Source organism: Somniosus microcephalus, chromosome 27 (genome assembly GCF_052327205.1).
Source record: "Somniosus microcephalus isolate GS21.2 chromosome 27, FLI_Smic_1.0, whole genome shotgun sequence".
In the NCBI taxonomy this organism is placed as follows: domain Eukaryota; kingdom Metazoa; phylum Chordata; class Chondrichthyes; order Squaliformes; family Somniosidae; genus Somniosus; species Somniosus microcephalus.
The window spans coordinates 17691580-17752233 of record NC_141013.1 but is presented as its reverse complement, the minus strand read 5'-3'; the positions used below and the strand labels follow the sequence as shown (position 1 = coordinate 17752233).

The 60654-nt window shown below is 45.0% G+C and overlaps 1 protein-coding gene across 2 annotated transcripts; it reads left to right on the top strand.

The window, feature by feature from the left end:
* Nucleotides 1-10663: 10663 nt before the first annotated feature.
* On the top strand, nucleotides 10664-60177 carry LOC147100019 (dipeptidyl peptidase 8-like). 2 transcript variants are annotated; one of them, XM_085968589.1, is made up of 20 exons: nucleotides 10665-10764; nucleotides 14004-14273; nucleotides 21143-21255; nucleotides 21339-21512; nucleotides 24261-24429; nucleotides 30813-30923; nucleotides 32796-32924; nucleotides 43386-43447; nucleotides 43532-43632; nucleotides 44389-44566; nucleotides 44745-44904; nucleotides 46512-46591; nucleotides 47673-47825; nucleotides 48099-48234; nucleotides 48837-48982; nucleotides 50985-51131; nucleotides 53461-53613; nucleotides 55875-56017; nucleotides 58001-58112; nucleotides 59163-60177. In XM_085968589.1, exons 2-20 carry the CDS (start codon nucleotides 14015-14017, stop codon nucleotides 59277-59279), a joined length of 2643 nt encoding a protein of 880 aa, XP_085824715.1. In that variant the 5' UTR covers nucleotides 10665-10764; nucleotides 14004-14014; the 3' UTR covers nucleotides 59280-60177. The 2 variants fall into 2 exon arrangements, with proteins under 2 accessions (XP_085824716.1, XP_085824715.1); XM_085968590.1 differs by lacking the exons at nucleotides 44745-44904; nucleotides 46512-46591; nucleotides 47673-47825; ... (5 more) ...; nucleotides 58001-58112; nucleotides 59163-60177 and having other exon boundaries at nucleotides 10664-10764; nucleotides 43532-43636; nucleotides 44389-44511.
* Nucleotides 60178-60654: the final 477 nt, after the last annotated feature.

Here is a 60654-nt window from a genome sequence, read left to right as displayed (position 1 = left end):
AGAAAACAAGCTGCCACGCTTGGACCTTGTTCACAACTGAGAAAACACTTCCTCGAATACTACTTCCTATGCAGACAGGAAGAAGGTCAAATAGCACACTGCTATACAATAACTACCACTAGGGGCGCTACCTACATCTAACAAGTCCAGAACAGAGAGAGTCGGTGGAGCGAATGCCCCATGTGCCGGGATCAATGGAGAGAATCGGTGGAGCGAATGCCCCATGTGCCGGGATCAATGGAGAGAATCGGTGGAGCGAATGCCCCATGTGCCGGGATCAATGGAGAGAATCGGTGGAGCGAATGCCCCATGTGCCGGGATCAATGGAGAGAATCGGTGGAGCGAATGCCCCATGTGCCGGGGTCAATGGAGAGAATCGGTGGAGCGAATGCCCCATGTGCCGGGATCAACGGAGAGAATCGGTGGAGCGAATGCCCCATGTGCCGGGATCAATGGAGAGAATCGGTGGAGCGAATGCCCCATGTGCCAGGGTCAATGGAGAGAATCGGTGGAGTGAATGCCCCATGTGCCGGGATCAATGGAGAGAATTGGTGGAGCGAATGCCCCATGTGCTGGTCTGGGTTGCCAACCCTCCAGGATTGGCCTGGAGACTCCAGGAATGAAAGGTCCATCTCCTGGGCACTGCTGTGAGCAACTCGGGAGAAAAATCATTGGGGCATTTTTAAAAAAATTGTGTGTTGCTTCATTTTCTTTAAACACTTTCATTCATTAGCTCTAAAAAATATTAGGAGATGGGGGCGAAAAAGGCTTTCTTGATTGGGCGGGGCGGTTGGAGGCGGGAGGTCATGTGAGGTGACCTCTAGGAATACGTCCCACCTGTGTTGGCAACCCAGGTCTGCGCGGCCTAGGCTCAATCCGGATTTGGCAGTGGGCTTCATTTGATTGGAAGAGGCGAGCTGTAGGCGTCCCAAACAGGCGCCCTGATGCGGCTCACCGATTGGGGTCTGATGAATTCCCGCCGGCTCCGACACTGAGCTGGCCCCCAGGTAGGTCCTGGGAGCGGGGAGGCCAAGTCAAAGAGGGTTAAATCAAGCTGCAGTGCTGTCAGGGAGCCAGCGGTGCAGTGCAACAGGGTAGCGTGTAGCCACTTTTATTCTGTACTAATACATTCCTAAGGCACATTCCTTCCATTTATTTTACACTCCTATGAAGTTGGCAGACATTCTCATTTCATTCTGTAAAGTTAGGTCGTGGTATTTGCACAGAAAGTTCTTGTTGAATGTTCTTTTATAATTTATATTCCTGCTGCTTGGTTCCAAATGGCGCCTTTCATTGTGCTTCTTCAAATGGCTGGCCGAGTGCACAGGATAATTTGAGTTATGAGAATATCCATGGTTGGTGCCAATGCTATTTTGTTATTGGCCAATAGCAGGTGCACCTCTATTGGGCTTCGTTGGCCGTACTAATGTTTCTCTGATAAGCTGCTCGCTCTGCTGATGTCCAGGACTCCATCTAGTGGATTGGGCGAACTGACAAAAGGTGGCCAACATGAACATGTGCCTTTGATCATCGGTTATAGCTGGTTAAGGACATCAACTTGCAGGCCTCCACTTCTGCAGTCACTGAACCAGAACATGGAGTCAACTGTCTACCATTTATCAGGCTATAATATCCAACAGCACTTTGCTACCAAAAGCACTAAAATATTGATACCACATAACCAAAACTCCACTGTGAAGAGCACTAAGCTATGAGAAAGCACAATCCTACTCTCTACTGCTAGAGCTAAAAGGTTGCAGTGCTATGTAGCCAACTATGAACCGCTCAAATCACCAGGGGATGATAACACATAATCAAAAATCTACTGCTACAGCCATAAGGCAATGGCAGCATACAATAAACAGTCACCACATGGACTGCAGCAGTTCAAGAAGGCAGCTCACCACCACCTTCTCAAGGGCAACTAGGGATGGGCAATAAATGCTGGTCTTGCCAGCAACGCCCACATCCCATGAACGAATGAAAAAACAATCTAATGTTAAAGCCACTGGGGCACGATAATACACAGTCAATCACTAATAGAACCATAGGCTGTGTTGATACGTGATTCACACTGTACCACCAGAGCCAGTAGGCCCACAATGAAACATAAACTTCATACAAATTTAGGCATAAGCCCTTGAAAATGCCCATTCATGAGTGATATAAGCCAGACACATCTCCCGTCACATCCTTTGCAACCATGTTTTTCTCAGTAAAAAAGTGAAGAATGTAATTCTGATTGATTGCACTTGTGTGTTGGATCTGCCAGAATGGGTCATGAATTGTTTGGTGTACAGGTTAAAGTATGTTTTGGGTGTCTGCAAAATATATGTATCCACAATTTAAGGTAGGAAATTGGTTTGCATCAGTAATTAAACATTTTTTTTAGATGAATGGATAGCCGTTGATTGTCTCTGTAATCTGTATAGCCCAGGAAGCAAAATCGCATCATAGACATTCATTACGTGGCTCTCCAAAGATAAAGATACCAAGGTAAATTATTATGGGGTAGTCGTAGCATTGTCACATATGCTCAAATAATTTGACCTTTGATTTTATATTGAATCTATAAACTTCGGAAAGTTACCTCAATTCTCAATCTTGCAACTCAGGTCTTAAATCTTTACCTCGAAGTCAAGATTTCAATATTTTGAGATGATATTTCAGGCTCGTGTGGACCGAATGGCCTCTCTCTGTGCTGTAAATTCTATGAGTGCTGAGTGCAAATGGGGATATTGAAAGGTTTACTCATATCCATCCAGACTGTTAAGGGCAGGCCTAGTTGCTCACTGGGATATTACTCAAGCACGCAGGTCAAAAGAAAAGCTGTCCAATTGGAAGCTTTTTTATACTGTATATACATAATCACTTTTAAACCAGTGCCATAGATTGTTGGGAGTGGCGTTAAGCCATTATCAATGTGTCAGCTGTGGTTCAGTGGGCAGCACTCTCGCCACTCAGTCAGAAGGTTGTGGCGTCAAGTCCCACTCCCACGGGGACTTGAGCTCAAAAATCTACTGAGGGACTGTCGCTGCACGTCGGAGGGCAACATTCCCATTTATTTGCACAGCAATCTGCAGGTCCTGCACAGCCAGCTCCATGGTGTTCTAATGTTAATTTAAATGGGCTGCCAAAAAAATTACAGGGAACATTGCTGAAGGGGCCATCTTTCGGATGAGACGTTAAACCATCTGCTCTCTCAGGTGGATGTAAAAGAGGATTTGAGTACAGGAGTAAAGAAGTCTTACTCCAATTATATAGGGCCTCGGTGAGACCACACCTGGAGTACTGTGTACAATTTTGGTCTCCTTACCTAAGGAAGGACAGACTTGCCATAGAGGGAGTGCAACGAAGGTTCACGAGATTGATTCCTGGGATGGCGGGACTGTCGTATAGAAACATAGAAACATAGAAGATAGGAGCAGGAGTAGACCATTCGGCCCCTCGAGCCTGCTCCGCCATTCAATGAGATCATGGCTGATCATCCAAATTCAGTACCCTGTCCCTGCTTTCTCCCCATATCCCTTGATCCCTTTAGCCTTAAGAAATATATCCAACTCCTTCTTGAATATATTTAATGAATTGGCCTCTACTGCCTTCTGTGGTAGAGAATTCCACAGGTTCACCACTCTCTGGGTGAAGAAATTCCTCCTCATCTCAGTCCTAAATGGCTTACCCCTTATCCTTAGATTGTGACCCCTGGTTCTGGACTCCCCGACCATCGGGAACATCCTTCCTGCATCTAGTCTGTCTAGTCCTGTTAGAATTTTATAAGTTTCAATGAGATCCCCTCTCATTCTTCTAAACTCCAGCGAGTACAAGCCCAATCGACCCAATCTCTCCTCATACGTCATTCCTGCCATCCCAGGTATCAGCCTGGTGAATCTTCGCTGCACTCCTTCCATGGCAAGAACATCCTTCCTCAGATAAGGTGACCAAAACTGCACACAATACTCAAGACGTGGTCTCACCAAGGCCCTGTACAACTGCAGCAAGACACCCTTGTTCCTGTATTCAAACCCTCTCGCTACGAAGGCCAACATACCATTTGCCTTCTTAACCGTCTGCTGCACCTGCATGCTTACCTTCAGCGACTGGTGCACAAGGACGCCCAGGTCTCGTTGCACTTCCCCTTCTCCCAATCTATTGCCATTCAGATAATAATCTGCCTTCTTGTTTTTGACACCAAAGTGGATAGCCTCGCATTTATCCACATGATATTGCATCTGCCATGCTTCAGCCCAATCACCCAACCTGTCCAAATCATACTGGAGTTTCTCAGCATCCTCCTCACAGCACACACGCCCACCCAGCTTTGTGTCATCTGCAAACTTGGAGATATTACATCTAGTTCCCTTGTCTAGATCATTAATATATATTGTGAATAGCTGGGGTCCAAGGATCGATCCTTGCGGTACCCCACTAGTCACTGTCTGCCACTCGGAAAAAGAGCCGTTTATTCCAACTCTTTGCTTTCTGTCTGCCAACCAGTTCTCTATCCAAGTCAATACCTTGCCCCCAATCCCATGTGCCTTAACTTTACATGCTAATCTCTTATGCAGGACCTTATCGAAAGCCTTTTGAAAGTCCAAATAAACCATATCCACTGGTTCTCCCTTATCTATTTTACCAGTTACATCCTCAAAAAATTCCAGTAGATTAGTCAAGCACGATTTACCTTTTGTAAATCCATGTTGACTTTGTCCAATCCGGTCACTGTTTTCCAAGTGCTCTGCTATTACATCTTTTATAATGGACTCTAGCATTTTCCCCACTACCGATGTCAGGCTTACCGGTCTGTAATTCCCCGTTTTCTCTCTACCACCTTTTTTGAACAGTGGGGTAACATTAGCTACCCGCCAATCCATGGGTACTGTTCCAGAGTCTATCGAATTTTGGAAGATGACCAGCAATGCATCTACTATTTCTAGGGCCACTTCCTTAAGTACCCTAGGATGTAGATTATCAGGCCCTGGGGATTTATCGGCCTTCAATCCCGTCAATTTCTCTAACACCATTTCCCTACAAATACTGATTTCTATCAGTTCCTCCCTTTCATTAGACCCTATGTTCCCCGACATCTCTGGGAGGTTATTTGTGTCCTCCTTTGTGAAGACAGAACCAAAGTATGTATTTAATTGTTCTGCCATTTCTTTGTTCCCCATTATAAATTCCCCTGATTCTGACTGCAAGGGACCTACGCTTGACTTCACCAATCTTTTTCTCTTCACAGATCTATAAAAGTATGAGAAGAGATTGAGTAAACTAGGCCTGTATTCTCTTGAATTCAGAAGAATGAGAGGGGATCTCATTGAAGCATACAAAATTATTACAGGGCTTGATAGGGTGGATGCTGGGAGAATGTTTCCCTTGGCTGGGGAGTCTAGAACCAGGGGCCACAGCCTCAGGATAAAGGGTAGGCCATTCAAGACTGAGATGAGAAGAAATTTCTTCACACAGAGGGTGGTGAAGGAGCAGGCTCGAAGGGCCGAATGGCCTACTCCTGCTCTTATTTCTTATGTTCTTATGTTCTTATCCCATGGCACAATTTCGAAGAAGAGCAGCAGAGTTATCCCCGGTGTCCTGGCCAATATTTGTCCCTCAATTAACATCACTAAAAACAGATGATCTGGTCATTATGTTTGTGGGAGCTTGCTGTGTGCAAATTGGCTGCCACTTTTCCTACATTATACAGCAGTGACTGCACTTCAAAAGTACTTCTTTGGCTGTAAAGTGCTTTGGGATGTCCTGAAATCGTGAAAGGCGCTATATAAATGCAAGTCTTTCTTTTTCAATGAAACAATTTAGCAGCCAGATGTATTGTTTGTGGAGTGTAACAGCAGCACAAGAGCAGGTGAGCTGTTCAAAAAGTGTAATTATCTGAATGATCTTTGAAAGTTAAAAGGCAGTGGATAAATAACTAGCCTTTTTTTTAGTTGTTTATGGGATCTGGGCAGCGCTGGCAAGGCCAGCATTTATTGCCCATCCCTAATTGCCCAAGAGAAGGTGGTGCTGAGCCGCATTCTTGAACCGCTGCAGTCCGTGTGGTGAAGGTACTCCCACAGTGCTGTTAGGGAGGGAGTTCCAGGATTTTGACCCAACGACGATGAAGGATCGGCGATATACTTCTAAGTCAGGATGGTGTGTGACTTGGAGGGGAACCTGGAGGTGGTGATGTTCCCATGCGCCTGCTGCCCTTGTCCTTCTAGGTGGAAGAGGTCGCGGGTTTGTGAGGTGCTGCCGAAGAAGCCTTGGCGAGTTGCTGCAGTGCATCTTGTAGATGGTACACACTGCAGCCACGGTATGCCGGCGGTGGAGGGAGTGAATGTTTAAGGTAGTGGATGGGGTACCAATCAAGCGGGCTGCTTTGTCCTGGATGGTGTCGAGCTTCTTGAGTGTTGTTGGAGCTGCACTCATCCAGGCAAGGGGAGAATATTCCAGCACACTCCTTACTTGTGCCTTGTAGATGGTGGAAAGGCTTTGGGGAGTCAGAAGGTGAGACACATGTCATGTAAAGACTGCCACAAATCTGATTGTCAAGCTATCATGTCTGTCACAAACTGACTTCTGCATATTAAAGCAATAAGGGAGAATAAAACAAGAGATAATACTAAAGAAGTATAGGTTGTTAGGAAATGTAATGCATTTGGATCACCTCCCTCACTTTGGTTTTATTACTAGACTCCATTTCAAAAGTATGACAGTTTTACTTTTGCAATGTAATTACAGATAGCCTTCATTGCTTCTTAGGAGCAATTGGCAATGGTACTGTACCTGCAGGAGGCACTGTTTCTGAAGTCAGTGGAAGTTTACTCTCAAATGAGGTTGTAGAGAAGAATCAATTATATTGTAAAAGATGATTGCAATGTCCAGGAGGCACAGTGCAAATGTTGAAGAAAATTGTGAAGGTTGGAGAACAAAAACAGAAGATGTGGAAAATATACAGCAGGTCTGCCAGCTTTTGAAAAAAGAACAGATACATTATTGCTTCGGGTGAAGCCCCTTCTTCAGGTCCTGACCCGAAACATTAACCAATCTTTTTTCAGATGCTTTAAAAAAAATAAAATCCATAAGGAGACATTGGGTTGTTCCAGTGTCATCAAACTAAGAAAACTATCAAAAGTACTCCATTTTTAGAGGGGCACAACTAATAGAGAACTAAATTATTTTAAAAAGGAAACTTATCAAATTAAATAATATTGTCAGAAGCTTTTTGACCTGCCGTGTATTTCCAGAATTTCGATTCTTACATAGGATATACAGCACAGAAACAGGCCATTCAACCCAACCAGTCCATGCCAGCATTTATGCTCCACTTGATCCTCCTCCCATCTTTCCTCATCTAACTCTATCAGCATAACCCTCTATTCCCTTCTCCCTCATATGCTTATCTAACCGCCCCTTAAATGCATCTAGAATATTTGCCTCAACCACTCCCTGTGGTAGTGAGTTCCACATTCTCACCACCCTCTGGGTAAAGTGTCAGCTGTGGCTCAGTTGGTAACACACTTGCTTCTAAGTCAGAAGGTTGTGAATTCAAGTCCTGACTCCAGGGACTTAAACACATAGGGCTCGATTTTCAGTGTGCTGTGGAGCCAGGATTGGAGGCGTGCGGGGGGGTAATATTCCTGAAATTGGGCGTCCTGTCCCCAACCTGCCTCCATGCCAATTTCAAAGAAGGTGGGTACCCGACCCACACTGGGACCTACCTCCCTGAGGCAGGAAGGGGATTAGTGCCTGTTAACAGGCAGTTTTTAGCCTAATCCCTATTTTCATTGGTGAAATGTGGGATTCCCGACGGCTCCAAACCATGCCAAGTTAACGAGGCGGGCCGTCAGGATGAAGGGCTTGGAGGGGTCGAGATGTCCGGTGTTGAGGTGAGTGATGGGTGCATGAGTGCAAAGGTAAGTGTGTTTGGTGTGTGTAAAGTGTTTAAAGAAGATTTACTTACCTTTACAGCCTTCCTTCCTTCAGGTCTCGGGAGTCCCTCATCTCACCGGCACAGAAAGCAGAATGGCCGCGAGCTGTCAAAAGTTCCAGCATTCAGCTTTCTGTTCCGGGGAGATCTCTAAATCATCCTGAGAGGAAGGAATTAACCTGGAGTGACCCCGAGCTTCCGGTCGCCTGTCCTGTAAGGACTCTATTCCATTCTCCCAGTTTCTCCGCCTCCGCCGTATCTGCTCCGACGATGCCACCTTCCACACCAGTGCTTCAGACATGTCTTCCTTTTTCCGCAACCGAGGATTCCCCTCTACTGTGGTTGACACGGCCCTCGACCGTGTCAGTTCTATCTCCCGCACCTCTGCCCTCACCCCTGCCCCTCCCTCCCGGAACCACGATAGGGTTCCCCTTGTCCTCACCTTTCACCCCACCAGCCTCCACATTCAACGGATCATCCTCCGGCATTTCCGCTACCTCCAAAGTGATCCCACCACCAAACGTATCTTCCCCTCCCCTCCCCTTTCAGCATTCCGCAGGGACCGCTCTCTCCGAGACACCCTAGTCCACTCCTCTATCACCCCAAACAGCCCTTCCCCTTCGCCTGGCACCTTCCCGTGCAAGCGGAGGAGATGTAACACCTGCCCCTATACCTCCCCCCTCCCCACTGTCCAGGGCCCCAAACACCCCTTCCAGGTGAAACAGCGATTTACTTGTACTTCTCGCAATTTAGTATACTGTATTCGCTGCTCACGATGCGGTCTCCTCTACATTGGGGAGACCAAACGCAGATTGGGTGACCGCTTTGCGGAACACCTCCGTTCAGTCCGTAAGGGTGACCCCGAGCTTCCGGTCGCCTGTCATTTCAATTCACCGCTCCATTCCCACTCGGACCTCACCGTCCTTGGCCTCTTGTACTGTTCCACGGAAGCTCAACGTAAACTCGAGGAACAGCACCTCATCTTCCGATTAGGCACTCTGCAGCCTTCCGGTCTCAATATCGAGTTCAACAATTTCAGATCATAACCTCGGCCCCTATTTCATTTTTACTTATATTTTTCCACTCCTTTCCCCCCCCCCCCTTTCCTTTTGTTTCTCTCTCACACCTGGCAGCTATCTTTTGCCCTGCCAGTACACTTTACACCTAATCCCAGCCTATTACCATCTCGTCTAGCTTCTAATCTCTTTTACTTCTTTTGGTTCTTTTATTCTTTTGTCCGATCGCAGCCCTGCCTTCGATCTAGTTCCTTTTCTCTCCAGTTTTGAAGAAGGGTCAAACCCGAAACGTCAACTCAAATTTCTCTCCACGGATGTTGCCTGACCTGCTGAGTTTTTCCAGCATTTTCTGTTGTTATTTCGGATTTCCAACATCTGCAGTATTTTGCTATCGTACAGATTGTCAGTGTTTGACAGCTTCAAACAGCTATCAAACGCTGATATTTCATCTGTCAAAATGTCTTGACAGATGAAATGTCTGTCTGTGACATCACCTGTTGCCGGGTGGCCCTTAATTGGCCTGCTGAGCCCGCTGGACGGGCTCAACAAGGTCAATCAAGTGAAACTCACGTGGGTTGGCCACAACTCGATGGAGGCGGGACTACAACCCCAAAAGTTGTAGTCCCGCCTCCTACCCGCCTCCTCAATGAAAATCCAGCCCATAAAGTCTAAGTTGACACTCCAGTGAAGTGTGGCATTGCTGGGACTGTCTTTCGCATGAGATGTTAAACCGAGACCCTGTCTGCTTTCTTAGGTGGATGTAAAAGATCCCACGGCCACTATTTCAAAGAAGAGCAGGAGAATTATCCAACATAACAAAATCAATTTATCTGGTCATTATCATGTTGCTGTTTGTGGGAGCTTGCTGTGTGCAAATTGGCTGCTGCATTACAACAGTGACTCCACTTTAAAAGTACTTCATTGGCTATAAAATACTTTGAGACATCTGGTGGTCATGAAAGGCGCTATATAAATGCAAGTCTTTCTTTGAAGATGTTTCTTCTGAATTCCGTATTTGATTTCTTGGTGTCTACCTTTTATTGATGGCCTCTAGTTATGCTCACAAGTGGAACACTCTCTCTCTCTCTCTCTCATGTATTCTTGTCCGCCATTGACAATAGGTGGCGCTGGTCAGAGCAGCAACCGTTGGGGCGTTGTCCGGAGGTCTGCTGGCGTTCGCCTGCAGGTGGCGGTAATCGCCGGAGGTCAATCGGCGCTTGCTGCTGGTGCCCGGGGCACTGTCCGGAGGTGGCGCTGTGCAGGGAGGTCTGGTGGCCGGGACACTGTCCGGAGGTGGCGCTGTGCAGGGAGGTCTGGTGGCCGGACCACTGTCCGGAGGTGGCGCTGTGCAGGGAGGTCTGGCGACCGGACCACTGTCCGGAGGTGGCGCTGTGCAGGGAGGTCTGGCGGCCGGGACACTGTCCGGAGGTGACGCTGTGCAGGGAGGTCTGGCGGCCGGGACACTGTCCGGAGGTGGCGCTGTGCAGGGAGGTCTGGCGGCCGGGACACTGTCCGGAGGTGGCGCTGTGCAGGGAGGTCTGGTGGCCGGGACTCTGTCCGGAGGTGGCACTATGCAGGGAGGTCTGGCGGCCGGGACCACCGTCCGGAGGTGGCGCTGTGCAGGGAGGTCTGGCGGCCGGGACACTGTCCGAAGGTGGCGCTGTGCAGGGAGGTCTGGCGGCCGGCACCGCAACTGCAGGCGGCGCTGCGGCAGGAGGTGCAACAGCGAAAGGCTTCCCTCCTGCCTGAATATCATTGGTGCGGAGACTGGGGAAAACGGAAGTGCTTAAAGAGCCCGGAAGAGTGTGTGGAAGTTGCAGTGTCTGGGTGAGAATTAAAACATTATCATGTTACAATTGTGCTTTTGCTTTTGGGGGGGGGGAAAGAAGGGTTTAATAACATGTTACATTTATTGTAATTTATAAAATAAAATCAATGCGTTCCTCAGCCCCTTCCCATTGTACTACAGTCCCTGCAGGTGTTGCAATGATTTCTTCACAAAGCAACTGTTCAGAAATGCTCTAAAACTGGATTGTTCCAAATGAATTCACTTTAGCAAAACCAGTGCGAAATGTAGCTTGTTCCACTCCTGAGATGAGCTCATGGACTGAGACCTCAGCGCATTGTGTTGATGGTACATTCCACGTTCTACCCTAGGTAAACTTGAGGTCATCCAAAACTCACCTGCCCCATGTCCTAACTCGCACCAAGTCCCGTTCACCCATCTCCCCTGTGCTCGCTGACCTACATTGGCTTCCTAGTTAAGCAGCGCCTTGATTTCAAAATTCTCATCCTTGTTTTCAAATCCCACCATGGCCTCGCCCCTCCGTATCTCTGTAATCTCCTCCAGCCCCACAACCCCCCGAGATATCTGCACTTCTCTAATTCTGCCCTTTTGAGCATCCCTGATTATAATCGCTCAACCTTTGGTGGCCGTGCCTTCTGTTTCCTGGGCTCTAAGCTCTGGAATTCCCTGCCTAAACCTCCGCCTCTCTACCTCTCTTTCCTCCTTTAAGACGCTCCTTAAGACCTACCTCTTTGACCAAGCTTTTGGTCACCTGCCCTAATTTATCGTTATGTGGCTCAGTGTCAAATTTTTTGTCTTATAATACACCTGTGAAGCGCCATGGGACGTTTTACTGCATTAAAACGCTATATAAATACAAGTTGTTGTTGTAACAGGGTCACTTATTTAAAATTTGGATTTTCAATTTTTTTTTGCATTGTAATTCTTTTGAATACCTTCCAATCCCTAGCCCCTGTTGTTTTTTTTTAAATTAGCATTTAAACTGAAAATGTCATTATATAGTTCAATATAGGTTTTCCTCCTGCTTTGACTTGGCTGTCTGGAAATTTCTGAATTGTAAACCAGGAGCCAAAGCTCTTTCCTTTAAAATTGAAGTTTATTTTTCTTCGCTTAGATCTGTGTCTTATTATGTGGAGTTTTCAATAAATAATCAAATAAAATGTCAGAATTCAATCCATGATCCTACTGTCTGGCTTTTAACTTAGCAGGAGATGACGATCCTTGTTTTATGTACGCAGAGTTGTTTCCGGGCAGTAGATTGTGCCGGTTTATCTCTTAGCACATTTGATTATTAGACTTCTATATGTGAAAGAAGGAACTTGCATTTATATAGCGTCTTGCACAACCTTGGGATGTCCCAAAGCTCTTTACAACCAATGAAGTACTTTTGAAGTAACAACAGAAAATGCTGGAAAAACTCAGCAGGCCAGGCAACATCCGTGGAGAGAAATTAGAGTTGACGTTTCGGGTTGAAACCCTTTTTCAAAACTAAAGTACTTTTGAAGTGTTGCCTCTGTTGTAATGGAGGGAATGCATATGTATGAGCATCCATCTATTTGTCTAATGAAAAGGTTTATGCCCGTATGAATGTATTTGCTTTCTGATTGATCATTGCTGGAATAATTAGATTGCGTAATCAAAAACAGAAAGTGACCTTGACAGTTCTCATTTTGTGCAACTCTGGGGACTTATCTCTGAAATTTAGACTGAGAGTGACACCTGACCTGAAGCAGGAAGGTATGAATGTATGAAGGTATACAGGGCCTTGGTGAGACCACGCCTGGAGTACTGTGTGCAGTTTTGGTCTCCTTACCTAAGAAAGGATATATTTGCCATAGAGGGAGTGCAGCGAAGGTTCACCAGACTGATTCCTGGGATGGCAGGACTGTCGTATGAGGAGAGATTGGGTCGACTGGGCCTGTATTCACTAGAGTTTAGAAGAATGAGAGGGGATCTCATTGAAATGTATAAAATTCTGACAGGGCTAGACAGACTGGATGCAGGGAGGATGTTTCCCCTGGCTGGGGGGGGGGGGGGGTGTGTCGGTGTCGGGGGTGTCAAGAACGAGGGGTCACAGTCTCAGGATACGTGTAGGACATTTAGGACTGAGATGAGGAGAAATTTCTTCACTCAGAGGGTGGTGAACCTGTGGAATTCTCTATCACAGACGGCTGTGGAGGCCAAGCCACTGAACATATTCAAGAAGGAGATACTGTAGATAGATTTCTAGACAAAAAAGGCATTAAGGGGTTTGGGGAGAGAGCGGGAATATGGTATTAAGATAGAGGATCTGCCATGATCTCATTGAATGGCAGAGCAGGCTCGAAGGGCCGAATGGCCTACTCCTGCTCCTGTTTTTCTATGTTTCTAATGTTGAGCTCCTAGCAGCACCACGAGAAAAATGCAAAATCACCAATTCCTCCTTTTCCTTTTCTTGAGTGACCTGCAGTTGCGTCGCTGTTCTCAAATCCATCAGGCACTGAGCCTTCGTACTGCAAGCCCCAAACGACCCATGAGCATTTTGACACGAGATCAGCTAGTATTACAGGGCATGTGCCTGCCACTTTCCCATCTGCAAACGAAAGAGCTTCTTGCAGGAGATCAGATGTGTGGCACTGCACTCTGTGGGCCAGATTGCTTCAAGTTTTGGGCATTACGTGTGGAATGAAGAGTAATATACTCAGAGGGTAGGGGGGTGTACTTCAAACACAGCGCATTGTGCTACCGTGTCAGGCGTGGCTCAGTGGGCAGCACTCTCTCGCCTCTGAGTCAGAAGGTTGTGGGTTCCAGTCCCACTCCAGAGACTTGAGCACAAAAACCTGAGCTGACACTCCAGGGGAGTGCTGCACTGTCAGAGGTGCCGTCTTTCGGATGAGATGTTAAACAGAGGCGTGTCTGCTCTCTCAGGTGGACGTAAAAGATCCCATGGCACTATTTCGAAGAAGAGCAGGGGAGTTATCCCCGGTGTCCTGGCCAATATTTATCCCTCAATCAACATCACTAAAAAAACATTATCTGGTCATTATCACATTGCAGTTAGTGGGAGCTTGCTGTGTGCAAATTGGCTGCTGCTTTTCCCACATTGCAACAGTGACTGCACTTAGAAAAGTACTTCATTGGCTGTAAAGCGTTTTGGGACATCCGGTGGTTGTGAAAGGCGCTATATAAATGCAAGTCTTTTTTTACAGTTGCTGAGGTAACGTTATCTGATTGTTTCACCTCTGCAGTTTGTATTTAATTCTCTGTCCTCATCTTTTAGGAGGGGAGGTGATGGCTGCAGCGATGGAAACTGAGCAACCAAACATCGAGGTCTTTGAAACAGCCTCTGCAAGTGCCGCTGTGGAAATTGAAGAGTCAGAGCAAGTTGAGCCTTACTATGTGGAGAGGTACTCCTGGAGTCGCTTACGGAAGTTAATCACTGACAGCAGGAAGCTACATGGGCACATGATGGCAAAAGCTCCTCATGATTTTTATTTTGTAACGAAAAACGATCCTGAAGGGCCTCATTCAGATAGAGTCTATTATCTAGGTGAGCAGCCTCCGTCTCATAGCTATACCAGGCCTGTAGTTTTCTATGACATATTTGCACCTTTTTCTGCAGGACACATTAGTATCATTTTGTCCACATCTGGTTCTCCCTGTTTTTTGTTTGAATGTGCCTGCCTCTGTTTGCTTGTGGTTCCAGTGTTACGAATGGTGTGTGCAACAATCGTAGCTTTTTTAAGGACTAACAGCTCATCCCTATTTCTTTAATTGGCGCGATGTGACTAACAGGAAATTCCTGTGACAAGCACATCATCCACTGTTTTGTATAGTTTGTAGCAGTTAATTCCTATCCACAGTTACAGCACTAAATTTTATACAGACGATGCACGTTCTTTATGAACGCATGGGCTGGTATTATTTATTTACTTTCCTATTCACTTTGTAGTAATAATTTCTCTCCCTCCCCACCACCTGTTTTGACCCTCGATAGCAGGCTTTCTGACTATGAAGTGTATCACAGTGAGCCGATCCAGCCTCCACCTGAAATGCATACAACAGCACCTCCCAAACCCGTGACCTCTTCCACCTAGAAGGACAAGGGCAGCAGGCGCATGGGAACACCACCACCTCCTGGTTCCCCTCCAAGTCACACACCATCCTGACTTGGAAATATATCATTGTGGGTCAAAATCCTGGTACTCCCTCCCTAACAGCACTGTGGGAGCACCTTCACCACACGGACTGCAGCGGTTCAAGAAGGTGGCTCACCACCACCTTCTCGAGGGCAATTAGGGATGGGCAATAAATGCTGGCCTTGCCAGCGTCGCCCACATTCTGTGAACAAATTTAAAAAAAAGCGTATCTCCAGTAGGGGAGTCAAGAGACAGCCATCAGCAGTGGGGTGCTCGCTCTCCCTAGCCCAGGATCGCTAAGGTTTAATTGTAACCTCTCTACCCTGACTCAGATCAGCTGACTCAGACCAAGCAATCAACTATTATTTCTCTTTCCTGCTAGCCCATCACTGCCATGCTACCCCAAACTGGCACCTTTAGTATCTGGCCATGCCGCTCTGTAAGTGGTCACTGCATGCGAGCGGATTTGTGACACATGTCCCAGACCCTGTCCTCTCCCTTGCCTTGCTTTCATGTGGTCAGAACTTTCTTTCTCCCAGTGGAGGAGATTGGAAGAGGAGACTAATGTGTGAAATAAAGATGGATCTGTTGCATACAGCTAAGTAAAAGAAAGACTTGCATTTATGTAGCGCCTTTCACGATCACCGGATGTCCCAAAGCGTTTTACAGCCAATGAAGTACTTTTTGAAGTGTAGTCACTTGTACAGGAAACTTTGCGCTATCCGGCACCGACGGGACCGAGCTGTTGTCGTCCCATCAAAACTGCCGGACAAACCAGCGCTAATATTGAAACATACGGAGATTTTGAGCTCCGTATCTGGCAACAAACCCTGTTGCTTAGCAACAGCTTCTACACAGTCGGCCGTACCTTGCAAGCATCTTTGTAGCTTAGCAACAGCTTCAGCGAGACCTTGCAGAGCCTGACTGGTGGAAAAAAAAGCAGCGAAAAGAAAAAAAACCTAACGAAACGGCTCCTGATTTTTGCCGATGGCTCGAGCATTCCGGACAGTTAACCTCCGGAGAAATCAAAGTTCCCTGTAATGTAGGAAATGCCGCAGCCAATTTGCGCACAGCAAGCTCCCACAAACTGCAATGTGATAATGATCAGCTAATCTATTTTAGTGGCCAGGACACCGGGGAGAACTCCCCTGCTCTTCTTTGAAATAGTGCCATGGGATCTTTTATGTCCACCTGAGGGGGCAGACGGGACCTCGGTTTAACGTCTCATCTGACAGTGCAGCACTCCCTCAGTACTGCACTGGGAGTGTCAGCCTAGCTTTATGTGCTCAAGTCCCTGGAGTAGGACTTGAACCCACAACCTTCTGACTCAGAGGCGAGTGTGCTACCCACTGAGACACGGCTGACACACCTTCCTCTGTAAAACACTTGTGATAACGGACGCGGGGTTACTAGCTTCAGTTTGCAGCAAAAACAGTGAGCATGTTATTGTAACTGTTGCAAATGTCTGAATTCTGCGAAATTCTACCTATTTGGGATGGATCGAATACGGCAGCGAATTTCATCCATGTGCAGGCAGCTGTTAGCAGTATCTGTCTCAGTGTGGCGTGCACACAGGTATTGCATACAGAAGTAGTTATGTACACAGTCACACAGGTGTATATTGCACAAACATGGATATCGTACCTGTACAGATTCTGTCACATATTCACCCAAGTAGTCTACACAAACACTCACTGTTAAAAGTACCCAGACTGTACACTCTCAAAGAAATAATAGCCATGGTGTGGAGATGCCGGTGTTGGACTGGAGTGGACAAATGTAAGAAATCACACAACACCAGGTTATAGTCCAACAGCTTTATTTGAAATCACAAGCTTTCGGAGCGCTGCTCCTTCGTCAGCAGCGCTCCGAAAGCTTGTGATTTCAAATAAAGCTGTTGGACTATAACCTGGTGTTGTGTGATTTCTTAAAGAAATAATATACTCATGATAAATGCTGCACTCACACAGGTACGAGATACACAGATGTAATATGCATGTATGAAATCGCTGTACCTCCATAGAGAGACAATGCTATATCTAGGCTTGCACCTCACACACTACAGGGAATCATGTGCTACTGTTTGATAACCATCACAGCACGGGGGACATTGATCCCATATGGAAACAGGCTGAAGCATCAGATCCTGTGTCTGTCTCACTCCTTTACTGCCTCAAGTGTTTTTTTTCTCTCCTTTCTCTTACTGGGGCATTCAATACATTTAAGGTGGAGATAGACAGATTTTTGCAAGATAAGGGAGTGAAGGGTTATGGGGAGCGGGCAGGGAAGTGGCTTTGAGCCCAAGATCAGCCATGATGTTCTTGAATGGCGGAGCAGGCTCGAGGGGCCAAGTGGCCTATTCCTGCTCCTGTTCTTACCTTTGTTTAAGTTCTCTCTCGCGTGCCTCGCCATTACACTGTGCCCACCATCTTTCCAGCATGGGACTATTTTCTCAGCCAGATTGTATACCCTTTAATAACTGCTGCTGTGGGACCCGCTTTCACCTCTGAACCCACCCCACCACCCGAAAACAAAAAGGCACCAGTGGCAGTGAAATATGTCAAACTAATGCGAGCGAGCAACCCACGCAGGTCTTGGAAACTTAAACTGAGGTTGTAACAGAGGAAACCGATGCAATATTGGATGGAAAAGATAGTAAGAGCTGAGTTGAGGAATGTGCTGAAGCTTTCCTCTGTAGAATGTGTAACAAAATTATAAACCCATTTAGAAAGAACAGATAAATTAACTAGCTTGCAAATTTGCTTGTGTGATACTGTAAAGTTCTTTAAAAAATAAAATGACATGTTTCTGTGGAACAAGCAAGATAACAATCAAAAGAAAGTGATGAAATAAGAAAAAGGATGGTGCATTATTATAAAATAGAATAATTATCCAAGAGCTGATTAAAAAGGACATTAATAGACATATTTATTCACTTCTATTACCATATAAATATACAGTTAGTGCCTTATACTTACAGACAAACAGTACTTATTGGTGCACAGGGCTTTTGCTTTTCTATATTTGTGGTTATGATACAGGACTAGTAATCCAGAGATTGGAATAATCCAGAGAACGTGGGTGCAAATCCCACCACGTCAGGGTGAGAATTAGAATTCCGTTCAAAAACAAAATCTGGAACTAAAAAGCTGGGATCGGTACAAAAGTGACCATAAAGCGACAGGATTGTCATCAAAAGCCAACTGCTTCACCAATGTGAGGGAAGGAAAGCTGCTGTCCTTACCCGGTCTGGCCTACATGTGACTCCAGTCCCACACCAATGGGGTTGACCCTTAACTGCTCTCCGAAATGGCCTGGCATCCACTCGGTTCTATCAAACTGAGGGCAACTAGGGGCAGGCAATAAAATGCCCACATGAATTAAAAGAAAGGGAGAATATAGTTTGTATATGAATTAATGTAGGGAGTATGTAATTTGTATATTGATGGGAGTGTATTGTGTTAATGTAGGGAGTATGTAATTTGTATATTGATGGGGGGAGTGTGTAGTTTGTAGATTTATTAATGTATGGAGTGGGTAATTAGTATATCAATGTGTATATTTACTGATGATATATAAACATAGACATTTCTGCACAGAAGGATGCGATTTGATCCACTGTGCTTATGCTAGCGCTGGCTCCACATTGAAGCTATCCATTCACCCCACTGTCCTGCTCTTTCCCTATATCTTTTAATATTTTTCTTCAATTATTTATCTAATTCCCTCTTAAATCCCATGATTGACTCAGCTTCGATAGTCACCTATGGTGATGCATTCCCTATCCTAATAAACCTTTGCATGCACATACATTCTTCTCACCTCTTTTATGCTTCTAGTACTAATATAAGAACATAAGAAGTAGGAGCAGGAGTAGGCCATACGGCCCCTCGGGCCTGCTCCGCCATTCAATAGGATCATGGCTGATCCCAACCTAGACTCACGTCCACTTCCCTGCCCTCTCCCCGTAACCCCTAATTCCCTTATCAGCTAGGAAACTGTCTATTTCCTTTTTTAATTTATTTAATATCGCAGCTTCCACAGCCCTCTGAAGTAGCAAATTCCATAGATTTACTACCCTCTGAGTGAAGAAGTTTCTCCTCATCTCAGTTTTGAAACGGCAGCCCCTTATTCTAAGATTATGCCCCCTAGTTCTAGTCTCACCCATCAGTGGAAACATCCTCCCCGCATCCACCCAATCAAGCCCCCTCACAATCTTATATGTTTCGATAAGATCGCCTCTCATTCTTCTGAATTCCAATGAGTAGAGGCCCAACCTACTCAACCTTTCCTCATAAGTCAACCCCCTCATCTCCGGAATCAACCGAGTGAACCTTCTCTGAACCACCTCGAGAGCAAGTATATCTTTTCTTAAATATGGAAACCAAAACTGTACGCAGTATTCCAGGTGTGGCCTCACCAGTACCCTGTATAACTGAAGCAAGACTTCCCTGCTTTTATACTCTATTCCCCTTGCAATAAAAGCCAAGATTCCATTGGCCTTCCTGATCACCTGCTGTACCTGCATACTAACCTTCTGTGTTTCATGCACCAGGACCCCCAGATCCCTTTGTACTGTAGCACTTTGCAGTTTCTTTCCATTTAGATAATAACTTGCTCTTTGATTTTTTCTGCCAAAGTGCATAACCTCACACTTTCCAACATTATATTGCATCTGCCAAATTTCTGCCCACTCACTTAGCCTGTTTATGTCCTTTTGCAGGTTTTTTATGTCCTCCTCACTCACTGCTTTCCCTCCCATCCTAAATTTATGCCCCCTTGGTACCAATGAGAGTATTCTTTCACTATTTACCCTCGGGAAACTCTTTTAAAATTTGAATCCTTCCTGTCGAGTCCACCTCCTGTGCCCCAGTGAATACGGCCCTAGTTTTTCCAATTCCCTGATCTACATCCTTTCATCCCTGGTATCGCCCTAGTCAGTCTGCATTGCACCTGTTCCATAACTCCACTATTTTTTCTATAATATGGTTTGCAAAGCTGCATGCAGTAATGCATCTGTAGCATAACCAATGAGTTGCTGTGCGTGCTAATACATAATTGTATGTATGCCAGTGTAGGGTGTGTTAAAAGTTTTGTATATTTACTGATAGAAGGAGCATGTAGCATGTGATTGCACTAGAGAGGGTTCAGAGGAGATTTACGAGGATGTTGCCAGGACTGGGGAATTTTAGCTACGAGGAAAGATTGGATAGGCTGGGGTTGTTTTCTTTGGAACAGAGGAGGCTGAGGGGAGATTTATTTGAGGCGTATAAAATTATGAGGGGCCTAGAGAGAGTGGACAGGAAGGACCTATTTCCCTGAGCAGAGAAGTCAAAAATCTGGGGGCATAGATTTAAAGTAATTGGTAGAAGGATTAGAGGGGAGTTGAGGAGAACTTTTTTCACCCAGAGGGTGGTGGGGGTCTGGAACTCGCTGCCTGAAAGGGTGGTAGAGGCAGAAACCCTCATCGCATTTAAAAAGTACTTGGATATGCACTTGAAGTGCCGTAACCTGCAGGGCTACGGACCAAGAGCTGGATTAGGGTGGTATTCTCTTTTGCGGCTGGCACAGGCATGATGGGCCAAATGGCCTCATTCTGTGCCGTAAATTTCTATGATTCTAGCTCTGTACGTTTACTACTGTAGAGAATATGTACTATATCTAAATCCATGAAGCAAACTGAAAAGGTTGATAATCTCCAATTTATTGTCCATTAAATTGTTGATTACAAGAGGTCAATCAATTCAATTAAATAGGTCAGGGAGGACCAGGGGTCACAATTTTAATTTGTATAAGGCCAGATCTAGGAGGTGGTTCTTTTCCCAGAGAACAGCCGACCTCTGGAACAGGCCGCCAGCTCGTGCGGTGGATGCTGATTCGCTGAATTCCTTCAAGCGAGAGCTGGATTTGTTTCTGGCTGGGGCGGCGATCACCTCTTACAGAAGGTAGGTACTGCAGGCAATTCCGGGCCAGAGTGGTGATCTGGACTAGTTTCAATCGCCTAAATGGGTTGGAGATGAATTTCCCAGATTTTTTCCCCCAAATTGGCCTGGGTTTATTAAATCTGTTTTTTATGCCTCTCCCAGGTGATCACATGGTTTTGGGTGGGGTGGAGTGTGTCTATTGTGATGCACAAGGTATCGCAATTGAGTGGGACAGGCTCGATGGACCAGAGGGTCTTTGCCTGTCTGTTATTTTCGTATGTTCGTAGGTCCCCTTGGTAATATTACTGTGAGCTGATCTGGTGTGTAACTGACTTTAATATGTGATTCCCTTCCAGCGATGTCAAATGAAAACCGGGAAAATACTTTGTTCTACTCAGAAATTCCCCGAAAGATAAACGAGGATGCCCTCCTGCTGCTCTCATGGAAACCTCTGCTGGACTATTTTCAGGTATGGGGAACTGTGCTAACGACTGTTGTTTTACTTATCGCTAAATACGGAGCGCCAAATGACGTTTAATGTTTATGCCCCAGTCCATTCCTGACTATGGAATTTACTGTCGCGAAGAAGAGCTGTTGAGAGAAAGAAAAAGAATCGGGACGATTGGCATTGCATCGTATGATTTCCACAAAGAAAGCGGAATGTTTCTGTTCCAGGCAAGCAACAACATCTATTTCACGGTGGATGGCGGTAGCGCAGGCTTCACTGTGAGTCCTATCGTTTATTTCAAACTCTACAATTTTCTCCTCTTTTAGATCCCGTGCCAGCGCAACTCTTTGGATAAGAGGGCAGGTACCTTGTTTGCCAAGCTTTTTAGTGCCACCCTGAAGCCAGTAAGATTGCTGAAAGTTGGTTTAATCTCTGGCATTTTCTTCCCACGGGAAAGCACGTGCTGTTGTTAGCCCAGCTCCGTGGCTCAGTGCATTGCTGTGTTGCATCTCAGCCTAGCTTTAAAAAACTTCCAAATCCCATAGTCTGATAATCATGTGAGTTGTATGTCTAATGCTTAACCTATGATCTGTTTTAAAGTTAAACTTTAATATGTCTTCTTGTCAGTGTCACGTGGATCCATTCTGATGGGCATCTATCCACAGGGTCACATACAAACCAGCCTCTGCCCACACAGGTTCACATGGGATCTATTCTCCTTGGACTCTACCCATAGAGTCATATTGCATCTAATCTGATAACCTTCTACCCACATATAAGTCACCATGTGTAGGTACGCTCTATAACTTTTGATTGTATAGCTGGACAGACAGACAAACTCTTTTATTTATATATATACTAGCTGAAGTGCCCGGCGGTGCCGAGGCTTTTTCGAGGGCATGTTGTTGTTGGAAGAGAGAGAGCGACTGGGGGGAAGAGAGAGAGCGAGGGGGGAGGGCGGGGAAGGGAGGGCGGGGGGAGGGGAGGGGGGAAGGAAGGGAGGGAGGGGGGGAAGGGAGGGCAGGGGAGGGGAAGGGAGGGAGGGGGGGAAGGGAGGGCAGGGGAGGGGAAGGGAGGGCGGGGGGGAGGGGAGGGAGGGGAAGGGCGGGGGGGAGGAAGGGGGAAGGGAGGAAGGGGGGAAGGGAGGGCAGGGGGGAAGGGAGGGGGGGATGGAGGGCGGGGGGGAGGGAGGGCGGCGGGCGCCCCCCCCCCCCCCCGAGGGTCGCGCCCCGCCCCCCGAGGTGAAGACCGCCGATTGTGCGCGCAGCAGGAGCTGAGACGCGGCGTCTCTCTCAGCCGGCGGGCCCGGTTGCCAGGGCAACCGTGACGCTGACCAAGCCAGAGAGAGAGACGCCGCGTCTCAGCTGCTCCTGCTGCGCGCGCGGCCCCCCCCCCCCCCCCGAGGGTCGCGGCCCCCCCCCCCCCCCCCCCCCCCGAGGTGAAGACCGCCGATTGCAGCTGTGCGAGACGTCCGGCGGGCCCGGTTGCCAGGGTAACGCTGGACGCTCAGCAAGCCCCGGCAGAGAGAGACGTCTCAGCTCCTGCTGCGCGCGCACCCTAGCGGCGCTGGGCTGAGGCTCGGCCCTCCAGCCTTCGAGTGGGGCCGGGAGGTGCCTAGCTCGGGCGTGGGTGCGGAGGAGACGCCGAGGCTTCTAGGCCTACCTGGAAAAACGGGGAAAGGTAGGAAAATTAATGAGATTAGATAAGTTAATTACTTTCTAAATCATTTTTTTTAAAAACAATATGTGTTTTAAAAGCAACGTTTTTTTTTAAGACGCAGAAAGCGGGAAAAAGAAAGGAAAAGTTTGGAATCAAGATGGCGGCGACTCACCTCGGTTCAGAACGATAAAGCCCGGCCACACGCGCACCGATTGGCCCGGCGGCACACGCCAGCAACCCGGCGTACGATTGGTCGAGCTCGAGGTCACTCTGTCGCTAATGAGCGGATAATGAGATGCTAATGAGCGGAATGTTGAAGGTTTTTGGGATACCGCGGGCGCAATTTTAGCCCGGCCGAAACGTAAATACGCTTAAAACCGTCTCGGAAGCGTAAGCTTTCTTTGGAGGTAACGCGCGTGTAGGTACGCCCTGTAACTTTCGAGTGCATACCCGCAACGCACACGCGATGACAGACAGACAGATAGACAGATAGATAGATAGATAGATAGACAGAATGACAGAAGTACCGATTTATATATATAGATATAGTCTGATGGGACTGTTCACTTTTGATGGATCGAATTAAAGCTTTCATGTTGTAAATGAGTAAAGATTGTGTTAACAAAGTGAGGTTCAGGATTAGTTGAAGACCAGTAGCTCGGTGCATTTATATTGTGTGTTAAAGTGACACAGACAATCACACGTGATGCTCAAGGCCGTGGAGTGGGAGGAGGAAGCTTCAAAACACTCAGTTCTTGATCTGACCTGCATTAAGTAGAAGGGAAGATCAGACCAGGGTTGTTGGGGCAGTGCCTCCTCGCATCAGGTCAAAGAGGACACTTGTGAGCAAGCCACCCACCCTCATTGGCAGAGCTATGAGTCCATCTAACTTAAAGGCTCGGGCATAATAAATTAGATTTTTCTTTTAAGTGAACTTTGCTGCTGAAATTGGGATTTATTTTAAGGGCTTCTTTGGGTTGGGATCAACAGAAGAACAGACCAAGTGAAATTTGTTACTGTTTAAAGTTATGGTTGTATTGAGGTTAGTTGAAAGTTAAATCAGGTACCACTTGGTGCTGTGTCGAAGAAGAAGGTTTTCCATCAGGGCAGAAAACTATCGAGTGCAGTAGGAAGGTTTCTGTGTTCCACGAAGTGAACAGCTTATCTTGCAATAAACAAAATCATTTAAGTGGTTTATATTCTATATAATAAAATAACAGAAAATGCTGGAAATACTCAGCAGGTCAGTCAGCATCTGTGGAGAGAGAAACAGAGTTAACGTTTCGGGGCGATGACCTTTTGACTGGTTTGAGGTGGCGCAACAGTAACTAGGAATCAGTAAATGTCTTGGCTGTTTTATTTTACAGAACGAGCCAATAAATCCTTCACCAGTGAAGACCAACTGTCCCAACATCAGGATGGATCCCAAAATCTGCCCTGCTGATTCATCTTGGATTTCATTCATCCACAGCAATGATTTGTGGATTTCTAATACTGAAACAGGGGAGGAAAAGCGACTAACTTTTGCACATAAAGGTATTGATGAGAGCCTCACAAAAATGCTGCATTCACCTAAACCTGTGATATGGGATCTGTTCCGATAGCCCTCTCTCCCCAGTGACATCAGATCTGTTCCGATAGCCCTCTCTCCCCAGTGACATCAGATCTGTTCCGATAGCCCTCTCTCCCCAGTGACATCAGATCTGTTCCGATAGCCCCCTCTCCCCAGTGACATCAGATCTGTTCCGATAGCCCTCTCTCCCCAGTGACATCAGATCTGTTCCGATAGCCCTCTATCCCCAGTGACATCAGATCTGTTCCGATAGCCCCCTCTCCCCAGTGACATCAGATCTGTTCCGATAGCCCCCTCTCCCCAGTGACATCAGATCTGTTCCGATAGCCCTCTCTCCCCAGTGACATCAGATCTGTTCCGATAGCCCTCTCTCCCCAGTGACATCAGATCTGTTCCGATAGCCCTCTCTCCCCAGTGACATCAGATCTGTTCCGATAGCCCTCTATCCCCAGTGACATCAGATCTGTTCCGATAGCCCTCTCTCCCCAGTGACATCAGATCTGTTGCGATAGCCCCCTCTCCACAGTGACATCAGATCTGTTGCGATAGCCCCCTCTCCCCAGTGACATCAGATCTGTTCTGATAGCCCTCTCTCCCCAGTGACATCAGATCTGTTCCGATAGCCCTCTCTCCCCAGTGACATCAGATCTGTTCCGATAGCCCCCTCTCTCCACAGTGACATCAGATCTATTGCGATAGCCCTCTCTCCCCAGTGACATCAGATCTGTTCTGATAGCCCCCTCTCCCCAGTGACATCAGATCTGTTCCGATAGCCCTCTCTCCCCAGTGACATCAGATCTGTTCCGATAGCCCTCTCTCCCCAGTGACATCAGATCTGTTCCGATAGCCCTCTCCCCACAGTGACATCAGATCTGTTCCGATAGCCCCCTCTCCCCAGTGACATCAGATCTGTTCCGATAGCCCTCTCTCCCCAGTGACATCAGATCTGTTCTGATAGCCCTCTCTCCCCAGTGACATCAGATCTGTTCTGATAGCCCTCTCTCCCCAGTGACATCAGATCTGTTCCGATAGCCCTCTCTCCCCAGTGACATCAGATCTGTTCCGATAGCCCTCTCTCCCCACAGTGACATCAGATCTGTTCCGATAGCCCTCTCTCCCCAGTGACATCAGATCTGTTCCGATAGCCCTCTCTCCCCAGTGACATCAGATCTGTTCCGATAGCCCCCTCTCCACAGTGACATCAGATCTGTTCTGATAGCCCTCTCTCCCCAGTGACATCAGATCTGTTCCGATAGCCCTCTATCCCCAGTGACATCAGATCTGTTCTGATAGCCCTCTCTCCCCAGTGACATCAGATCTGTTCCAATAGCCCTCTCTCCCCAGTGACATCAGATCTGTTCTGATAGCCCTCTCTCCCCAGTGACATCAGATCTGTTCCGATAGCCCTCTCTCCCCAGTGACATCAGATCTGTTCCGATGGCCCTCTCTCCCCAGTGACCTATGGGGTCTATTCCGATAGCCCTCTCTCCCCAGTGACATCAGATCTGTTCTGATAGCCCTCTCCCCACAGTGATATTTGGAATCTGGTCCAATAAAAGAAAGACAGACTTGTATTTATATAGCGCCTTTCACAACCTAAGGACGTCCCAAAGCACTTTACAGCCAGTGAAATCAGCCAATGATAGCCTTCTATCCACAGCGATATATGGGATGTGTGCTGATAGTATGATGTCAAAAACAATGGAAGATAAGTACTTTGCAAGGCCAAACAAGGGGATGTTTTCTATGATTTTGTCTGTATTCCTGGACGTCTACCAGCAGCAATTAAACACACCAACAACCCTCCCTCACTGTAAACGAGGTCAGCCAACAATTTAAATTTGCATCATTGGTTTTTCAGCCTGCTTTGTTTGGGGAATTCCCTGACACGCTCGCACTTCCTAACTTCCAAAAGCCCATGTCATCAAGCTGAAAATATTATAATGTTATCCCTTTTTTCTTCGTATACAGCTACAGAAATGATGTACTAAATAAGAAAAAAAATCAGGAAACTGCTGACGGACAGGCAGACAGACAAATCTGACAACCTCGGGACCTTCCCGGGTCCAGGAACCGCAGTTTGAAAACTTACATAGACAAGTGCCTCGGGGCCCTTCACAAAGGGAGAGTAGGAAGGGAAGGAATTTGAGAGGAAGTCCAAAATCATGGCAAAGTGGTTTTGATAGAGAATTCCAGAGACGAGAGTAGAGGCTGAAAGATCAGCCTCTGATGGCGGGAATGGGAAAGGAGCGGTGATCCACAGTCAAGGGGGTGAGCAGAAGGCGTGTGGTGGGAAAATAGCTTGGAGAAGATTGCCCAGATAGGGTAGAGTGAGGCCATGGTGTGGCTTGAAGGCAAGGATTAGGGTATTGAAATTGGCTCATGGGTACAGGAAGGGCAGTGGGGTTCAATGATGATGGGGTTGATAACCACAAGATAACTCATGTCATTATTGGTCCTTAATGCATAACAGAGCCAGAGCAAAATTAGAGCCAGACTTTTCAGGAGTGAAATTAGGAAACACTCTTCATAGGATTACATCGGATATACAGCACAGAAACAGGCCATTCAGCCCAACCAGTCCATGCCAGCGTTTATGTTCCATTCGAGCCTCCTCCCGTCTTTCTTCATCTAACTCTATCAGTATAACCCTCTATTCCCTTCTCCCTCATATGCTTATCTAGCCTCCCCTTAAATGCATCTATACTATTCGCTTCAACCACTCCCTGTGGTAGCGAGTTCCACATTCTCACCACTCTTTGGGTAAAGAAGTTTCTTCTGAATTCCCTATTTGATTTCTTGGTGACTATCTTATATTGATGGCCTCTAGTGGAAACACTCTGTATCCACTCTATCAAAACCTTTTATCATTTTACAGACCTCAATTAGGTCACTCCTCAGCCTTTTTTCAAGAGAAAAGAGACGCAGCCTGTTCATCCTTTCCTGATAGCTATACCCCCGCATTTCTGGTATCCTCGTAAACCTCTGCAACCTCTCCAGTCCCTCTATATACTTTTTATAATATGGTGACCAGAATTGTACGCAGTACTCCACATGTGGTCTAATCAAGATTCGATACAAGTTTAGCATAACTTCACTACTTTTCAATTCTATCCCTCTAGAAATACACCCTAGTGCTTGGTTTGCATTTTTATGGCCTTGTTAATCAGTGTCGCTACTTTGAGTGATTTGTGTATTTGTACTCCGAGATCCCTTTGTTCCTCTACCCCACCCAGACTCGCACCCTCCAAGTGATAAGTGACCTCCCTATTCTTCCTACCAAAATGTAATGCCTCACATTTATCTGTGTTGAATTTCATTTGCCAATTATATGTCCATTCTGCAAGTTTATTAATGTCTTCCTGTAATTTGTTGCAGTCCTCCTTAGTGTTAACTATCTCTCCCAATTTGGTGTCATCCGCAAGTTTAGAAATTGTGTTTTTGATTCCAAAGTCTAAATCGTTAATGTAAATTGTGAACAGCAGTGGTCCCAGCACTGATCTTTGTGGAACACCACTACCCACCTTCTGCGACTGTGAATAGCTACACTTTACCACTACTCTCTGCTTTCTGTCTTGAAGCCAGCTAGCTATCCATTCTGCTACTTGTCTCCTGACTCCGCATTCTCTGACTTTATTCATTAGTCTATTATGTGGTACCTTATCGAAGGCCTTTTGAAAATCTAGATAAATTACATGTACTGCATTATCCTTGTCTATTCTTTCTGTTACCTCTTCAAAAAATTCAATGAGGTTGGTCAAGCAAGACTTTCCCTTTTGAAATCCATGCTGACTATTCATTATTATATGTTTTGTTTCTAGATGTTCTTCTATTTTCTCCTTTAGTAGGGATTCCATTGTTTTTCCTGCCACCGATGTTAAGCTGACTGGTCTATAGTTCCCTGGACATGTTCTATCTCCCTTCTTAAATATAGGTATTATGTTAGCTATCCGCCAGTCCTCTGGCACTACCCCTTTTTCTAATGAATTATTAAATATGTGTAGTAACACCGCTGCTATCTCTTCCCTAGATTCTTTTAAAATGCGCGGATGTAATCCATCTGGACATGGGTTTTTTTTCCTCTTTGAGTTTGATTAGTTTATTTAATATATCTCTTTTTATTTTAAATGCAGTTATTTCATTACTAATCTCATGATCCAATGTCTTGTGCACCTGTTCTATCTCCCTGGTAAATACTGAAGCAAAGTAATTATTTAATATTTCTGCCATCTCTATCACTGCCTGTGGTATTATCCTGTCCACCCCTTAGTGGCCCTATTCCCATCTCAACCTTCCTTTTTTTATTGATGTGCCTGTAAAATATTTTACCATTTTGTTTTATCCATGATAATTTAATTTCATAGTTCCTCTTTGCCTTCCTAATTTTTTTTGATTTCTCCCCTAACCTCTTTGTATTTTCCCTTATCATGCTCTCCCCCTGCTGTCCATGTACTTAATGTTTGCCTCTTTCCTTACCCTCATTTTTTCCCTTATGGCTTTATTTATCTATGGTGTCTCATTAGTGTTTAGCTTGTTCTTTTTTAGCGGAATATATTTTTCTTGGACTCTGTTGAACACCGTTTTAAATGTTTCCCATTGCTGTTATATGTCATTCTTTGCCAATGTTATTGTGCATTTTATTTTCCCAAGTTCTATTCTCAGCCCCTCAAAATCAGCTTTTCTCCACTCTTAGCCTAGCCTTCGTCATACTTATGTCCTTCTCAATTATTATTTTAAAAGCGTATTATATTTATGGTCACTACTGCCTAGATGTTCCCCTACTTTTACTTCTCTTATCTGCTCTGGTTCATTCCCCATTACTGGATCTAATAGCGAATCCTCCCTTGTTGAGCTTTTTGCATATTGGGTTAGAAAGGAGTCTTGTGCACATTGTAGGAATTCCATTCCCTTATCCCCTTTACCTCCCTCTTCTCTCCAATTAATATCTGGGCAGTTGAAATCCCCCATGATGATTATTCTATGTTTTTTACTCATTTCCCTAATTTGTTTGCATATGTCTTCCTCCACCTCCCTTCCACTATTAGGTGGCCATGGTCTGTAGACTACCCCTGTTAGTGTGATTGATCCTTTATTATCTTTTATCTCTATCCACATGGATTCTATTTCTGTCTTGCTGATAGCTGCGTCACTTTTTTCTACTGCCTTATCTTACCTCTAATAGGTACAGCTACTCCACTTCCCCTTTTTCTCTCGCTATCTTTTCTAAATGTGCTGTACCCTGCAATGTTTAATTCTCAGTCCTGATTTTTCTGTAGCCATGTCTCAGTAATCCCTGCTATGTCTGGTTCCTCGCAACGCATGATTGCCTCCAGCTCCCCTGTTTTATTACGGGCACTGTGTGCATTTCTGTACAGACAGTTTAACTCACTTTTAATAGCAGTTCCTTTCACTTTATTTTTAACTATCTTTTTACACTCCTTTTCTATAACTCCATTTATTCCCTGGCCATCAATGTCCTCTCTTACTTTACTCTTTCCTATGTTCTCCTTTCCTGTTTTGTTTATACTTAGGCTGGCTTCATTTCTTGTAGATCCCTGCCCCCCCCATCTTACTAGTTTAACAAACTCCTACACACAAAGGGTGGTAGAAGTTTGGAACTCCCTTCCACAAATGCCAATTGATGCTGGATCAATTGTTAATTTAAAATCTGAGATTGATAGATTTTTGTGAACCAAAGATATTAAGGGATGTGGGTATATGTGGTTAGGTCGCAGATCAGCCATGATCTCATTGAATGGCGGAACAGGCTTGAGGGGCTAAATGGTCTACTCCTGTTCCTATATTCCAGAGATTGCAGAATAAACTCAAAAGAAGGCAACACAGCCTGCAGAGGAGAAACAATGAATGCAAAACATGGAAGAAGGTACAAAGGAAACGGCAGGAAAGAATACTGTCCAAAAACTCCCAGAGAGCAGGACAAACTGTCAGGATTTTCTACAAACTACTGCTGACTTGCCAAATGCTGCTTTGTAACCTTTATACAGTAAATCCAGTATATTTTGCATTCTGTATCCAAAGTATGTCCAAAACACAATACCCATAAGACAATTTCAGAGCAAAAAATAGAACACACATCTTTAATCAGGAATTAAAAGCCTGTATTTTTTGACTTTAATAAAAATATATTGTATATTACCACATGGAATATGGATTGATCTTACAATCGGACAGGAAATGCTATCAACAAACAGGTCACTCAGTGCCTGTGGCGAAACAGGACGATATCTGTGTGTTTCCTGTATTTTCTGTTTTTGTTTCAGATTTGCAGTTTTTTGCTTTTTTTTCTGCATCCTGATATTTGCTTTCTCCTACTTTTGTCATTAAGGTTTGCCCAACCTGGAGGATGATCCCAAATCTGCAGGCATCTCCAGCTTTGTACTCCAGGAAGAGTTTGACCGGTATACAGGGTACTGGTGGTGTCCCGTTGCCGAGGACAGTAAGTATGTCCATTAAGTGAACGCCTGGGATGATATTGAATGAAATGCTATTGAAATCAGTTACTCTCCACTAGCCAGCGTGGTATTCGGACCAGGAAGATGTCGGGTTAAATTCACAATCTGTGAGCTGATCCCAGGTTGGGGCATTATCATTGGACTCAGTCCCCCTGGACAGGGAGGGGGGAAAATGTTAGCCAGGGTTCCCACTTCTGGCTGCTATCCATTGACCCCGCTGGAACATGTGGCAATGTTCGATGAAAACAGGGTCAGGTTCACCTGTGATGCCTTACGCAAGCAATCAGCCTTCTGATGCTCACTGTACAGCAGCATACACGAAGACTAGTCACTTGAACAAGGTAATGGAGATCTGCCATCACCCATATAGCTGCCGAGGGATAGGAACAATTAGATTTGTAAATATTTTGTACAATCTTCTGAGTAAGGTGCACTCTGGACTGTTAAATAATTAGCACATAACCAGTTGCGTAAACAACCTGCATTTATATAGCGCCTTTAACGTAGTAAAATGTCCCATGGCGCTTCACAGGAGCGTTATCAAACAAAATTTAACACCGAGCCACATAAGGAGCTATCATGACAGGTGGCCAAAAGCTTGGTCGTAGAGGTAGGTTTTAAGGAGCATCTTAAAAGGAGAGAGTGGTGGAGAGGTTTAGGAAGGGAATAGAAACATAGAAGATAGGAGCAGGAGTAGGCCATTCAGCCCCTCGAGCCTGCTCCGCCATTCAGTGCAATCATGGCTGATCATCCAAATTCAGTACCCTGTCCCTGCCTTCTCTCCATATCCCTTGATCCCTTTAGCCTTGAGAAATATATCTAACTCCTTCTTGAATATATTTAATGAATTGGCCTCTACTGCCTTCTATGGTAGAGAATTCCACAGGTTCACCACTCTCTGGGTGAAAAAATTCCTCCTCATCTCTGTCCTAAATGGTTTACCCCTTATCCTTAGACTGTGACCCCTGGTTCTGGACTCCCCGGCCACCAGGAACATCCTTCCTGCATCTAGTCTGTCTAGTCCTGTTAGAATTTTATAAGCTCCAGAGCTTAGGGCCTAGGCAGCTGAAGGCACGGCCACCAATGGTGGAGCGATTTAAAATCAGGGATGCTCAAGAGTCCAGAATTGGAGGAGCGCAGAGATCTCGGAGGGTTGTAGGGCTGGAGGAGGCTACAGAGATGGGGAGGGGCGAGGCCATGGACGGATTTGGAAGCTGCACATTTCTACCTTATCTGACTGTAAGGGGCAATTTTGAGACTTGGTAACAAACTGTATCATATGATGCAAGTGTTTGACTCGGATTCGCTCAGTGGCTTAGGTTAAGACTGAACATCTGTGGGTTTGACCACATGTCACACAGCAACGACTGTGAGTTCTGTATACGTAAATCACGTCATTGGGTGAGTGATATTGACCTGACAGTTAGCTCTCTAGTTTCTCCGTGTAACAATGAGCCGATGTTCTACAATTGCCCCAATACTTGCATTGTTACTGACTGAAAATTGAACAAGTGGTGTGAATGAAGATATGTAATTAGTTATGCCTTTTCAGATGAGAGAGAGGATGGGCAGATTTGTGTAGTTTCAAAAGGAAATACAGGTTCACGTCGTCATAAGAACCTAAAGCCAGGCCCACTCTTTCCAATGGACTGTGTACAGTTGGTACTTCTGGTGCTTTCTGAACCTTATTTAATCTATTTACGGAGTTGAAAAACCACAGGATAAATACATAGAAGACATAAAGCTTTGAAGTTTTTCTCCAGACGCCCCAACAAATAAATAAGTAAAAACTCAAACTTATCACTTTAACATTAATGGCTGATTCGTTGATGTTTGAAATTGAAATTCTTTCCCAGCTTCAGACGGAGGAAGGATTTTCAGGATATTTTATGAAGAGAACGATGAGTCAAATGTCGAAATTATCCATGTGACTTCACCCATGCTCGAGACACGAAGGTGTGATTCATATAGGTACCCACGAACAGGTAAGGCATCTGTGTGGCTGCACATGGCTTGTATTTAGTATGGGCACTGTGTGATCTCTGTGATGATGTGTACAAAATCGTTGTGTAGGAGATGCAGTATTATAGTCACAATCTCTGCACAGTTAAGTAAAACAAAACAAAAAAGTTATTTAAAATTTATTTTTAAAATCTGTGTCAATTATGGAATGGCTGCAGGGATGTTACTGAATTATTTTTTTCCTCACGGTACTATCCTTTCCCAGTTTTGGCATTTTCTTTATGTAATATGAAAAAATATTGTACAATCAATATATATATATTGTAATATAAAGCAGGATATCCGCTGTCTCCAGTGTTTACCCTATCTATCCTGCAGATAGGTAAACGGGTGTTCAGTATAAAGGTATACAACTCTGATATTTTTCTTCTCTAACTGTAAATGATTCACCAAAATAAAACATCAAAAATGGGTTAGCAATTCTGTTTTAGGAAAAAAAAAGAACTTGGCATTTGTACAGCACCTTATCACATCTCTCCAGAACATCCTAAAGTGCTTTGCATACAATAAATTGCTTTGAAGTGCAGTGTCTGTTATGTTGGTGAATTTTGTTCCTGAGATATCCTAATGCAGTGACTCTCGACCTGTGAGTCAGAACCCCCTCAGGGACTCACGAGCATCTGTTTTGGGAATCACTGCAGTTCCATTCCCTGATGGCTCCTGCCTCAAGTTGTCATTTTGCTTCATTTCAGGAGCAGATTCTCTGCTGAGTACTGTGGGTGGGAATTCCTACCAGCTCTGGGGTTATTATTTTTTTTATTTGTTCATGGGATCTGGGCATCACTGGCAAGCCCAGCATTTATTGCCCATCCCTAATTGCCCTCGAGAAGGTGGTGGTGAGCCGCCAGCTTGAACCGCTGCAGTCCGTGTGATGAAGGTGCTCCCACAGTGCTGGCAAAGAGCCTCCAAAGCAGCAGCTTCAAGTAGGAGCCAGGACAAGCAGCAAGGAGCCACCAGGGAACTGGGACTGGCAGCCAAAAGCACTTCAGGTGACCAGGAAAAGCACCTACAGCAGGTTGGGAATGCACTCCTGGGAGGAAAGTGACAGCGAGGAGCGTAGGGTGATTTTTAATACTTAATTACAGGAAACTTTCGATTAACCGGCCACTAAATAACCGGAAATGTCAGTTAACCGGCAAAATTCAGGAGTCGGTTCAGATAACTTTTTTTACTTTTAGTTACTTTTTTTTACTCATTTCTGGCTGTGCAAGCGTCTAACTGAAGCTGTTGCTAAGCTACAGAGACGCTTGCAAGCTGTGCTGATTGTTTTGAAGCTGTTGCTAAGCAACAGGGTTTGTTGCTAGATACGGAGCTCAGAAGCTCCCTATGTTTTAACTATAGCGCTCGATTCTCCGGCAATGTTGATAGACCGGCACCAGCTCGGTCCCGTCCATGCCGGATACCAGAAAGTTTCCTGTAGTTGTAGAAGCATTACACTTACAAAGGAAAGGGGTTTTCCAATGTAAACGAGAGTTTTAAGGCTGGTCTTAAAGAAGGAAAGGGAAGTGGAAGGACAGGGAGGTGTAGGGAGGGAATTCTAGGTCTTAGGGCCCAGACGGCTGAAGGCACAGCCGCCAAAGGTGTGGTGAAGGGATTTTGGGATACTTGAGAAGCCAGAGTTGGAGGAATGCAGAGGTCTCGAAGGGTTGTAGCAGGTTACTAATACAAAATTGTATATTGGATAAATTGGCACTGGCATTTATCTGTCAGGTAAAACTCAGCTATGGATGGTGTAGTCTGCAGTAAAGGCCCAGGTGAGTCCACACTGGAATAGTGTGTAAGAGGGCAAAGAAACATTTTTCTTTGCCCTAAATTTTGTAAATTATATTTCTGTATGTAGTACATCAGTAGAACTTCTATTTAGATCAGTGAAATAATCTGCAACCTGCTGAGATCCTGTCTTGTTCTTCGTGAAATGTCGTAGTCCATGAATGTTGGTCAGATATGTTGGTCTCTGTATCTCCCATGCAACAACAACTTGCATTTATATAGCACCTTTAACATGGAAAAATGTCCCATGGTGCTTCACAGAGACGTAATCAGATAAAAATCAACACTGAGCCAAAGGAGGAGATATTCGGAGGGGTGACAAAAAGCTTGGTCATTGAGGTGGGTTTTAAGGAGGGTCTTAAAGAAGGAAAGGGAGGTGAAAAGACAGGTGTAGGGAGGGAATTATAGGTCTTCGGGCCTATACGGCTGAAGGCACAGCTGCTAATGGTGTGGTGAAGAGATTCCAGAACCAGGGATCACAGTCTAAGGATAAGGGGTAAGCCATTTAGGACAGAAATTAGGAATTTCTTCACCCAGAGAGTGGTGAACCTGTGGAATTCTCTACCACAGAAGGCAGTGGAGGCCAGTTCATTAAATATATTCAAGAAGGAGTTAGATATATTTCTCAAGGCTAAAGGGATCAAGGGATATGGGGAGAAGGCAGGGACAGGGTACTGAATTTGGATGATCAGCCATGATCTCATTGAATGGCGGAGCAGGCTCGAGGGGCCGAATGGCCTACTCCTGCTCCTATCTTCTATGTTTCTATTTTGAGATACTCAAGAAGCCAGAGTTGGGGGAACGCAGAGGTCTCGGAGGGTTGTAGGGCTGGAGAAGGTTACAGAAATGAGGAGGAGAAAGTCCATGAAGATGAGAATTTTTAAATTTGTGGCATTGGGGGACCAGGAGCCAATGTAGGTTAGTGAGCACAAGGCTAATGGGCGAGTGGAACTTGGTGCAGGATAAGATACAGGAAGCTGAGTTTTGGATGACCTGAAATGTATGGAGGTTGGTGGATGGGAAGACAGCAGGAGAGTGTTGGAATAGTGAAGTCTGGAGGCGACAAAGGCATGGAAGCGGGTTTCAGCAGTGGATGGACTAAGGCAGGGGCAGAGACGGGTGAATGGAGGTGGAAGTAGGTGGTCTTTATAATGGAAAAGATACGACATTGGAAACTCCACTCAGGATCAAAAAGTATGCAGAGATTGGAAACAGTCTGAACATAAGAACATAAGAAATAGGAGCAGGAGTAGGCCATTCAGCCGCTTGAGCCTGCTCCGCCATTCAATAAGATCATGGCTGATCTTCTACCTCATCTCCACTTTCCTGCACTATCCCCATATCCCTTGATTCCCTTAACATCCAAAAATCTATCGATTTCTGTCTTGAATATACTCAACGACTGAGCCGCCACAGTCCTCTGGGGCAGAGAATTCCAAAGATTCACCACCCTCTGAGTGAAGAAATATCTCCTCATCTCAGTCCTAAATGGCCGACCCCTTATTCTGCGACTGACCCCCTGGTCAGATCAGCCATGATCTTATTGAATGGCGGAGCAGGCTCGAGGGGTCAAATGACCTACTCCTGCTCCTATGTCTTATGTTCTTATGTTCTATATTCTCCAGCCAGGGGAAACATTCTCCCTGCATCTACCCTGTCAAGCCCTGTAAGAATTTTTTATGTTTCAATGAGATCGCCTCTCATTCTTCTAAACTCCAGAGAATATAGGCCTAGTCTACTCAATCTCTCCTCATAGGACAATCCCCCCATCCCAGGAATCAGTCTGGTGAACCTTCGTTGCACTCCCTCTATGGCAAGTATATCCTTCCTTAGATAAGGAGACCAAAACTGTACACAATACTCCAGGTTTGGTCTCACCAGGGACCTATATAATTGCAGTAAGACGTCTTTACTCTTATACTCAAATCCTCTTGTAATAAAAGCCAACATACCATTTGCTTTCCTAATTGCTTGCTGTACCTGCATGTTAACTTTCAGTGATTTGTGTACAAGGACACCCAGGTCCCTCTGAACACCAACATTTCCCAATCTCTCACCATTTAAAAAATACTCTGCTTTTCTATTTTTCCTGCCAAAATGGATAACTTCACATTTCAACACATTATATTCCATTTGCCATGTTGCTGCCCACTCACTTAGCCTAGTTAAATCCCCTTGAAGCCTCTTTGCATCCTCCTCATAACTTACATTCCCACCTAGCTTTGTATCATCAGCAAACTTGGATATATTACATTTGATCCCCTCATCCAAACCATTGATGTAGATTGTGAATAGCTGAGGCCCAAGCACTGATCCTTGCGGTACCTCACTAGTTACAGCCTGCCAACCCGAAAATGACCTGTTTATTCCTACTCTCTGTTTTCTGTTCGTTAACCAATCCTCAATCCATGCTAGTATATTACCCCAAATCCCATGAGCCCTAATACAATAGCAAAATATTGCGGATGCTGGAAATCTGAAATAACAACAGCCCTAATTTTGTTTAATAACCTCTTGTGTGGCACCTTATCGAATGCCTTCTGAAAATCCAAATACACCACATCCACTGGTTCCCCCTTGTCTATTCTGCTAGTTACAACCTCAAAAACTTTTAACAGATTCGTGTTGACTCTGCCCAATCCTATTATTATTTTCTAAGTGGCCTGTTACCATGTCCTTAATAATAGATTCTAGAATTTTCCCTACTACTGATGTCAGGCTAACTGGACTGTAGTTCCCCATTTTCTCTCTTCCCTCCTTTCTTAAATAGTGGGGTTACATTTGCTACCTTCCAATCTGCGGGAACCGTTCTAGAATTTTGGAAGATGACAACCAATGCATCCACCAGCTCTATTGCCGCCTCTTTCAAAACCCTAGGTTGTAGGCCATCAGGTCCAGGGGATTTATCAGCTTTCAGTCCCATTAATTTCTCCAGCACTTTTTTTTACTAATACTAATTTCTTTCCGTTCCTCAGTCACGCTGGACCCTTGGTTCTCCACTATTTACAGGAGGTTTTTTGCATCTTCTTTCATGAAGACAGGCACAAAGTATTTGTTTAATTTCGCTGCCATTTCCTTATTCCCCATTATAATTTCTCCTGTCTCAGCCTGTAAGGGACCCACATTTACTTTTGCTGATCTTTTCCTTTTTACATACCTATAGAAGCTTTTACAGTCTGTTTTTTTGTCTCTCGCTAGTTTACTCTCATATTCTATTTTCCCTTTCTTTATCATTTTCTTCGTCTTCCTGTGCTGAATTCTAAAATCCTCCCAATCTTCAGGCTTACTCTTTTTGGCAACATTATAATCCTCTTCCTTTGATCTAATACTATCTTTAACTTCTCTTGTTAGCCACGGTTGGACCACTTTTCCTGTGGGTTTTTTCTGCCTTAAAGGAATGTATATTTGTTGTAAATTATGCATTAATTCTTTAAATGCTAGCCATTGCTTGTCTACTGTCATTCCTTTTAATGTAGTTTCCCAATCTACCTTAGCCAACTCGCCCCTCATAGCTACGTAGTTTGCTTTGTTTAGATTTAAGACCCTAGTTTTGGATTTAACAAAATCACTTTCAAACTTAATATAACATTTTATCATATTTTGGTCACTCTTCCCTAAGGGCCCCTATTAATTAACCCTTTCTCATTGCACAACACTAGATCTAATATAGCCTGTTCCCTAGTTGGTTCCTCAACATACTGACCTAGAAAGCTATCTTGTATACATTCCATGAATTCGTCCTCCACACTATTACTGCAAATTTTGGTTTGCCCAGTCTAGATGTAGGTTAAAGTCCCCCATGGTTACTGTATTACCCTTTTTACATGCGCCTCTAATTTCCTGATTTATACTCTGCCCTACATTACAACTACTGTTTGGGGGCCAACAAATAACTCCCACCAATGTTTTCTGCACCTTGCTGTTTCTTAGCTCCACCCAAACTGATTCCACTTCCTGATTTTCGGAGCTAAGATCCTTTCTCTCTCCTGTCTTTATCCCATCCTTTATTATCAGGGCTACCCCTCCTCCTTTTCCATTTTGCCTCTCTCTTCTAAAATTAAGTATCCTGGAATATTTAGTTCCCAACCTTGGCCACTTTGCAACCACGTCTCCGTAATGGCTATTAGATCAAACCTATTCATTTCTATCTGCGCTATTAATTCATCTATTTTGTTGCGAATGCTTCGTGCATTCAGATAGAGTGCCTTTAGCTTTGACTTTTTTCTATTTTTCCCTGATGTCACGTTAGTCACTGATGCCCTGTTACCTTTGTTACTCTCTGTCCCTTCCTGACCCACTCTGCTCATTTTTACACAAAACTTTGCTCTGCAGCCTTGATATTTCTCTTGCTGCCTTTAAATGTACTCTTTCCTGAATCCTCCCCCCCCCCCCCCCCTTCATTAGTTTAAAGCCCTGTCTACTGCCCGAGTTATTCGGTTCGCCAGGACACTGGTCCCAGCCCGGTTTAAGCAGAGCCCATTCCAACGGAACAGCTCCCTCTTTTCCCCAGTACTGGTGCCACTGCCCCATGAAGCAAAATCCCTGCCTCCCACACCACTCTCTGAACCATGCATTTAACCTTCTAATCTGCTTATCCCTATACCAATTGGCGCGTGGCTCAGGTAACAATCTAGAGATTATTACCTTTGCGATTCTACTTTTTAATTTGGACCCCAACTCCTCAAACTCTCTCAGCAGAACTTTATTCCTAGTTCTACCTATGTCGTTGGTTCCTACGTGGACCACGACAAGCAGCACGGTGGCATAGTGGTTAGCACTGTTGCCTCACAGCGCCAGAGACCCGGGTTCGAATCCGGCCTCGGGCGACTGTCTGTGTGGAGTTTGCACATTCTCCCCGTGTTTGCGTGGGTTTTCTCCGGGTGCTCCGGTTTCCTCCCACAGTCCAAAGATGTGCGGGTTAGGTTGATTGGCTATGATAAATTGACCCTTAGTGTTAGGGGGATTAAATACGTGGGGTTACAGGGATAGGGTGGGATATGTGTTGGTGTAGGGGTTACGGGGATCGGGTGGGATATGTGTCGGTGCAGGCTCGATGGGCCGAAATGGCCTAAAAAGAGAAAAAAAAAAACTGGATCCTCCCCATCACATTCCAAGTTCTTCCCCAGCTGCGAGGAGATGTTTTTAACCCTGGCACCGGGCAGGCAACACAACCTTCGGAACTCCCGGTCGTGGCTGCAGAGAACAGTATCTATCCCCCTGACTGTACTGTCCCCTACCGCAACTGCATTCCCTTTCACTCCTCCCCACTTGAATGGCCCCTTGCACCATCCTGCAGGTTTTCCCTCATCCACACAGGCAGCAAGAACTTCATACCTGTTGGATAAGGACAAATGCTGAGGCTCCTCCAGCACTGCACCTGGGGTCTCCTTACCTGCCTGAGTCGCAGTCACACCCTCCTGTCCCTGATCACTAACCCTCCTGTCCCTGACCACTAACCCTCCTGTCCCTGACCACTAACCCTCCTGTCCCTGATCACTAACCCTCCTGTCCCTGATCACTAACCCTCCTGTCCCTGACCACTAACCCTCCTGTCCCTGATCACTAACCCTCCTGTCCCTGATCACTAACCCTCCTGTCCCTGACCACTAACCCTCCTGTCCCTGACCACTAACCAGACCTAACCTAAGACTGCCTCCTGGATCAAAGTGTCCAGGTGACTCCCCCCTCCCTGATGCCCCGCAATGTCTGCACCTCAGACTCCAGCTCAAAAACTCTGAGCTGAAGTTCCTCAAGATGCAGACGCTTACTGCAAACGTGGTTGTCCGGGATCACAATGCTCTCCACAAACTCTCACATGCTGCAGTTGAGGCACACCACCTGCACTGCCAGCCCTATATGACCTTGTTTTATTTAATTAAATTTAATTAAATATGTACCAAAGTAACTTAGTTTATGGTTTTGTTTCTTGACTACTTAATTGATCTAGATTAAGTTATGGGTAATGAAATTAAATATCTACCTGTAACACACCACTACAAGTAGTGTCGGCAAAAAGCAGCAACTCCTTCCCCCTCTTCTCCCAACTCCCACTCTTTGCAAAATCCCAAATGGAACACTCTGTTCAAGTGTACTCCGTTTAATTCTGCTCTGTGCAGACCCATTTCCCTTCTGTTCTCAATGAATACTCTCCCTGTTGTGGCGAGCTGAACCTTTTTTACATTCCATGGTGGTTCTTCTCCCTCCCCGCAGCCCTTATTGATTCTTCAGCTGAATATTTTTTTAAACTTTAGATGGTAGTTAATGCGTTCTGCAATCACCTGGAGCTGAAGATCAGTTTTCTGTGCCCTGGGGAAGTTCTCTATTGCAGTTGGACTGTACAATTGTGAGATTACTCTTGTTTATGAGTCTTTGGCTCTAAGCAGACTTTAAAAATGTGATGATCTCCAACATGAAAAGTCAACTGCATATTAGACACTCTGTTTTAGAGCTCACGACTGAGGTTTTCTCTGTTCTGGGCTTATGCATATTTTTGTCGGGTTAACAGTGGTATTTCCCGTGGGAACGCTGCCGTGTTAACTCTGCAGCTATTCCTTTTGAAGTTCAAAGTGCTCTTTGGTTTGAACACAGCTCCACATCAAAGGATTTGTAGTCGGTTGGTGTGTTTACATAGTATTGTAGCATGAAAGAGCATAGTATGCAGGTAACTGAGAATGTGGCATGTGTGATAATATCTAATACGCTTCAGTAACCCCAGACTGGCCACCCTAGATTTTCTGCTGCAAAATGCACACAGTCATACATTGACTGGTTCAGTGCTGCTCAATATCTGAGTGGTGCATCTTTTTCCAATTCCAATGTGCTTGTTTACACATAGCTTTGTTTGCGAGCTACTATTCACTTAAGTTCTTATTATTCATGTTACGCAACGCGAGACCTGTAAGGAGAGAGAAATAGGTTCAGACATCAGGAATGTGGTTTATGAAGTGGGAATAGCTTTGAGTCCTGATGGAAGGAAGAAATTCGATCTTGCCTTCTGCATGGACTGGAGCGATCTGTGAAACGAGCTTCTCCACGCAGAAGGACGGGAACTGTAAGATCAGCCATTTGGGAAACAGACCTGCGTGACCGGCCTCCCAGATGTGGGTTAAGTGGTTAGACTCGCCTCTAGATGGGGAATGAATGATTTAGATCAGCTTCCTGGATGCGAGTAAATCTTGTTCTGTAAACCTGGTCAGAGTCAACAGATTTGTACTGGGTAATGCACAAACATTGTCCCTCCACTTGTGAGATCCATGGCAGTAGCATTGTGAGTCAGCACAGTTTGATGTGGTGCCCAGACCAACAATGGGGTCCTCACATCTTGTCTCTTAGTAAGAATTGACCACACTGTCACCAAGGTATCTCTACCTGAGTGTGAACTCTTCAGCTCCAAGTTTATACTGTTGAAAGGTTTTCCTTATTATCTTTCCTACCTTGGTTAGTTCCCATATCCATGCTATTATTTTATGGAAGAATGAAATGGTCTAACTTCCAAACATCCCCACAAGTACAGTTCATGCCCCTTCTTGGTTACTGTCCCAGGAGGCCCACATCAGTTGTGCAGTAAAGGACTTCCAGGCCAGTTTCCAATTGTCCCCAAACAGCCCAGCAGAGTTTTGCAAAATTCACCCGCTAAAGGAGCCCAAGTGTAACTGCACTATTAACCCTGGTCTCCTAGTCAAAAGGTCAATGGTCTTATGCTGCTACCCTAGTCTTTCTCCAGCCTGCAAGTTTGGTGCAAGTTGAAGTCCTCACAACACAGCCACACCAGTGGGCACACTAATCAGTCCAGTTGTGGCTCTTGTATCAGTGACTCATGTTGGTGCTACATAAACACAGCCCACTGTACTTCTCAGGGTGAGTCACACAAGTACAGATGAAGTACATATACAATGCATACTCTCTTTGTCAAAACTCAGAAGGGCAAACATGGGCCCACCCTGCCCCATCACAGCAGGAATGTAGTACAGATATAAAGCACACTGCCCTCTGTGCCATAACTCAACACATGCTTCTCGTAGGTAGGTCACAGCAATATGTTCACTAAACTCTCTAGGTGTGGGTTTCATAACTGTTTATTAACAGTACTAATTGATGCGCTATCAATTACTGAGAAAGACTGGAAGTTAAGAGAGTAACAAACAGGCTTTTATTAGCTAAAGAACGAAGGCATGCCTCTAGTGGTCGACCGGTCCTGAATGCCTGGGGAACTGCAGAGCAGCCGCCTTTATACCAGGGCATATGGGTGGAGCCAGGGGCGGAGCCAGCTGAGGCATGCACAGGCAGGTACAACAATGGGCAAGAGTGAACAACAGTGAAGTGAACAGTGGTTTACCACACTAATACAGTGTAAACAATGCCATCTTGATGCCATTCTTAGTCAACAGCAAATGCTGTGGATATCAGACTTGGAGTGAGGGATACTGGCATCAATCCAAATACAAAAGTTAACAGGGTTCAAATGGACTGAGATGGAGTAACTTCATTAAACCTAATCTAATATAAATGCAATCATTTCCTTTGTTAACCATTTTCTCCCTTTGACATTAATTAGTATATAAAGGTGAAGAAGATATGCTTCTATACTTTAATTATTATTGAACTCTGAATTTACCCAAACTGCTTATGTTTCATTAATTTTTTCGATATTGCAGGGACTCTAAATCCAAAGATAACTTTCAAGATGTCCGAAGTAACAATAAATGCTAGTGGAAGGGTGAGCACCTATAATAGTCACCAAATTTCAAATGTACAAAGTTTCCAATGACCGTAACAATGGTGCTGTATTTCTTCTCTTTAGATTGCGAGTGTTGTTGACAAGGAATTGGTCCAACCATTTGAGATTATTTTTAAAGGAACAGAATACATTGCACGGGTTGGATGGACTCGAGAAGGAAAATAGTGCGTATGTTACCAATACCTGGCAGGATTTGTCTGCTTTTTAGTCTATGATTAAGAACGCAAATGAGAAAAACAAGAAATGCGTCCCCATTCGAGCTCCGATTGTCTTATCTTCAGATACTAGATATTCAGTGATTGCAGCCCTGTGAAATCCATGTCATCAGATATGATGTTCTCTGATGAACAAGATGTTCAATCTAAGGCCCATGTCTTGAGATACTAGATGTTCAATCTATGAGATAATAGATATTCAACTGTTGCATCCCTCTAAAAATAACTATGTAATGGTTTCATTCCAATAACATCTATATCTTCAAACACTACATATTCAGTGGTTGCGCACCTGTAAGACCCATGCCCAAAGACAGTAGGTATTCAGTGTCTTACCTGGATATCGAATATTCATTGACTGCAGTAGGTATTCAGTAAATATTTTTTTTGAACACTGTCTCCAGATACTAAACATATCTCTATCAGATAAATATCTTCAGACGGTGAGTCTATATCTGTAAGACCCTATGTTCAGATAACTAACCCTTGGGGATAAAATTTCTCCTGTCAATAACTTTAGGCGCTTTAACTTTTATGTAAGAATTATTGGGTTGGAAACGATTCACCCAAGGTCTCTTCTATTCAGATTAACATTTTATTTTTTGCGTATCTTTCAATTGTATAAAAGCCTGTTTTTTTTTCTAAAGAGAGCGAAATAAATATTGCCAACATATCTGAATCTATAAAATATTGATTTTCTCATAGTGCATGGGCCATCCTGTTGGATCGGCCCCAAACAAGGCTCCAGATCGTTCTGATTCCTCCTGCTTTGTTTATCCCAGTGGTGGGTGATGCAATGGAACGGCAGAAACTTGTGGAATCTGTGCCCGACAGTGTAATGCCATTGATTATATATGAGGAAACAACAGACATTTGGATAAACGTATGTAGCATCCACCTCTTTTAAGTTTTTAAACTAGCTGCAATCCCAATTAGTGTTGTCATTAAGACAGTAATTGTAATGTTAACCTTTTCACATTATAGAAAAATGGTAGGTTATCCAGGACCGATGTATGCGTCGACGAACGGTTCAAAATGAAACTTCCCCCTTCTCCTTGCAGGTGCATGACATACTTCACATATTTCCTCAGATGAAGGAGAACGAGATTCAGTTTATTTTTGCCTCTGAATGTAAAACTGGCTTTCGGCACCTTTACAAAATTACAGCTGCCTTGGAGGAGTGCAAGTATAAACGGTCCAGTGGGGGCTACCCCATTCCAGGTAAAAAACCACTTAGGAAAACAGAAGTCCTTTCTTAAAGTTGATTTAAGTTTCAGTTAAAGAAAACCTAAAACAGCCTGTGCACTGGCAACTGTTGGGACCTGTGTTGTTATTCATTTCACCAAAAAAAACAACACCTGGCCAGTTAAAATACTCCATTATTCAGAGAATATTGTAAGTAAGATTCTAAGCATTCCTGTTGTTTATAGCATTCAGGATTGGACATTTAGAAAATATATTTAAGAGGGAACTGGATAGCTATTTGGCATAGAAAGGGATTGAGGTATATGAGAGATAGAGAGGTTTATGTTGCTTTTCAAACGTTGGGACCGGTCAGATGGACTTCAATGGTTTTGCCTGGTCCTGTACATTGCTATATTGTTGTAGTTGTTGGATAGAAGCCTGTGCTTCAAAAGCTAGAATGAATATTTGATTCTGAATGAATTAATCCTGGAAAAGCCAACTTGTCTCCTGTGTTATTAGAACCTTTAAATAACAACAGAAAATGCTGGAAACACTCAGCAGGCCAGGCAGCATCCGTGGAGAGAGAAACAGAGTTAACGTTTCAGGTCTGTGACCCTTCGTCAGAACTGGTAAAAGTTGGAGATGTAACAGGTTTTAAGCAGGCGCAGAGGCAGGAAAAGTGGGGGAAGGAACCGAAGGCACAGTCTGTGCTACGATTGGACTCAGGAGAGATAATATGTTGCAAATGGGGATGGCAGAATCATCAACAGCTGCCGCCTGTAAAATGGGGGGGTTATAAGTCTGAAATTGTTGAACTCAATATTGAGTCCAGAAGGCTGTAAAGTGCCTAATCGAAAGATGAGGTGCTGTTAGAACCCGTCCTCCCTGTAGTGGTGCTTCCCGTGGTGTTGTGTTCTCTCAGCACTCCTCCCCAGATGATTATGCATCATATTTGATCTCTCAGTGAAATTGGTGTATAAAATTTCCAGCTAAACAGATCATATCCATTTTTGCCAGATTTAACACTTTCCACAATTGATAACTGACTGCCTTGAAATAATTAAAAAGGGTTAATTTGTACAATGCGGATGCAGTTGGTAGATGTCACCAGTCCACATATTTACACAGTGAGCAAGATACCTTCAGTTGTAGTAGAAATGAATTGTGTCTTGTCATACGGGGTAGGCCTTCAGTTCGAATGATTTTCTTAGCTCCCTGATCCCACCCCAATCTCCTTTATTTTTGATTTTGGGATGTGTGAGAGGCTGGCATTGCCACATTTCTTGCCTATCTGTGGTTTCCATGAGAAGGTGGTGTTCCTTGAGCTGCTGCACTCCTTCTGGCGATGGTGCTCCCACAATGGTGTTAAGTAGGGAATTCCAGGACTTTGATCGAGTGGCGATGAAGGAACAGTTTTTTTTAAATGTCCAAATTAGGATGCTGTGTGACTTGGAGGTGACGGTGTTTCCCTGATGTTACATAATAAACTCTTGAGTAACCTGTGTTTTTTCTGCAAGGAATGGTACTTACTTTAGATAATAATAATGTAGCCAGATCCTAAGTAATTTTAAGCCTTTGCTTAAAAGTTCTGATGTGTACTAACATAACACAACAGCTGATTAATCCACATGCCTTTTTCCCAGATGACTTTAAATGCCTGATTAAAGAAGAATTGCCTTTGACCAGTGGAGACTGGGAAGTGCTTGGGAGACATGGATCTACAGTAAGTACATCTTGCGTTTCAGGAAAATGCTGTCAGTTTGGTTGTAGAGGACGGAATGCACTTTTAATTTGGGACAATAACAACAGACAATGCTGGAGATACTCAGCAGGTCAGGCAGCATCTGTGAAGAGAGAAACAGAGTTAACGTTTCAGGTCGACGACCTTTAGTCTGGGCAATTCTGGTATAATTTCTAGCTTTAATGGCAGCTTGTACCATCTCTCACTGAGACCAAGCCACTATCCACATTCACCGTGTCAATATTGGGTAAATTGTGAAACGTGTTATGTATTGGGCAACAATAAACTATCAGCGGTGGTGTGTGGTCGGATGTGGGCCTGCACCTGACTTCACCACTGATCAAGCTCTCAATCTCTTGAGGTAAAAGGTTTCCCGTTAGGGAAGCAGGAAAAATCATCAGGTGTTGCATGCCTCTTGGTGACTGTGAGAAAAGGCTGGGAGTCAGTATCCTGCCTGACTTTTTGGCCAAGGAATGGTATGAGGTACTTGAAGATGTCATTGAAACAGAAGAGGGGGAGGAAGTAACCATTAAGATAAATGTCATTGCCAATTGTTTACAGAATGTCCTGACGATATCTGCACAAGTGCACCAGATGAATAAAAGAGACACTGATGTCAAACAATGCTGCCTTTAGATTAGATTTCAGGCAGGCTGGCAGTAAAGGTGGCACATTTAATGTCTTGGGCAAGAGAGGGGGAAATTTCAAGGTTTGTGCTTTTGATCGCTAGCCAGTGAAAAGTGTGTGAGTGAACACTGGGCAAGAAGGAGATCAGCCTGTCTCTTATGGCCACCAAGGTTGAATAGCCCACCAACACTTACTGTTTTGACTCACAAATGAAGAATGGGTGAGTGGAGCAGAACAGAACCATTTGCTGGAGCAGAGTGCTCTATGGGAAAGGAAGTCTGTTCATTGGCACTTGTCCACTACTCTCATTATTTAAGTCTCAGGTTGACGCTGGTAGTAAAAGGGCTGCACGTTACACAGCATCTGTGCTAATATTGTATAACACAATTTATATGATCTGGGGTTGACATTTTCTCAAACTGTGTATTTTTGACAGATATGGGTCAATGAAGCTACTCACCTGGTGTATTTTCAAGGTACTAAAGACACTACTTTGGAGCACCACCTCTATGTAGTGAGCTACGAAAGTCCCACGGAGATTGTACGACTGACACAGTTAGGCTACTCTCATAACTGTTCTGTTAGCCAGGTAAGGCTTCCACTCGTGCGGACATACTTTAGAACAATAATACCGTAGATCCAATTTGCGTGCGTTCATTACTGTATCCCTTCTCATTGAGACCTTCATTTGGAAGATGTGCTGTTAAATAAAGTCATACAACATATAGTGACCATATTAGTATGTATATTTTTACACATGCTGATGTGAGGAATGCGCGTGAACTGCTGCACTAGCTTAATGTACTTGTTTCTAATTTATGGTGGAACAGATTTACAATTTCTATCTCCTGTTTGCTTGTAGAATTTTGATATGTTTATCAGCAAGTACAGCAACCAGGACCATCCGCACTGTGTGCATATCTTCCGACTGACCGGATCAGAAGAAGACTCTCTTCACAAACAGAGAAAATTCTGGGCCACCGTGTTGGAATCTCCAGGTATTGTCATTATTATTAAAAACTCGTGGAGTCATTGTCCCTCATGCCATTGCTTCCATAAAGTTGCATGTTCTCTCTGAGAGATTCTGAGCCAGAGGCTTGCTCAAAGACTGAGATACTTGCAGAGAGGCAGAGACAGGAGCAGTCACAGAGATAAATGGTATGCAAGAAATCAAATAGGGAATTCCTTTACCCAGAGAGTGGTGAGATGTGGAACTCGCTACCACAGGGAGTGGTTGAAGTGAATAGTATAGATGCATTTAAGGGGAGGCTGGACAAGCATATGAGGGAGAAGGGAATAGAGGGTTATGCTGATAGAGTTAGATGAGGAGAGACGGGAGGAGGCTCGAGTGGAGCATAAACGCCGGCATGGACTGGGTGGGCCAAATGGCCTGTTTCTGTGCCGTATATCCTATGTACTGAGGCATGCCAAAAGCAACACGCACAGCTGGACACGCACTCCGGTCTCGCTGCTACTTGGAACTCGCTCAGCTGATTGCTCTCTAGTCATACAAAATAAGTAGCCCGTAGCCTGGCTGTTGACATGGGTTCCATACGATTCAAGCGTTTCTTTGCCTGAAATGCTACTGGTTGTATTGCAGGTTGCCCTCCAGACTACATTCCTCCACAGATGTTCAGTTTTCACAGCAAGTCCGGGTATATGTTGCATGGAATGATGTTCAAACCACATGATCTACAGCCTAGAAAAAAGTACCCCACTCTGCTTTACACGTATGGTGGCCCCCAGGTAGGATTATTTCTTTCCCATTTCCTCATAACTATTATGTATTTGTTTTTTTTTTGTTTTTTTTTGAGTGACTTGTACCACACATACAACTCCCTAACTGACAGGCCGGCAGATGGCCTGCTGCTCTGCATCTGTCAGGGCAGAATGTATGTTCCAAGTGTAATTCGATGTTTTGCCCCTGTTAGTTGTCAGTGGGCTAGTCCCCCACTCTGTTGGGATTGGTGGGCTAGTACCCTGTCTGTTGGGATTGGGGGGCTAGAACCCTGTCTGTTGGGATTGGTGGGCTAGTACCCTGTCTGTTGGGATTGGTGGGCTAGAACCCTGTCTGTTGGGATTGGTGGGCTAGTACCCTGTCTGTTGGGATTGGTGGGCTAGAACCCTGTCTGTTGGGATTGGGGGGGCTAGAACCCTGTCTGTTGGGATTGGTGGGCTAGTACCCTGTCTGTTGGGATTGGTGGGCTAGAACCCTGTCTGTTGGGATTGGTGGGCTAGAACCCTGTCTGTCGGGACTGGTGGGTTAGTACCCTGTCTGTTGGGATTGGTGGGCTAATGCCCTGCCTGTTGGGATTGGTGGGCTAGCACCCATGCCAGTAGGTGCTGATGCTCGTTTTAGGAGTCAGTGAGCTAATCCCCTCCCTGGTGCGCTTTGCCTTTCTTCCTTCCCAAATTCTTTGCTCGTTGTTCACTTATTTCCTCTAATTATGTGAACCTTCATTCGTGGTGTTTTTTGGCCACTTTCTTTCTCTTTTAATCAGTCTAAGTGTGATAGTGCAGCTTTCTATTTTCAGATGAATTAGAAATAATGGGGGAGAAATTGGGTGGAGCCGCAAACGGGCGCCAAGCTCGCCTGGGCGCCGGATTTAGTGCAGCGTTTGGAGCAGTAGCGACCGCCGGAAATTCAGCTTGAGCGCCCCAAGAGGGAGACGGGGCGAGGCTCGAGGCGCTCCATTCCCTCTTAGGGCGCTGAAACTGAATATCGCAGCGCAACGTGCTGCAGCGCCACACGCTGCGGCACGGCGCGCTGCGGTACTGCAGGCCTTCCTCCCATTCTTAAGGGGGAGGGGCTGCACCAGCGCGATCAGAGATCGTGAGTGCCGGCAAAAGAGCCCGGCACCGAGGAGAAGTGCCGGGCTCTCGGAAAACAGCCGGCAATGCCGCGGAGGGCGATCAGGAGGCCGGGGACGGAGGTGCTGGCAGGCGGCCGCCGGAAAAAACGGCCGCCCGCACCTCCACCTTAATTTGCGCCACTGCCGCCACAGGAAGGCCCCGTGAACCGGGCGCCATTTGCGAACGGCGCTACAGAGGCAGTCGCTGCCAAATATCGAGATCAGGGCGGTAACGGGGCGCTGCGCACACCGATGACGTCATCGGCAGCAGCGCAGCGCAACAGGTTAAACGCCACCATTAGCGCCCCAGCTAAATATCGCGGGAGGCGCGGCCAGTGGCGCTAAAGCCACTGAATGCCCTCTTTAGGCGCTAACTGGTGGCGCAGCCCACCGAATTTCTAGGCCAATCTTTTTTTAAAAGATTCCTAATGCTTATTTCTTGGCGAGCAAATGTCACTGATTAAGGTATTTCTGTATCTTCTCTCTTTTGCCTTTAAATGGTCTCCCCCCCTAGGTCCGTGCACCATCCACACCCAAGAGGGTGCACAGATCGACCGTCTGTTTCCACACCTTAGCTGGACAGAAATTGGCTGCTGGAGGGAGGGGGAGGAGACCAGGATTAGCCACAGTGACTCTTTGCCAATTTTCTCTCCTTCCCTGTGGGAAAGTGCTGGCTCCTGCTCAGCACGATGGCAATGCTGAGATCACCACTACAGTGAATGGAAGATCATGTGCAAAAGGCATTTAACTGCAGCCTTTAATAATAGTTTCTTTCTCTTAGTAACATTGAAGAGAAATATGTTTCTGCCGTGTTATTTTCTCCACAATAAAAGTGATTTGAACTAAAAATTGTTTTAAAATATACAGTCGACACAACTCTTATTTTTACCCCATAGGTGCAGTTGGTAAACAATCGCTTTAAGGGAGTTAAGTACCTGCGCCTGAACACACTGGCAGAGCTTGGTTATGTTGTGGTTGTCATAGATTCCAGGGGATCCTGCCACAGAGGCCTTAAATTTGAAGGTGCCTTGAAATACAAGATGGTATGTGAAATCCTTATCCTTTGGTTTCAATAAATGCAGTTCCTCTAAAGTAAGACTAGAAGAGCACGGCTTAATCAACAGCTGGGAGGGTGATACAGGGGCATAACATTTGGATCGCTGAGAAAGGGGTTCCGTCGCCCCTCTGTGCTGAGTTCCTGACCTTGGGTACAGTGCTGTGTGGAGAGGCTGAGCACCTCTCTGCACAGAGTGATAACGTCAAAGGGAGAACCATCAGTGGGATGTTCCTGCTCACCTCGTGTCAGCCAGCACAATTGCAGCATTAGCAGAGGCCTAGAAACAGGGGTGGCTTTTTAAGAACATAAGAATTAGGAGCAGGAGTAGGCCATACGGCCCCTCGAGCCTGCTCCGCCATTCAATAAGATCAACACCAATTTCTCACTTGATCCCCATATCCCTTCATTCCCCTAGAGTCCAAAAATCTATCTATCCCAGCCTTGAATATACTCAAAGACTCAGCACCCACAGCCCTCTGGGGCAGAGAATTCCAAAGATTCACAACCCTCTGAGTGAAGAAATTCCTCCTCGTCTCAATCTTAAATGGCCGACCCCTTATCCTGAGACTATGACCCCTAGTTCTAGACTCTCCAGCCAGGGGAAACAACCTCACAGCATCTACTTTGTCAATCCCCCTCAGAAACATGTTTCAATGAGATCACTTCTCATTCTTCTAAACTCCAGAGAGTATAGGCTCAATCTCTCCTCATAGGACAACCCCCTCATCCCAGGAATCAATCGAGTGAACCTTCATTGCACCGCCTCTAAGGCAAGTATATCTTTCCTCAGATGAGTAGACCAAAACTGTGCACAGTACTTTGCCTTGTGAGGGCCCCGTGCAAAGGTTCGGTTTAGGGCCCCAACAATGATACTAAATATTTAATCTGGTGTCTAATCTGCACATGTACAATCGGGAAAAGGCACATTTGCAATAAGAAATGTAAAAATAGTTGAAAAAATGATGAGCAATAGATTACACGAGTAAATGATATCAAAAGATTATAAAGGTCTTGAAACACCGATGTTACTTCAGTACATGAGCCACATGCCAATTCAGAAACTAGCTTCCGTGCTTTAGCTGCAGCCAGATCTCGTATATCTGAGTAGTCGAGCAGTACAGTTCGTAAGAACTGAATTTCGTCTGCTCCTACTTCAGCCATAACTGTGGGAGGATGAGTTGGATAGGTGAGAAGGTGAGCACCTAGGTCGAAGCCCGCTGGATTAGATCTCACTGGCTCGCACTCATTCTCCTACATTCACTCACTGACGCACACTCACTCTCACTAATTCACACTCACTCTCACACTCTTATTCACTCAAACTCTCTCACTCACTTCCATATTAACTCACTCAGTAACGCTCACATTCATCCTTTTGCTCTCATACGCTTTTTCACTCAGTCTCACTCTGAATCTCTCACTCACTCACTCGTACTCATTCTTAACTGATTCTCACGCTCACTTCCTCGTACTCAGTAACTCCCCTCTTTTACTCATTCATTTACTCTCTCACACTCATTCATTCTCACTCAGTCTCATACTCATTCTCATATTCACTCACTCACTTACACTCAAGCTCACGCACTCACTCATTCTCCTGCACTTTGTCACTCACTCAGTAACTCACTCCCTTTACCCAAAGACTCCAGTGTCTATAAACCAGTGCAGAGGTGTACTCTACACATCTGCATCAGTTTTCCTTACAAATAAAATTTGGGCTTCCAAATGTTGTAATTGGAATTCTTAAGTCTGAGGTAGCCTGGTGCTTGCAAACTGGGAAATTTTTGATGAACTGTGACATGAATCAGTCGTTCATGAAAGAAAGACTTATGAAATAATACTGAGCGGCCTGCGGGAGGCGCTCATTATAAATACACGGGCACGGGCCCAGCATGCGCAGTACATTCTTAACAGGGACTAGTGAAGGACACAACTAGACCTCCATGTTGCAAAACAGTTGATTAAAGCTTTGTTTAACGCTTAGACCAAGTGCCTAGTAGTTTTCTTACGTCAAACTGTATATGTGCTTGGTATGGATTGGTGTCATTTTCTATTACATAGAACATACAGCACAGAAACAGGCCATTCAGCCCAACCAGTCCACGCCGGTGTTTATGCTCCACTCGAGCCTCCTCCCGTCCTTCCTCATCTTAACTCTAGCAGCATAACCCTCTTTTCCCTTCTCCCTCATATGCTTGTCTAGCCTCCCCTTCAATGCATCTATACTATTTGCCTCAACCACTCCCTGTGGCAGTGAGTTCCACATTCACAATATTAAACACATATAGTGGTTTTAACACTCTAATCTCTCGCAGGGTCAAGTGGAAATTGAAGACCAGGTGGAAGGGCTGCAGTATCTGGCCGCTAACTATAGCTTTGTTGACATGGAGCGCGTTGCAATTCATGGCTGGTCGTATGGAGGTTATCTGTCCCTCATGGGCCTAGTGAGGAGACCAGAAATATTTAAGGTTTGTATGTTAACCCATTCTCATCCGCTCAGCTCTATCATTCGTTTATCATTAGGAAAATTAGCAAAGCGCCTGGATGTGTCAGTTAATGGTGAGGACATCTGCAGATACATGCATTCTATTGATATACATAGTGTGTGAATAGAAACATAGAAGATAGGAGCAGGAGTAGGCCATTCGGCCCCTCGAGTCTGCTCCACCATTCAATGCGATCATGGCTGATCATCCAAATTCAGTACCCTGTCCCTGCCTTCTCCCCATATCCCTTGATCCCCTTAGCCTTAAGAAATATATCTAACTCCTTCTTGAATATATTTAATGAATTGGCCTCAACTGTCTTCTGTAGTAGAGAATTCCACAGGTTCACCACTCTCTGGGTGAAGAAATTCCTCCTCATCTCAGTCCTAAATGGCTTACCCCTTATCCTTAGACTGTGACCCCTGGTTCTGGACTCCCCGACCATCGGGAACATCCTTCCTGCATCTAGTCTGTCCAGTCCTGTTAGAATTTTATAAGTTTCAATGAGATCCCCTCTCATTCTTCTAAACTCCAGCGAGTATAAGCCCAATCGACCCAATCTCTCCTCATACGTCATTCCCGCCATCCCAGCATGCATGTAACTAAAATACAAAAAATAAAAAGATTGTCCTTTCTGCACTTTGTGTAAGCTCATTGGTGTGTGGTATTCCTCCAGCTACTAAATCTGAGCTCATTGTTCATGGGTGCCTTCTTCTGATTGGTTGCTACATGCATAACATGGACCAATCAGATGCGACGTTCAGAATCTAGTGGCTGCTTGCTTGTCATAGAACCATAGACATTTACAGAAGGAAGCCATTCAGCCCATCAAGTCTGTGCTGGCTTTTTGCTGGCTAACCCGACTGCCCACCCTCTCTTCCCTGTAGCAGCTTCTGTTTTAAATATTTATCCAATTTTCCCTTAAAAGATGTAATGATTTCGGCCTCAACCACGCTCTGTGGCAAAGCTTTCCATGCTCCAACAACTCGGTGGGTAAAAACATTTCTTCTAACCTCTCTCCTCACTCTCTCATGACAATTTTAAATTGATCACCCTCGTCACTGACTGCGCACCAGAGGAAATACTCTTTCCCTATTCACTCGATCAAAAACTCTTCATAATTTTAAAACAATTTGTACGCTTCACAAAGGCATAATAAAAAAAATGGCCAAGAGTTTAGTCAAAGAGGTGGATTTTAAGAAGGGTTTTAAAGGTGGAGAGACAGAGAGGGTTTAGCGAGCGAATTCAAGAGCATGGGGCCTAGGTGGCTGAAGGCTCGGTCGCCAATGCTGGGGTGAAGGGAGGAGGGGCTGCAGAAGAGGCCTGAGTCAGAGGATTGGAGAGTTCAGAGGGGGAGGGGGTTTTAAGGTTTGAGGAGGTTTCAAAGATGGGGAGGGGTGAGGCCTGAAGGGGTTTAAATATGAGGATATTCATTTTTAATTTGAGTCTTTGGGGCACCAGGAGCCAATGTAGATCAGCAAAGACATGGGCAAGCTGGACTTGGTGTGGAATAGGATACAGGCAACAGAGTTTTTGATGAGCTGAAGTTTATCACAGAATCACAGAATCCCCACAGTGCAGATAGAGGCCATTTCGGCCCATCGAGCCTGCACCGACACATATCCCACCCTATCCCCATAACTCCACGTATTTAATCCCCTAACACTAAGGGTCAATTTATCATAGCCAAATCAACCTAACCCGCACATCTTTGGACTGTGGGAGGAAACCCACGCAGACACAGGGAGAATGTGCAAACTCCACACAGACAGTCGCCCGAGGCCAGATTTGAACCCGGGTCCCTGGCGCTGTGAGGCAACAGTGCTAACCACTATGTGGAGGGTGGAGTTTGGGAGCCCAACCAGGAGAGTATCGGAATAGTCGAGTCTAGAGATGACAAAGGCGGGGCTGAGGGTTTCAGTGGAAGATGGGCTGAGGTAGGGGTCGGGTAGAGGTGGCCAATGTTACAGAGGAAAAAGTAGACAGTCTTTGTGATGGAGTTGGAAGCTCAGCTCGGGGTCAAATAGGATGCCAATGTTACGAAAATAGTCTGGTTCAGCCTAAGATGGGGATGGAATCGGTGGAAAGGGTACAGAGTTTGTGACAAGGGCCAAAGATGATGGCTTCAGTCTTCCCAATGTTTAGCTGGAGGAAATTGCGGCTCATCCAGACTTTAGTAGTGAGTGGCTTTCTTGCCAAGTGTGGACATTGATGCCTATAACTTGCAACTTTGTTTTGTGCAGGTGGCCATAGCCGGAGCCCCTGTGACACTGTGGATCTTCTATGACACCGGATACACGGAACGCTACATGGGTCTCCCAGATAAAAATGAGAGTGGCTATGATATTGGATCAGCAGCAATGCAAGTTGACCGCTTTCCTCTTGAGTAAGTTCCACCACTTCGCAATCTCTGTTGTGTCCAGCGGTTTCCCAGTCACGTTCCAACCCAAAGCACGTTCAGAATTCAAAATACGTTGAGTTTGGTTTTCTAATACTGGCCGATGGAATCTATGCTGGTGCTGTCCATTTGAGGACACAACCTTAAAGTTTATAAATTGCATTTTGTGGAAAGAAGTATATTATTATCAGCATAAATGTCTAACTAGGATTGAGTGGAAGAGTTTTAAGTCAGTTTAGTAATTTAGACTAATAAAATTCTGTGTCCTGGTAACCCGGGAAGTCTGTGTGTTAGTCTTTTTCTTCCATGTCCTGAAAAGCGAATAGTTTGCAGTGACCACTGTTACTTGGGTCAGGGAGACAGTGAACTAAGTGAAGGTCTAATTTATCCACCAGAATGTTTGCTAATTTAATTTGAGCAAGATGATTTGAACAGGACGATTAATGTGCTCAACTAAACTTATCTGGGACTGATGAATTGGTGAGCTGTGACTGATTTGTCCCTGATCTTATCCGGGACTGATAAATTGGTGAGCTGTGACTGATGTGTCCTTGATCTATCGATCTGGATTCCAACTGTAATTTAAATTTGACTTTGATGTTTTCCAGTAATTGAGTTGACAATTAACGAGCAAAGAGCATGCGCGTTGGTCGAGTTGGTATTGCCTGTGGGCTCTTGTCACAGGCAGATAAAGTAACAGCATCTCATCGTTCGATTAGGCACTTTACAGCCTTCTGGACTCAACATCGAGTTCAACAATTTCAGACCATAACCTCGGCCCCTATTTTTTCAGATGGCAGCTGTTGTGATACTGCCATTCCCATTTACAACTGTTATTTTCTTTACTTGTCCCATTACCATCTCCTTTTGCTTTGTACTATCATACCTTTTGTCATTTAATCTCCCCTGCCTTCCTCCCTCTCACAGACCTTCCCTTTTGTCCTTTCCTCCCCTCCCCACTTTCCCTGCTTCTGCACTTGCTTAAAACCTGTGAAATCTCTATAACTTTTTCCAGTTCTGACGAAAGGTCATCAACCTGAAACGTTAACTCTGTTTCTCTCTCCACAGATGCTGCCTGACCTGCTGAGTATTGCCAGCATTTTCTGTTTTTATTTCAGATAGAGTAACATTGTTGGCTATTACAATAGGAATCATTAGCCCGTATTTTCCGATCGGAGGCTTCCTGTGTGTGGAGGCCTCCGATCTGGAAAAAATCTACGGACTTACCTGAGGGCACCCGAGGTGCATATAGTTCTGTTCCTGGGCGTCTCCAAACTCGAAATGTGCAGGGCCCACGTATCCCAGAGGCGCGGGCAGTTCGCAAGCGTCCCTGGGATTACGTGGGCCATGGGGAGCCAATCAAAAAAGGGAATCTCCCTTCATACACTTGACCGATAGACCTGTCAAATATATGAATGGAGATCACCCCAAAAACATAGTAAAACATTAAATCATTTTTTTTCACATTTTAAAATGAGTTGAAATTACAATAAATTAAATATTTTAAACAAAAATTTAATTTTTTGAAAAAAATAATTAAAGTTTTTTACGGGGCTAAATTTACCTTTTTTTTTTAAAGTATTTTTAAATGATAAATGAGTGGGGAAAAAAAAATTTTCACTTTTTTTCAACTCTTATGCTGGTAAAAGCAGGCCTTACGCGTAAGATTTCTAAAGGTTTTCTGCGGACGGAGGTTCTGCAGAAAGCGGAACTATCCGCCCGCAGAGGCCCTTCTCGAGGGCAGGCGTCCGATCTGTCAAGAGCATTCTTGACAGATTGGAAATGCCGGTTTTCAGCGCATTTCGGAATATACGGCCCATTGTGTGAAGCACATTCTTGAGGACAGTCATTGCGGACCATCATCAACAATGAGCTTCACAACATGACTCTGAGGATTGTTGCTATGCCTAGTGTGAATTGGTCCAGATAATGAACAATGATCACGTTTCCATCTTTCTTTCCCACCTGTAGACCGAACCGCCTGCTGCTCTTACATGGGTTCCTGGATGAAAATGTTCACTTTTCTCACACTACAGTGCTGCTTAGCTTCCTCGTTCGATCAGGGAGACCGTACGACTTGCAGGTAAGCTATTAAACTGCAAGTGAAATGAAGCGCTATCCCCCTGTCACTTAGGTCTTGTGTTTTCAAGGAAGGACAGATTGGTCCAACACACGCTCATCCATGTGGGACTGGTTACAATATCCTCCTTTGCCTGAAATGTTTGCGATTTTGCACAACAATCCCCTTCATTTACTGATTAACAGCCCAAATCACCATTGGAAACAGCCCAGCTCCAAGTTGCCGACTTATTGTTGAAAAGAAAAGTGCTGGCTTTAACATTACAGAAATGTTATGAGTTAAGAAATCCAGTTCAGGCAATACAGGTAGACTATCCTTTATCCGAACTTCCGAAAACCGAAAACCTCTAAAAACCGAAAGTTTTTTCGTTCAGCGTAAGTCATGCGCACGACGCCGACCCCCCCGCCGACGCCGACCCGACGCCGACCCCCCCACCGCCGACCCCCACCCCTGACAAATTTCCCAGTCTTATAAAATACCTTCTGAAATCCGAAATTTTCCGAAAACCGAAACACGGCTGGTCCCGAGGTTTTCGGATAAAGGATAGTCTACCTGTACAAGAAACTTTCTGATATCCGGCACTGACGGGACCGAGCTAGTGCCGTAACATCAAAAGTGCCGGACATACAAGAGTTAATGTTTAAACATACGAAACTGAGACGCTCCGTGTGAATCAACAAACCCTGTTGCTTAGCAACAACTTCAAAACAGTCGGCTGCAGCTGCAAGCGTCTGTAGCTGAAGCTGTTGCTATAGCTACAGACCTTGCAGTGCTTGACTGGGAAAAAAAAAAGCAACGAGAACTAAAAAAAACATATAGAAAACGGCTCCTGATTTTTACCGTTAGATCGAGTATTCCGGACATATAACCTCCGGATAAACCAAAGTTTCCTGTACATGGAAAAACCCAAATTGTTAAACTGGTAAAATGTGTACTTGGGACAAAAAAAAACGCTTAAAATGGAGGAGCGTGCTGACAATTTTTTGTGCGATTGTAAAATAAAGATATCTGTACACTTCTTATTTGTAAATGAATGTTTTTCAACCCTTTAAGGTGTATCCCCAGGAACGGCACAGTATTCGTGTCCCGGAGTCCGGTGAACATTATGAACTGTATCTGCTCTACTATCTTCAGGAGAACCTGGCATCCCAGATCGCTGCCATGAAGTAGAAGATATTGTGTTACTTTTGACACTTCCCATCTCAGCCAACAACTCAACGCAATAGATATCAGAAGAGAGACACTGCTCCCATACCTCACTAATAGTGACCTCCCCTTTCTCCACAAGTCACTAATAGTGATTATTTCTATTTTTTCATTAATAGCAACCTCCCTGTTCCTTATCACATGGAATAGCAGTGACCGCTCTCACTCAATTTCAGTAAAAGTGACCATCGCCCCCACCTCACTGATCTATAAGCGTCCCTTTCTCCATTGCTCACCACTAACACATCTGTATCACACTGCTAGTGCTCCCATGTGCACGATTAGCACAATCCCCCAGTAGCAATGCTCACATCTCTTTTCGCCCACCCCCAAAATTATACCGCCCCACCCATGATCTCACTGATAGTGCCTGACGACAACTTTCTGCTGTTTGTACTGAGAATGTAAACCGAATAAGACCCATGATCGCGGAAACTTTACTTTCCAAGAGCATGTTACGGGCATTAAGGATAATCCCTTTTAAAGAATGTGTGTATGTCAGTAAATTTTGGAAAATGTAGCAATTTTTCTACAATTCTATGTTGCTTCCTCATTGATTCACCGCAGCTATCTAGAACTAAGCATCTTTCTGAACCTTTCCTTCTGAGCTGATCAGATGAGTGAGATTTACCCACTTGCTTCTGGCTGCCAGCCCTGCTCTCCATCACAGCAGCATCTGCTCCCAGCCTTTCTAATGCTGTTGTTCATTTGCTTAATTACCATAAAACGCCAATTATTTCCATGGATTGTAGAGTAAATGGAGATGATTGTGAAACATTTTTGAGCACTTTATGTAACAGTAATGTTTTGATTAATGTCTTAAACGGTATCATTTTTATTACTTAAAAAAAACTGCATCTGGTCATGGATTATTTATTCTCTCTCAGATACAAACAAAAGGGTTTTTATCACTGCCAAGTTTGTTTAGATCTTTGGTTATCTGCAGAGTATTCTGTGAAGTGAGAGCAATGTATAGAAGCACGGGGGGTTTATACATTCATGGATAGAACAAAGACAGCCCAGTGTCTACCTAATTTCCACTTTGGGACAGGAATCCTATGCCACTTCTTTGCTGGTTAACTGAGGTATTCCACTGGTGTCTAATAGTTTTTGAGACTAGTTCCCTTCATCTCCTCCCCAAAGGGCCTTTTACTGATGAGTCAAACATTCGTTTCTTGGATTCAGAGTTCCAGGCTCTTTCAGCCAGTTAGTGAACTCCCAGATCATTTTAAGTATTTCCCCCATGAAGCATGAGAGAACACAATCTTCAAAAAGTCAGAAGTGTTTGTCCTAGTCGTGACATTTAAACGTAATGAGACCAAATTGATCGATCAATGGC

What these genes read in the sequence shown, in the direction of transcription:
- LOC147100019 (XM_085968589.1), top strand. Translation starts at nt 14,015, where the DNA reads ATGGCTGCAGCGATGGAAACTGAGCAACCAAACATCGAGGTCTTTGAA. An exon ending in ACTAACTTTTGCACATAAAG is followed by an intron (nt 24,430 to 30,812) that starts GTATTGATGAGA and finishes TTTGTCATTAAG; the next exon opens with GTTTGCCCAACCTGGAGGAT. An exon ending in GTGCCTTGAAATACAAGATG is followed by an intron (nt 51,132 to 53,460) that starts GTATGTGAAATC and finishes AATCTCTCGCAG; the next exon opens with GGTCAAGTGGAAATTGAAGA.